At 36.7% G+C, this 72,089-nt stretch overlaps 5 protein-coding genes across 6 annotated transcripts; 1 reads left to right on the top strand and 4 right to left on the bottom strand.

The window, feature by feature from the left end:
• Window positions 1-512: 512 nt before the first annotated feature.
• LOC140815577 (uncharacterized) lies at window positions 513-1,076 on the bottom strand. The gene has a single exon (XM_073174655.1). It carries the CDS (start codon window positions 1,074-1,076, stop codon window positions 513-515), a length of 564 nt encoding a protein of 187 aa, XP_073030756.1.
• A 10,712-nt stretch (window positions 1,077-11,788) lies between these two features.
• LOC140813961 (threonine--tRNA ligase, chloroplastic/mitochondrial 2) lies at window positions 11,789-18,408 on the top strand. Its single transcript, XM_073172794.1, has 8 exons — window positions 11,789-12,230; window positions 12,849-12,995; window positions 13,134-13,281; window positions 13,441-13,694; window positions 13,887-14,264; window positions 17,087-17,395; window positions 17,487-17,687; window positions 17,893-18,408. Exons 1-8 carry the CDS (start codon window positions 11,880-11,882, stop codon window positions 18,163-18,165), a joined length of 2,061 nt encoding a protein of 686 aa, XP_073028895.1. The 5' UTR covers window positions 11,789-11,879; the 3' UTR covers window positions 18,166-18,408.
• Window positions 18,409-31,316: 12,908 nt separating this feature from the next.
• On the bottom strand, window positions 31,317-33,316 carry LOC140815071 (uncharacterized). The gene is made up of 5 exons (XM_073174174.1): window positions 33,153-33,316; window positions 32,897-32,967; window positions 32,643-32,723; window positions 32,509-32,552; window positions 31,317-31,690 (listed from the first exon to the last, which is right to left on the bottom strand). The coding sequence occupies exons 1-5, from the start codon at window positions 33,277-33,279 to the stop codon at window positions 31,591-31,593; spliced, it is 423 nt and encodes a 140-aa protein (XP_073030275.1). The 5' UTR covers window positions 33,280-33,316; the 3' UTR covers window positions 31,317-31,590.
• Window positions 33,317-37,069: 3,753 nt separating this feature from the next.
• Window positions 37,070-38,374, bottom strand: LOC140814653 (uncharacterized). Its single transcript, XM_073173693.1, has 2 exons — window positions 37,946-38,374; window positions 37,070-37,859 (listed from the first exon to the last, which is right to left on the bottom strand). Exons 1-2 carry the CDS (start codon window positions 38,261-38,263, stop codon window positions 37,152-37,154), a joined length of 1,026 nt encoding a protein of 341 aa, XP_073029794.1. The 5' UTR covers window positions 38,264-38,374; the 3' UTR covers window positions 37,070-37,151.
• A 25-nt stretch (window positions 38,375-38,399) lies between these two features.
• On the bottom strand, window positions 38,400-41,322 carry LOC140814654 (serine/threonine-protein phosphatase 7 long form homolog). 2 transcript variants are annotated; one of them, XM_073173694.1, is made up of 5 exons: window positions 40,931-41,322; window positions 40,734-40,782; window positions 38,843-39,601; window positions 38,619-38,749; window positions 38,400-38,550 (listed from the first exon to the last, which is right to left on the bottom strand). In XM_073173694.1, exons 3-5 carry the CDS (start codon window positions 39,599-39,601, stop codon window positions 38,415-38,417), a joined length of 1,026 nt encoding a protein of 341 aa, XP_073029795.1. In that variant the 5' UTR covers window positions 40,734-40,782; window positions 40,931-41,322; the 3' UTR covers window positions 38,400-38,414. The 2 variants fall into 2 exon arrangements, with proteins under 2 accessions (XP_073029795.1, XP_073029796.1); XM_073173695.1 differs by having other exon boundaries at window positions 40,985-41,322.
• Between the last annotated feature and the right edge of the window lie 30,767 nt (window positions 41,323-72,089).

Genomic DNA, 72,089 nt, shown 5'->3' with positions numbered 1-72,089 from the left:
CAAATTGTCTAAATTCAATATCATCCCTTAAATCCTTCTAGTTAGAACATGCAATCTATTTTCTTCTAAGTTATTGATTCCCAAAACAATTCTACTAACCAAATTAACATTTTATGCAAATCAAGCAATATAAAAGTGTTAAGCAACTAGGTTACCAGCAATCAATGTCGTATCTGGCTCCGTTTATATATTCTTCCTCAACGTGCATCACATAGGCCTTGCCAGTACTGGGTCCATTGTTCCTTGCGAAATCAGCAGCCTTGTGATCCTCTTCCTTGCAGATGAAGCACTTAAACGTTCCCACATGCATTTATAGTATGGAAACAATTGCATTGTTTGCATGGCTGCCTCTCCTCAGGATTGGAAGTACCTGAGTTTTGAGGGGGCTTCTGCTGCCCTGGCCTCTTAAACTGACCTTGGGGCTTCTGTTGCCCCTGATTTCTGGGAGGTCCTGTGAACTGCTTCTTGTTGGGCGGTGAACTCTGCTGAGTCTGATGTCTCTTCCTCTGCATTTACACATCAATTTCCCTCAGTGCTTGCTCCGCCTGATAGGCGCAAGAAGTGGCAGCCTCGTAATCTATTGGCCTCATTAGCATAACATCCCTGCGCATCGTGGGTCTGAGGCCATTCATGAAGTGCATCAGCTTCTCCACAGCGTCTCTTGCAATAAGGGGCACAAAGTGACAGCCCCTATCAAACTTCTGGATGAACTCTGCAACATAAGAGTCCACTTGTCGAAGACTCGTGAAATCTCTAGTCAGATGCCCCCAGACTTTTGCAGTAAAATACTTGTCGTAGAAGAGGTCCTTGAACTGGTTCCATGTGAGAATAGCTAGATTCACCGCATGCGCTGCTCCTTCCCACCACAAGGACGTGTCGTCTAGCAGCATGAAGGTAACACATCTTAACCTGTCAACATCCCGCAAGTTTAAATATCGAAAGTGTAGCTCCAGGCACCTAATCCAACCCCCAACAACAAAAAGGTCGGTGGTGCCACTGAACTCTTTTGGATTCAGCCTCCTGAACTGTTCATAGATATCGAGTTGTTGTCTACGAGCCTGCTGAGCTAGCTCCATCAGCTGTGTTATCCCCTCCAAAACTCAGGTAACAAGAACTCCTTGTGGTGGTGGTGGAAAAACTTTGTCACCTCCAGGAGTGTCATCTTGCCTATCAGTATTAGGAGCTCGTCTGGGAGGCATATTATCTTAATACAATCCAAATTCTAAACATAACAAACATACAATTAAATCTAGCTTTTAAATCATTTAACCTCAAAACATAAAAACATATCAACATGTACTTAAACATAATAATCATGTAAACATGCAGGTGATAGAAATAAAAAATTTAAAACTTACAGACTTGAGGCTTGGGGACTGAGCTTTTGAAGTTGACGGTGGCACAACCCTTTACAGGAAACCTCGCTCTGATACCAACTGAAACGTCTACTCCTAAATTTTTTTTGAAAAAAAATCACTAAGTCTCAGCCGAATATATACACAAAAATACATATAAATTTCGAACCAAGCATTTTATGAGGCAAACCAACTACTGGATAAAATAACTGCAGTTAAAAATCTTAAAACTGTAATCGACTGAAACTTTTACAGTTAAACGTAAAATACCAAGCATAATAAAATTTGCCAAAAACCCTCAACATGGTAAAATCATCAACTTTTTAAAATTGTTTAAATATGTCCTCATATAGTCATGTAATGCGGAAAAAATAAAATGTCCTCGGGTTTTCCGTGCACCCCCAGCTCAGTCCTCAGCACCTTCAATCTCCTCATCAACATGATCACCTGCATCAATCACACCTAGTGAGTCCAAAGACTCAACACACCTGAACTGTGATAACAAAATACATATACATAACATGCAACAGTAAAAAGCATCGTAATTAAAATAACTTTCATGATCTTCAAAAGCATGAACATAAAAATATCCATATCATGTCATTGTAAACGTATAAATTTTCCTTTATTGAATTCAGATCATTAGTTGTGACTTTCATATCAGTTGTCAGTCGATGGATCCATCAACGTATAACCATGGTACCAGGCGGCTGTGACATCAGAGACACTCTCACCTATTAATTGAACATTGGCCTTATATGTTTCGTGTTCGCGTTCATGCTTGTATTAGTCACAACCAAATCGCCTCCTTCAAACATGTCATCATATTTATCACTTATAAAATTTCATATATATATATATATACATTTTCTTGAAAACAAGCATGAAATGCTTTTTCATTAAATTTCATATTTTTATAAAATAAACATTTTAAACATTCATTTTTAGTTATCAAGGCACTGCCTGTATTGTTAACTTGACTAGAGTGCAAAACGATCAATTTGCCCAAGAAACCATAATTTGACCGTTTTACCCACCTCAAAACTTCAACCCAAATCCATCCAAACTTATTAAAACATACTTATAAACATTTCTTAGAAGTAAACTCGAGCTCAGGCATTAAATTTTATAATTCATTTTAAAACTTTGACTGGAGTCTCGGTTTTAACTCGAAACGCAACCAAACTTAAACCATGACTTCGCAACACCCTACCAGACCATATACAACATATTACCAGCCGTATAGGACCCTCACACTCGATTGGACAACTGCTGGATTTTCTACACTTATGGACTGAAAGCCCTAACTCCAAGCCAAGGCCATAATTCGACCCTAGACCAAATCACACTGGAGCAGCCTCGAACCTGCCACCCTAGGACTTGACTGAACCCTCCTAGGCTGATATAACCATGGACCATAGCCCCATGTATGCGGACGTGAATGGTTCGACCTAAACACCCCAAAACACAACTCCCTTCGAACCAACTGTGCGCCTACCCTAGCCCTTCGAACCAACCATGCACCAGCTGTCTAGAACCCTGACACAGACCCTTCCGAGTCTTAACAACTGCCTGGAACGGTCCTATGCACAACATCCCCTTTGCCCTAGTGATCGAGCCAAAACCATGAAGATCTGATCGAACCCTTACACAACTCATTCCAAATCTAAACCTAGCACTTAGAACACATACAAACCTACTGTAGATCACGCCTCATACCTCAAACCTAGCAGCCCCCTTCAAACCATGATAGAAACGTGAGGAGCATTACAAGAAAATCCATACTTTCATGTAAAAACCATATAAAATTGATTCATATCAGTATATCTATTAACTACCATGAAAAATCATTCAAAATACATATTGTGATGTGAAAAATATGGTATATGGCGTGCCTTTGCGACTAAACGCTCGAAAAATCCAACAAACGAGGCAAGGGAAGAACACTGGAGGGACATGAAAACGTTTCTACTAAATTTTTCTTGAACATATGATGCAAAAGTGCTGATGTGGGTGCATGAGAGCTACTGCTGCTGCCGAGGGAGTGGAGAGATTAGGGTTAGGCATGATGCTTAGGTAAAAATATGAGTGAATATTGGGCATATGTTTTAAAATAATAAGGTGTAGCGGGTTTGACCCAAAAATCTACTAAAACAAGACCATTAGGCCTAATAACACGCAAGTGAAATATTTCTCTTTGGTACGTTTTCAAAAATATTACCCGAGACTTCAAAAAGTCCTCCATTTTGCTAAAATTCGACTACTAGTTTAAAATATGACTCGATGAGTAAAAATTCCATAAAAATCCCATTTTCGAAAATTGCAATATAAATATGTCATATATTAAATAATTGAAAATAAATTATTTAGTAAAAACATTTTCCTTAACTATCCCCGATCTCCGTTCTTCGGTCGAGCATCAAATACCACCAAAAGCCCTAATTTATGCAATTCTAGTAAACCATGTAGTAAAACACATAATCATGTCATAAACTTGCATTTAAAATAATTAAATAAGCTTTTTTCTAATACCCCAGATTTGTATACAATCAGGTTACGTCGTTTGAATTTCTAAACCTTACATCTTTGCTTCTCTCGAGTAAATCAGAATATCATCTATAAGGATTATGATAAACTAATCTAGATACGGATAAAATACGCGATTCATGATATCAAAAATATCATCCCCTTATTTTCAGAAATTGCGAAAACATCCCCTTATTTTCTAGAATTCGCAAAACAGCTCATGTACTTTCAAAACCTTGCAATGTAGTCCCAGTAATCAAAGTCGTGTTTGGCTCTGCCTCAGCATGCATAACATAAGCTCTGGCAACAGTTGGTCCTTTCTTTCCTGGGCAGTCAATGGCCTTATGTCCTTCCTCCTTGCATATGAAGCACTTGTATGTTCTCCACGCACACTTGCCAAAGTGTGGGCGATTGCATTCTTTGCACAGTGGCCTCTCTTCAGGTTTTGGGGCTCCAAATTGTGGTGGCTTCTGTTGCCCCGGTTTCTTCCACTGTCCTTGGGGCTTTTGATGCCCTTGAGCTTTGAAAGGTCTCATGAATTTCCTCTTGACTGGCTGAGAATTTTGCTAGTGCTGCTGCATCTTGCACTGCATCTCAAAATCAATATCATTCAAGGATTTCTCATCTTGGAAAGCACAACCAGTGGTAGCTGCATAATCCATCGGTCGCATCAACACACATCACTACATATAGTAGGTCGAAGGCCATCCAAGAAATGCCTCAACTTCTGTAAGGTCCAAAATGCGATAAATTAACCTAACTGTATGTGAATCTAGGAAAAATGGAAAATATCTAATTAAAGGGTTTTAATTACGTGAATTCAATATATGGTGCATGCTTACATGTTCAAAATGCGCATTTCGACACGAATGAATGAAACTAGGTTTTAAAGATGATTTGAGATGCGATCGAGGAACGGAGACTGAAGGCTGAAAAATGAAAATATTTTTATTAAATAATTGTTTTTGATTATTTAAAATATGGTATATGTCACATGGTAGTTTTGAAAATGGGGTTTTTGAGGTGATTTTATATGCCGAGACGTATTTTTAAACGGTATTCGATTTTCGACGAAAATATGAACTTTTTTAAAACTCGGCTAATATTTTCACGAACTTTCCTAAAAAAAATATTTTAAAAAATATTTAATGAGCTTAATGGGCCTAGTATACCATGTTAATGGACCTAAGCTTATACTAAGAGTTTTATATCAAAAATATAAAGCCCCAAACCCTACCCCAAAACCCCCACAAACACACGCACACATCTCACAACACACAAGGACTCCTCCTTCATCAAACACACGCACACACACGAGGATTTGTAGAAGAAAAACCAAGGGTTTTGAAGGGAATTCAGCCTAGGGTTTCTACATCGCCGTTCTTCGCATCACTAACTCATTTTCGTGAGTAAAAACGCAAAGGCACACCCCACCTTTCTTTCAAACATCTTTCACACCATAATATGTGTATTTATCCATTCTTGCATGACAAACATGAGGCACATAGTTTATCGTTTTTTACATGCTATGATCAAAACTTGAGTTTATATGATCTAAACCCTCACTGTGAGGAAGGGTCCTAGCCATGCTAGGAATCAGGCACAACGACTAAGGAAGAGTCCATGCACGATGGGATTTTTCCCATGCAAGCCTAGAGCAGCAGCTGTGCGAGGGGGTCACGGCTTGGCCAGGGGGTCCAGGTTAGGTGTGAGGGTGGTTCAATGAGGGTCATGAGGGTTTGGTCTCGGGTGTTGGCTCGGGCGAGGAGTCCTCGACGAGTTGGGGTCTATTATTGCATTATCAGGTTGCGGCTCACGTGCAGATATGTGGCGTGGGCTATGGGCTGGTTAAAATGTTCAGGGCTGGTCAATATGATCCCTAGGTGGTCTGGTCAGGGGTTGGCTCGAGATGGCTCGGATGTGGCTTAGAAGAAATCGTGACATGGCTCGAGGGGAAATAAATTAGGGTTCGGTTTTTTAGTTAAATGGTTAAGGGGTAGAACCATGGTCCACGAGAGTCGATTCATGGGTAATAAGGGTAACTTAGGTATGAAAAGTTCATGATAAAAGTTTGTGATTAAAATAATAAAATTTGAATTAATTCGGGAATTAAATGCTTTACGAATAATAAATAGAAAATAAATCGAAATCCTCAAATTTAAGCTAAATAAAAATATTAGAATTTTAATTTAAGCTTAAATAATTATTTGGGCCGGTCTAGAGTCAAAGAAAAAGTAAAAAATGATAAATTCTAAGTTTAGAGGTAAAAATATCATTTTACTCCTGAAAAATGTTAGACATCCTGACAGTACTCTTAAGGTGCACGCAACCCGAGGAACATCGCTATTTTTCCTCAATTAACTTACAATTATGATTTACGTTTATGACTTATGCTAAAGATTTACGTACTTTTGAGATTTTATGATTTATGATGATTTGAGAGGTTTTGAGAGGATGTTAGAGTTAAGTTATTTCTGAAAATGTTAGTTATGTCTGGTTGATGTTTTACAACTTTATGTTTGAATTACTTTCTTTTGGATTTTTAATAATAGTCGGTTGGTTTATTTTTAAATGGTGCAAAGTATTTTAAAATATGTTTATACATATATGTATGGGTAGTTCGGCCAAATAGAAGAGATAAGAAGAAAAAAAATTCTAGTATATTTAAAAGAAAAACGAGTAGTGGACGTTTCAACTTCTCAGCAGCATCTCTCGCAAAGAGGGGGCATAAAGTGACAACCCTATCAAACTTCCTAATGAACTCAGTCGCAGACATGTCCCCCATGATGGAGAGTCATAAACTTCCTCTTCAAGAGTCCTCTAACATCAGCAGTAAAATACTTCTCATTGAAAATATCCTTGAATTGCACCCAAGTGACGGTTACTAGATTGACACCATGTTTAGCTCCTTCCCATCAAAGAGAAACATCATCTCATAGCATGTAAGTAGCACACCTAACTCGATCAGCATCCCTCATATTTAGATAACGGAAATGCACCTCCAAGGATCTAATCCAACCCTCGGCAACAAATGGGTCGGTGGTGCCTGAAAACTCCTTCGGATCCAGCTCCGGAACTGATCATACATATTGTGATGTGGCTTAGGACCCTGCTGAGCCTGCTGCTCAAAGAAACGTGTCATACCCTCCAGAACACGTGTAGCATGATCTCCATTGGGAGGTGGGTGTGCATTTTCTTTACGATCCTCATGAGTATCGACTTGCCTATCAGTGCTAGGTGCGCGTTTAGGAAGCATTATATCTGAACATTTTCCGAATTCTAAACGTAACCAACATGCATTTCAATCTAATCTTCTAACCATTTATCTTGTGAGAACCATATCGATCAACTTAAACATATATGTCAATTAACATTCAAAAGCATATAAACATGTAACTTAAGCATATAAATCATGTAAGCATACATGTGTCATCATTAAAATCATTTAAAGCATTTAAACTTACAAACTTGAGGCTTGATGACTGAGCTTTCCGGACCTGGCGGTGGCACAATCCTTTGCAAAAACATTGTTCTAATAACAATCGAAACATCTACTACTCGTTTTTCTTTAAAATATACTAGAGAAATTTTTTCTTTAAAATTTCGGAACATAAAATCATAAACCATCAACCCAAAACCTAAAATAGTATTTCAAAAGAGCATAAATATCTTAAATCTTCTCTAAACCACTCAAAAGCATGAAAATCATAAAATATTTAAAGTACTATAAAATCATAGTAGTGCGGAAAACTAGCATCGGTCTTCGGGTTATGCGCACGATCAGTCCAGCCAGTTCAACCATCAAGTCCTCCAATATCATCATAAACATCATCACCTGCATCATTCACACATAATGAGTCAATGACTCAACAAACTTTAACCGTTATAGCAAGTAATATGTATACATCCACATGCAACAGTGAAAATACTTTTAATAAAATAGCTTTTCATGAATATGCATAAACTTTAAATCCTTTCCATTCATTATATACCTTTCCTTTCATCATATACATATATGTTTCCTTTTTATTGAATTCATATCATTAATTGTGACTTTCGTATCAGCTGTTGGTCGATTGACCAATCTTACGTATTACTATGGTACCAGGCGGCGGGGACATCAGCGACACTCTCACCGGCAACTGAGCCTTGGCCTTAAATTTCATCATATCATTTCGTATTCGTATTCGTATTAGTCACAATCAAATCATCTCCTTCAAAACCTTTCATCATATTATAAAAATTCATGCATAAATATAATTTTTCTTTTAAACTAAGCATGCAACGTATCTTTTAAAATTTATCGTTTTCAATCATAAAACTCCATAATCTTTCAAAATAAACATTTTAACATTTATTACAACATTCAAGACAATGTCAGGACGTCTATCATTGTTCATGTGTAAAATGACACTTTTGCCCCTGAAACCCTAACTTTCTCAATTTATATAAACATTTTTTAGATGTAAACTTAAGCTCTTCGACTAAATTTATAATTCGTTTTCAAAACTTGAACCGAAGTCCCGGTTTTAACCCAAATTACCTCGAAACTAATCCAAACTCTACCAAACTTTAACCATAGCTTATTAAGACCTAAATAACCCTTTTTCATCCCAAATCAAGTCATTCAAGACCAATAGAATATCCTAGAAACCCACTGAAAATTTCTGCATTTTTTCCATCCAAAACCCAGTTTGCCCAATTGCAAGTTTTTCAATCCTAGACCTTAATCAATCCGACCAGACCATAACTTACCATCCTAGGACCTAGATCAAACCCTTAGAAACCTACTGGACCAGCCCACACAGCCCATGCATGAGGAAGTGTGTGAACCTTCCCTTCCTTGCGCGCGACAAAGTCTTGTGCGGCTAACTGTGCACCTATCTTTCCTAGCCTCTCCATCCATGCATGGACCACCATGGCTCGATGCTAGGACCCTCACAGGCCCATCCCCTTGCCTGAAAAGCACCCCGCGCGGCCCCTTCCTTATTTTCTTTAAGAACCGCAAACCCTTGCCCCTTTATTCCCTAAAATGTGCAGCCCTTCCATCCTTCATTTCCGGCCCTTAGTTGTCCATCTAAGAGTCCTTAAGCTCACTATAAATCGAGCCTCCTAATAGCCTACCCTGGCAGCACCTTTGTGAATCAATAACATGATTCAAAAGGCATGAAAACTCAAGTTTTATCATGTATATGCCATAAAAACGAAAAAAATAAGGAGAGATCATATTTTTCATGCAAAAATGTAAAATCATGCATAATATGGTATGAACGATGAGCAAACAAAAATAAAGGCGTGTCTTTACGAGCTTCATGCACGAAAAATGATTCTTGACGCGAAGAAAGTTGGCGGAGAGACGAGGAGACTTGCTACATTTTAATCCTTCAATTCCACATGACTTGCTTTGAAAATAAGTGTGTGTGTGCATGTGCTGATGGAGGAGAAAAACTTTAGGTCTCTAGGTTGAAGGAGACGTGTGTTTTGATGTAGATTAGGGTTTTCTGAGATCAAAGTTTGATATAAATAATTGGGTAGGATTTTAGGCCCAATAACATTAGTATAATAGGTCCATTAGGTCCATTATAATGTAGGTAAATATTTCGGTTATGAAATTTTTCGAAAATATTAGCCGAGTTCCTAAAAATCCTTATTTTCGTCAAAAATCGATTATCGGTTTGAAATACGACTCGGCTAGAAAAAAATCTCAAAAGATACCATTTTCGAAAATAACATATAAAATATATCATATATTAAATTATTAAAAATAATCATTTAATAAAAATATTTTTTCTTTACGGTCCTCGGTCTCAATTCCTCGATTGCGTCTCGAATAACCCTTAAAAACATAGTTTTATGCATTCTAATAGAAATCATATTTTAAACATGAAAACATTCCTACCAAATATAATTTGGTGTAACTTTTACACTAAAATAGTGCGATTTCTACACCAAATATAACATTCATCTTCAACCCATTTATTTTGAGTCTTACATCGAAAAAAATATTTTCGAAATATTCCTTATATTTATATTATTTATAAATCATTAATTATTATTTTTAATTTTTATGTTTAGTATCTCATTATTAAACTAAAAAATAAATATTTTATTATTATTTAAATTATATTTATATTTAAAAATAAATAATAAAATTAATACATATTTATAATAATTAAAGCAAAAAAATAAAAAAAGAAAAAAAAATAAGTACCTTTGCGCCTTTGATGTTCGGATTGGTTTCAGATTTACCGAATTTGGAGTGTAACTCAATCTTTGATTGTTCGAGGTAAAATCACTGATTAATTAGAAATTGATCACATATGTGGTTGATTTTTTTTTTTTTAAAAAAAATTAATTAGTTAAACCTTTTTTTAGGTCAATCTAGGTGAGTGCAATTTTTATTTTAAATTAAATTCTATCACACACACTGAGCACACATATACAGAGAAGCAATATTTTGGAGACATTCCTCCATATATGTCCGTATGAATATACCACGATAAAATTATAGCGCAGATAATATAATATAGAAGTGGGAAAATATACATGAGCTGATAATATACCCCTGGGTCGTCTAAATATTCTTCTCACAAATATGAATTCTTTATGATGACCGACATAAATATAGAGAGGTATGACAACCTGTAGAAAACACTAACATCGAGGGCAGGAAATAGCACATCCAAACCTATCAGCCTAATTATATAATGATTGTCGTCAATGGCACACCTATCATCTAAAAAATCGGAGGACTGCAGAATACTACAGTCACTGCTCTGATTCGATAGATGAGCTTATATATGCATAAACCCCAATTATGCAAACATCATCAACATAGATCTAAAGACACATAGGTCATGATCATGTCTCATCCCATCATCAAAACCATCATAAATCATTGTCGACATGGTGCTCAATAATGTCCAAAATATCCAGCCAACAATGATAATGGCAGGTGCATTGGACTCAAAGTCATCGAAATCATATGTAACTTAATTTACTGAAATATCTAGGAAATCTTCGAGATGATCCCAAAAGTCAAAATGTATTTACCTTCGCTAGGATGACAAATATATATTCAGACTGAGTTTCAAGGGCCGGATTGGTCGAATTCTGGCATAAAATGTGATTTTCTCTCCATATCTCTCAAACGCTTAGTTGAAAATGAGGGAGTAATGAGGCTTCTCTGGTACAAAAACCATCCGAACATTAAAATCGAGGCAAAAAGGTCGCCAAAGCTTCGGATTTTGAACTTTAACGTGGCGCTCGTGCTTCATATTTATCGGTGCCCCAGTTCTGGTATTATTTATTATTTTATCATTTTTCTTAACCTCGACAAATTAACATAATTAGTTTTTGGTTCATTTTACAATTTAAATATTTTTTAAAAATAAGTTGGAATTGCCTCGGTATGCGTAGGCATGGTAATAGGTCGAATCGATGTGGAGCAATTGGTCCGACTTATTCAAGCTCAATGTAGAACGAGTATAATTGGTTCTGATTCAACACAATAGTTAATCGGAATAGGTTGCTTCAAAATAGATTTGAAACAATTTTAATCCGATCCATTTTAATCAAGTATCAGAAATGGACAGGAGACTTATATCTAATCTTTAGATACATATTTTTTCCAAAAAAATTGATTCAAATTTTATCTCACTCCGGTCCAATTTGAATTCAATACAATTTAATTCGATTTCGGTTTTGGTTTGGGTGCGGTATCACACATGATTTATTCGGTTTCATCGCTCGACAATCCAAGACCGGTTTAATTCAGTTTGGAACCCATCTGGTTCGGTTCAATAAGATGCCTAGACCGTAATCTATTAATTTTTATTGATAAAATTCATATTTACTGGGGAAAAAATTAATTTTGAATTTGAATAATAAAATGATTCACTCTGTTAACTCTTGAACAACAGAAGGAATTTTGAGAGGTCGAGTAGCATAAACCTACGCCACACATTCTTCGTATCTTCACTATATACAAACTTAACCATGTTCGTTATTCACAGAAGTACACTAATGGCGGCTTTCTCGTTGTCGTTATCAAATCACTGTTTCCGCACTTTCCCATTTCCCAGACGCCGCCACCTCAAGACTTTTGCAATTCCACCGCCTTCTTTTGCTGTCCAACCCGATTTCCTTGATTGCCACGACAATACAAATACCCGCATGTTGTGGCGGGCTAAATTTTCCTATGTCGCTACTGAAGTCACCGAGACACCTGCCCTTGTCCCGCCGCCACCCGGAGAAGGAGATACCGATGCTGATACGGGTGCTGATCGGGTCAAAGTGGTGCTGCCCACGAACGAATCCTCCGAAAGTCTCCTCAGAATTCGCCACACGGTAACAAATTTGTATTTGATTTTCACTGGGTTGTTAAGGATGTGCTTGTTGTGAATCATGAGGTTTTGGGTTGGGTTGGGTTTTGTGTAACTTGTGCTTTTGAGACATTTGCACTTATTGTTATTGATTTTTGCCTTTTGGGGTCAATTCTTTATGTTTTTACTTGTGAAAATGGTGAAGAAAGTTTATTCACTGAAACATGCTGAATCCAGAGTTAATTGTTGTGAAATTATTTTTGGAGTGCGGTGTACATTGTTTTTTGCGGTTTTAAAATGGTGTTCAAGGGACTGAATTACAATTTTTTTCAATTTTTTTTAAATCTGTTTAGTTGTTGAATGCTGTTTTAGGAACGAAATGTTAATTATTTTCAGGAAGTTACGATCGTTTAAATTTGAATTTCATTTTTAAAATACCCATTTGTGCTACCAATCAACTGCTGTGGCAGCCTGGAAGATTGGAAGTCTATAGGAACAAGTTTTTCTGTCGAAATCAAATTTGATGCATGGAACTGGATTGATATATAAAGCTGCAAACTTGTTTGGATGGTTCAACTGTCAGCACACCGGATACTGATTAGTTTTAGTTCTCATTAAAAAGTCGTGATTCGTTCGTATGCAGTGTGCTCACGTAATGGCCATGGCTGTTCAAAAGCTTTACCCAAAAGCGAAAGTGACAATTGGTCCATGGATTGAGAATGGGTTTTATTATGACTTTGATATGGAACCTCTGACAGACAAGGACCTTAAGAACGTTAAAAAAGAAATGGTGAGCTTATTTTGTCTTGTGATGTGAATTCTCCATTTTTATTTCTTTTTAATTTTTACTACTGCATGGGCGGTCATTGTGTGTATTCATTGGATTACGCTTTTTTGGGACATAATTTATATCTTGAATTAACTATAGGATCGCATTATTGGTCGGAATTTACCTTTAATTAGAGAAGAAGTGACCAGAGATGAAGCTCGGAGAAGAATAATGTCCATTAATGAGCCCTACAAGATTGAGATTCTAGAATCCATTAAAGAGGAACCTATCACCATCTATCATATAGGTATAGCCTGTTCAGTTAATTCGTTGCAAAACTATTTATCACTCAACTATTAAGCAGCTAGAGCTGCATCCGAAACATTTAAAAACATTTTACTTCCGGAATGATGGGTTCTTTGCGCTGGTTAACCAAATAGTTTGTCCTTCCTTTGTCATGCTGTAGGAAAAGAATGGTGGGATCTCTGTGCTGGGCCGCATGTCGATTCGACTGGAAACATAAATAGAAAAGCTTTTGAACTTGAGTCTGTTGCCGGTGCTTATTGGAGAGGAGACACAAATAAGCCAATGCTGCAAAGAATTTATGGCACAGCTTGGGAGAGTGAGAAACAACTGAAAGCTTATCTTCACTTCAAAGAGGAGGCTAAGAGACGGGATCACCGTCGAATTGGTCAAGATCTCGATCTGTTTTCTATACAGGTGCATTGCTAAATTGAAGTACTCTCTGTAGTCATACTCTTTGTACAAAATGAGTTTTTCAAATTCTCAGTTTGATTCAGTTAACTGAAACTAGTTGACGAAAAAATAAATTTGCATGACTGTTATTCATCTAAGGTTCCATAACATTTTTTGTGGGTGATTGAAGCTTCAATTCCAGCTGAATAATTACAGGATGATGCTGGTGGTGGCTTAGTATTCTGGCATCCCAAGGGTTCTATTATAAGGCACATAATTGAGGATTCTTGGAAAAAGATTCACATACAGAAGGGATATGATCTACTCTATACTCCACATGTGGCAAAGGCAGATCTTTGGAAGGTCAGTGGTCATCTGGATTTCTACAAAGAGAATATGTTTGATCAAATGGAGATTGACGAAGAACGTTATCAGCTTCGACCAATGAATTGCCCTTACCATGTATTGGTTTACAAACGGAAGTTACACTCTTATAGGGATTTTCCAATCAGGGTTGCAGAACTTGGAACAGTGTACAGATACGAGTTGTCTGGAAGTTTACATGGCCTGTTTCGTGTAAGAGGATTCACCCAGGTAACCACATACTTTTTGCTCGTCGATTTTTAGAAATTTTAGGTATGTTCTTTGGATGCATTTTTGGGTAGCAGATACAGTAATGTCTTTAAAACATCTGAGATGTACAAAGGTCACAGCTCTAATACTTCATGGCAGTGTTCTAAAACTCGGGCTAGGTGGCCGCCTAGGCGCCGCTTGACCGCACCGAAAAGGTTCTAGGTGGCCAGCCTATGCGGCAAGGGCTCTTAGGCGGGCCTAGGCGGTTCAAGGCATGCCTAAGTGTTTAAAGTGTTTTTGGCCAATTTTTTTAGGCTTTTAATTTTGAAAGCCGAATTAAACTAGAACATGACATAAAGAAAGAATTATAGGCTCGTACTTTTATTTTGTTGTGATTTAAAGCCCAATTAAAACCAAGATTTGTTGGCTTACGCTTGCCCTAACACGCAACTCTCATCTTATTTGTTTGTTTACTTCTGCACACATAAGAAAATCGAACTTACCAGACCCTAAAATTAATTTTTTTCTTTATTTTGATTTTTTTTGCATTGCCTATTCCTCTTTAAGGAGAAGAAGCAGGAGGAATGAAGCAAATGTCAATTGGATTTTAACAAAGTTTGGGCTGAAATTTAGTCTAATAACCATTACAAGTGTCTTGATATCGTGGAATCCGCCTAGCGGCACCTAGTCTCTGCCTAGGCGGCCTAGGCCCTAGGTGCTAGTTTGGCGCCTGCCTAGCGAATTTTAGAACCATGCTTCATGGTTTTGTATTTTTGTGGACCATGTTTGAATTGTTTCTGCCCATCGTTAAAAATCTTGCTTGAGCCATGCAACTGAAAACTTTCTACCCATGTGTTATTTTCTGTAAAATTAAGTGGATGGTTCAGGCTTAAAAAATGTCTTTATTCAGGATATCAATTCAGTTTACCTAACAGAAGACACTGTTGATTAGTTTCCAATTAAATCAACTACCTTTTCTGTCAGAAATATTGAAGTGAAATTGGAAATTTTATTTCTTTGGTTGAATGTTTCCATCTGTTCTCTGCTAATTAGAATTGTTCTTTAATGTAGAAATTACCATTCTTGATGGATGAGGCTCCAATGGGTATTATTATTTAAAGGACAAGTAAGTGTTCTAAATTGCGCCTTAGGCGGTAGGCATTAGACGGCGGCTGACCGCACCGAAAAGGTGCTAGGCGGCCTTAGGGTGGTAGTTCTGAAACTATGGCCACGGCCACATGTGTGGTTAGGACTCCGGCTGTAGTTTCGGCTGCTTCGGTTGAGTTGACGGAGAATAGCGAAGGTTTTGGTTGCGGCGGTCCCGGAATTTCTACGGCGGATGAGACTCTATGCATGATGAGAGGAAGAAATGATAGAGATGGGAGATTTGGGGTTAGAACTCACAACAGAACATAATAATATACAAGCATATGTGGGTCAGTTAATGGGTTTGCTTACAAATGGGCTTAGTCCAAATGAATAGTTAAAGAATAGACTGCTTATTCCATGGAATACCAACAAATGTCCGTCCACACCAGTGAGGAAAACATGGAAATCATGAATTCATCTACCAAGCCTAGGAGGGCGCCTAGTTCCCGCCTAGGTGCTGCTATGGTGCCTTGCTAGCGTCTAGAGAATTTTAGAACCTTACGACAAATACACTAGAGAATTTTAGAACCTTACGACAAATACACATCAAACCATTAGAATCTTTCCCACCAGTACAGATAGGCTCTATTCGATATTAATACTGGTAGATAATAAGATGCCACAACTGGGTGTCTGTTACATATTCTTGACCGCTCCCAGTTTTTGATAAACTTCTTTAGCGTCCTCCCTTCCCAAGCAAACTTATTTTCTAACCACATCCTCGATACTAAATACTGAAAAAATGAACATCCAACAGGCAATTCAGTTCACAACAGCTGGACTCATGTTTCAAGGTGCTGGCTCATATGGTATTGTCGTGCGCCTATAGTAACTGTTGTGTTCTCTTAGCAGTCCTCAGAACTAAATTTGAGCCGTATGGGGACAGTGGAAATCAAATGGAATAAATATTTCCCTTATTACCACATGGACAAGTAGGATCAGAAGTAATAACCTATTCCACCAGTCTGTCCATAGTCTCTAACTGGCGAAGAAACGAAACCTCTCCAAATTTGGATTTTTGAACTACTTTACAGTTGATCTGAGCTGCTTCTTTCTTATGGACTTTGAATTTCCCATGCTATACATCTCTGTTAACTATGTTAACCTCCTGTTCAAAAATTCAACAGAAATGTTTTTCTGCGTATCTTTGGCCTCTAGGAACTTCACACATCGGCTTTTATGCTCTGAGAAAATCAACTGAACACCAATTACCATGGTGGTAAGGAGTCAGCTTTCTTTATCAAAGTTGATAATCCAAGAGCTGACTGGCGTTACTGCAGCAACTAGAAAACGAACCATAAGCAATTATGACTTGGTTGATACTCATTTTGAACCATTTCCATGATATATATTGAATTAGTTTAGCAAAAGTTATTTTAAATTCAACGGGGAGGATACAAGATGGAATGGTTTCCTACATCTTCCTAATTTTGTACTTCTGAGTTGTTTGATTCGATTGAACCCTTGAAGTGACCATTGTGGTTCCTGCTTTTTGGTCACTGGTTAATAACTTCGTATCATATGTATCAATAGCAGTCCCACGACTCATATATTTTTCCTGATGTTATCATGCATCGGTAGGATATATTTGCTAGTCTCTGATTAATTGATACTATTTTGTTCCTGTTCATTTTCCAAGTACATAGTGATCTAGATGCTTATGTTTATATTACTTCAATGTGATGGTTTTGCAGGATGATGCCCACATTTTTTGTTTGGAGGATCAACTTAAAGATGAAATTAGGGGTGTCCTGGATCTTACCGAGGAAATATTATTGCAATTTGGCTTTGATAAATATATAGTAAACCTCTCAACAAGACCAGAGAAAGCTGTGGGAGATGATGATATATGGGAAAAAGCTACATTAGCCCTAAAGGATGCTTTAAATGACAAAAGGTGGAGTTACCAGATTGATGAAGGTGGTGGTGCCTTTTATGGCCCAAAAATTGATCTCAAAATAGAGGATGCTCTGGGAAGAAAGTGGCAATGCTCGACCATACAGGTACTCTCGGATGAGATTTTTTGCTTGTCGTATATCCGATGAGCTAAATTAGTTGGAAATGAGAGATCAACACAATCAATTTTTTGTTCAGGTGGATTTTAATTTGCCTCAGCGCTTTGACATTACATATGCTGATTCCGATCAAAAGAAAAAGAGACCAATCATGATACATAGAGCAGTTCTTGGATCCTTAGAACGGTTTTTTGGGGTTCTTATTGAGCATTATGCTGGAGATTTTCCATTATGGCTTTCTCCAATTCATGCTCGAGTATTGCCTGTCACCGACCTTCAGGTAAAGAAAAGTTTGTCTTCTTCTGCCAGTTTTTGAATGTTAATTTTCACGATATCATAATCTGAAATCAATGAAATTACATGCGTTTAGAAATCACCTTATCATTTACAATCTGGATATTGATGCTTGTTAAATTTGTCTATGTTTATGGTTTCTTGAGATTTATGGGTTTTTCCATGTTGATTGTCGCTCGTCTTTTTTACAGCTTGAGTATTGCAATGAGGTGACTAAAAGATTGAAAGATAATGGTATTCGGGCTGAAATTTCCAGTGGTGAACGCCTCCCCAAGCTTATTAGAACCTCAGAAAAGCTCAAGATTCCATTAATGGCAGTGGTAGGTCCAAAAGAAGTCGAAACACAAACAGTAACGGTGAGATCCAGGTTTGGAGGAGAATTGGGAACCATGACAGTTGATGATTTTATCTGCAGAATAAAGTATGCAGTTGAAAACAAAACTTTGGACTCGTTTATTTGTTAGACGTAAGTGGCACCATGGGCTTTGTTAATACCCCAATTTATTACTCCATAGTGAAAGATGAAGACGTGAGTTTCCATTTTTCTCTGACACTGCTAGTATGGTGTCGGGGTTTGGTGTATTCCTAACATTTTCTTGAAAGAAGCCAGTGATACATTTATATGTAGATTATATCAAAACCTCTCGACTAAAAGAGTCGCACAATTTTACTAGCCATTCGGGAAATAAAGAACGTCTATCTTGTCATCTTGTTAATTTTATATAGACGTTAGAGGTGATTGTCGTATACATCTCCATTAATATAGTTGGTGGTACTTGCGTTTAAGTGCCTAGTTGGCTAGTGCATCTGCTATCACATTTTTTCAACCGTGGAGGGACGAGCAGTTCGAGTACTATGATTGAAAGTTGTCTCTTGCATAGATTATACTGGAAATATAGACCAAATTTGTGTTTAAATTCCGATAGCGGCACAATGGCGTTGTGGTGGGGCAGCAGCGGCACACGGTGGAGGAAGTGGTGGAGTTCGGCCGAAAGTTGTCCAATATGAGGTGATGGCCGAGATTTGAGTGTTGAGGAGAGAAAAAGTCTAGCTTGTAAATTTGAGATATATTGTCATATTTATAATTTTGAATCCTATCAGGACTCTAAAGTTAGAATCCTACTAGAACTCTCATTTCAAAGTTTTTACTTTGTCAAAAATCTCCGCTAGGGTTTTTGTCTAACTAGGACTTAGAGTTGTATTAACATTGTCCAAATCTTATTAATCAAATAATCAATTATCGTGGTTTGATCATAATCTTGATTGATGATTAGGTATTATCGATATGATGAGGGTACAAAACTTGTTATTATGATGCATAGTAAAAATTTTGAAGATCAAAATTTTCCACTAATTCATTTTTTGGAGTTGCCTATTTTAAAACTTCTTCACGAAATTACGAAATTGCACTCTTCTCACAAAATTAGCAGTCAAACTAACTTACACAACTTTCAAATATGAAATCTATTTATAAACTCTTTTATGAGCATATGTTTGATCTCCATCAAACTTAATGATCAAAATCAATTCTTTGGATTGAACTATCTCAACGATAATACATTATTCAATACTTGTATGATCATCAATGATACATTGATACAGGTAGCTGTTGATTCACAACTTCATGTGATTAAGGAAAACATTTTTCTTTATTCGGACTTATCCTAATTCATTAGTTATTTATCAAGAACGTAAGAGTTCAAATCTGATTGCACCTATCGGATCATGGTAAGAGCGTTTAGTAGCGTCTCTCTAGTATCAACGATAGTGCCTGCAATAACCGGAACCTATCTTTTAAACACATATATCCCGATCTATATGCAATCATTGATGTATCAGAAGTTATAAATGAATTTGATAACGATGTGATGTATCTCTGAGTAATCACAGTGTCATCGCGTGTGCAACTAAGAAAATTATTTCTTAAAGCACAATTCATATTCTGACCGGATAATCCTTTCACTATCAACTAACCTGTAGATGAGCGGTAAATCCCCGACTAGAATGTATCAGTTCCTACGCATGTCGAACTACACATATCCTTGCCACCTAATGACCCTCGCGGAGTCGGTAAATGAGTCAAAACACAATAATAGTGTAAGGTCTAGGAATTTCGAACTACGTAACCTGACTGCATGCAATCTATGGTTTTATTTAAATACGTGTTTAATGATTTTTATGCATTTTATTGCGTGATTATTACATGATTAGGTGTTTATTTCATTGGATGTTTAAGTTTCATGAATTAGGGTTTTAAGTTACATTTCTTGCTTGAACAAGTAACGGAGACCGGGGATAATCAGGAAAAATATTTTTATTGGATAATTATTTTTAATTATTTAATATAAGGTGTATTTAAGGGATAATTTTGAAAATGAGCCTTGGTTGAGTATTTTACCCGTCGAACCGTATTTTAAACCGGTACGCAAATTTTATCGATTCAGAGAACTTTTTGAGGGTTGGAGCAATATTTTCAAAAACGTACCTAAACGAAATATTTTTCAGGAGTGTTATTAGGTTTGATTGGTTTATGTTAGTACTTAGTAGGCCTAAAACCTTTTAATCCGTGTAATTTTTAATTTAGGCCCATTTATGCATGAAATTCCTACTTAAACTCTACCTAATCAAACCCTAACCCTACCCTACCGCCCACCCCATAGAATTGGCCTCATTTTCAAAGTCCTTTAGCAGCAAGTCTTCATTTTTCTCTCTAGCTTTCAAGAAAAATCTTCTCTCATCTCTCTGGTGCGAGTTCTACGCGTTTGTGTTTGAGTTTTCGAGTGTTATTACGCAAAGGCACGGCCAAAACCTTTCGTTTCTCATCTTTCACACCATAATACATGTTTTTGATTGTTTATGCATGACATGTTGTAGAGCTAGCGCCTTTATGAATTTTGAATGCATGATCATGAAGAAAGCCGAAACCCCCATGTGTGATGTTCACATTTTTCTCCTTGGTTTTGAAGGGGCTGCCAGGCTTATTGTACGAGTCATGGTTTACAGTAGGTTGGGAGTGTTTTAATGTGTTAGAAAAAGGTCTATACGGGACTGTGAAGGAAACGATCGAGTGATTTGCTCTTGAGCACAGTTAGGGTTCGAATGGTGTGTGTGGGTTCATGGCTGCATGCGTGGGGCTACTGGCCATGATGATTGGGTCCAGGCGGGTCTGGTCAAGGTCCTAGGGTAACTGGTGGGGGATGGTCTGGGTGGTGTTGTACTAGGATCGAACTAAGGCATAAGTTGGCTTAGGAGTTAACTAGGGCTTTCAGGTACCTTGGTGCAGAAAAATTACAGCAAGTTACAGCTAAGTTTTAAGGTCATAAGTGGCTCGAATTGGGTGGTTGTAGGTTTGGACTTGAGTTACTAAGTCATGGTTTAAGTATGAAAAATTCGGTTAAGTTTCGGGCTGATTCGGGTTAAAACCGAGACCCCGGTCCAAATTTTAAAACGAATCGTATAAACTTCAAAGGGCTCGAGTCTACGTCTAAGAAATGATTATTGTTATTTTTTTAGGTGTTTTAAGGAGTTCGGTTGGATTCGGGTCGAAATTTTGAGGTCCAGGGGTAAAATGGTCAATTAGGATTTTTAGGGGCAAAATGGTCTCCAGGGGCAAAATAACCATTTTTCCCCTGGGTCGAGTTTTTAGCCCTTTATAGCGCCCTAAACACGTTTTGACATGTTTTAAATATTATGTTATCATGTATACGACTTTTTATTAAAATATGAAAAATATGCTGCATGCTAGATTTTAAGAAAAAATTACGTATATGCATGGTTTTATTAAATGATAAATATGATGACATGTTTTGAAGGCGGAAGTTGGTTGCGACTAACAATATGACACGATGACATGTAAGGCCAGGGCTCAATGGACGTGTAATGCTTCGCTCATGTCCCTGCCACCGGGTATCACGGTTACACGTAGATGGATCCATCGACTAATACGATAATACGAAAGTCACAACTCATGAACGTAATTCAAATTAAGGAAAAAGAACACGTATATGCTGGTATGATGTGATATGTTACGTAAATATTTATGCTTCGACATGTTACGATTATGCATGCGAAATATTATGATCATGAAATGTATTTTTATTATAGTACTTTTCACTGTTGCTTGTTATGTATATATACTCGCTATAACGTTACAAGTGTGTTGAGTCTTTAGATTCACTAGGTGTAAGTGATGTAGGTGAGCATGTCGATGAGGAGACTGGAGGCGCCGAAGACTGAGTAGGCGGGGCTGGATGTCCACATGCTAACCCGAGGACCTTATTTCTTCCGCACATCACGTTTATGAGATAATAACGATTTGGATATTTTTATGCTATCATTTTATATGTTGTGTGTTGGCATGAACTTTACAAATATTTGATATTTGATTTATTTTTAAAACGTAAGATTGGGGACGACGATTTGTTATGGATTTTTAACTACATTATTTTTCTTGCTAGTTGATTACTGATATTTTAAAAATTTGAATTTTCAGCAATATTGTATGCATGCATTCAATTATGAATTTCGAGTAGTGGCTTTTTAAAAAAAAAATTGTGCATTTTTAGCAGTAAACGTTTCAACTAGTACGCATAATTTCTATGTTGTCCCGAGTCAAAGGAATAATGACATACAACCATAACCAAGAATGAAGGATCGTGTGCTAGCACCTTCGAAGATGCTTCAAACACTATATTCTCCAATGAGCTACAATAGCTCGTGTTCTAAGAATGTTAACATCGATGAATTAAATCAAGTTTGGTTTAAAAACCAAGTGGAAGAAACTCGAAGTAATCATTCGTGAAGAAACATGTTAAATTAGAAAACATTTTAACTTTTTTAAACTGAATAATTGAAAAGCAATGAATCAGTTGTCGCATATGTCAGTTCAGTTATGGTGAAAACTGAACTGACGGATGCTACAACTGATCAAGTCAGTTTGAAATCAACAGTTAATCAGTTAATTATACAAGATATGTTTATGGATGTTCAGAGACTTCAACTGCTCCTACGTCACCCCTTTTACCATCTCGAGTAGGATTCACTAGAAGAATTTGATTTATACAACTACTTGTACTAACCCACTCAACTTAGGACTTACACTACTGCCTCAACTAAACTCCTAGCCTAGACTGAAGGCAGCACCTTTCAACCAACACTTGTTTAACGTCTGTGTGTCAAAGACTACATACACAAGTTTAACGTCTTTGTGTAAGACATAATTGGAGAGGTGGTGTGTGTGTAAGAGAACTGATCTTTGAGTACAACACGGAAGTGTTCTCACACAATGAGAGAATTGTTCTCACACAGAGTTCCCTCTGGCTGATTGGTTCTTGAAAGCTGATAAGCATTAAACGTGCCCTTTTTTCACTATTTTTCCACAAACTTGTTGTTATTCTTGTATTGGTCTTCACTGATCTTCTATATATAGGCGGGAAACTGGTCGTACAGTGAGACTGAATAATTGTTTCTGTTGCAGCTTGAATTCGTTCCTAGGACTTTGTGTCACGACTTTTCTGACATGTCTCCAAGAATCTCTTGACTTTAATCTTTGCTGCAACGTCCGTTAATTGTACTACTGATAGTTCAGATATTTTACCCAGTGCACACAACTGGATTCCATTGAATAAACTTGTCGTGTTCTCCATACTGATTGATTCTTGACTGATGCTTTGAACTGGTCTTGAACTGGTTTGGTGAAAGCAGTTGGCTCATCAGCTTAACTGGTTACACTGGTTCAGTTGGACTTTCCATTGGTTGAGCACTTCATCAGGTGGTCGGGCTTCTGAAGGTCTTCTGCTGAATTATTTAACAACTGATCAATCGGTTGAACTGTTGTAATGCCCGAGATTTATTTTGCTATTAATCTGCGATTATTGATTGATGAATCGATATGATTAGGAAGGGCCACCAAGACATGATTTTGTATATTATGAGAAGAATTGATGTGCGAGGACAGTACCTCTCGTGCACATGCGCGACATGATGCACGCACATGCGCGAGATGGGCAGAGGACCTCGCGCATATGCGCGAAGGGTGTGCAAGCATATGGGCGAGCTGTGCAGGAAGCCAAATACAAGTCCAGAGAAGTTGGCGCATGTGCACCTAGAACGGGGCGCATATGCGCTAGGAGTCCAGTAGCCATGATGTAATTACAGAAGATGTCGCGCACATGCGCGGAAAAGGGGCGCGCATATGCGTGAGCTGCTGTGATGTTACGCGCCGAGATAGAGTGTCTCGCGCATATGCGCGAGACGTGCTTTGCAAAGATGAAGCCATGGCTTATCATGCATCATGATACATATATATATATATATATATATATATATATATATATATATATATATATATATATATATATATATATATACTTCATTTTATTTAGGAATTTGAAGTTTGCGGAAAATTCGTCTGTCAGAATTTCAATCCGACTTCAGTACAGTGTTTCTATCAACGAGAGCTTCAATTGGACGTAAGTTTTATTACGTTTTTTTTATGATTTGAAAATATGATAATGAAGGAATTAGATATGATTCAAATATGGTGTTCCTGACATAGTAGACATCGTATAATCGAAACCGGATTGAATAACAGATATTGTATGGAATTATTATGATTTTCAAAATGGATTTGATTGAGAATTGATATCAGATTTGTATTGTTATTGATTATGAGTTGAGATTGATATCGGTTGATAATTGTATTGCGGAGTATATTGAAATTGTGCAGTTATGCCGCTGAAACAGAATTTGATTTAGTGCTGATTATATCCAATGTTGATTTGAGCAGTGTATTGATATTATACTCCTCGATATTGTCATTGCCAGATTGAGTGTTGACAGGATTTGAGTTCGAGACTTCGACAGAGTCAGATTGACAGAAAGAAAGGTATAAATCAATGTTAACCGGGAGATCGACTCGAGTCAGATTGGACTTGAATTTCCCAAAAACCACATATTTTACTTTATTGCATTGATGTTTGCAAGTTATGAGATTGATATGCTTAGTCTATTGATTTATAGAAAATCGTGTATTGACTTATGGGCGGAGATGCCTAGTCATAAGCTGACATGCCCAGTCTATGGCGGATATGATAAGACACTGGATGATTGAATTATATCGATGTTGCTTAGGAGTAGATCAACTCCTATCGCTGAGATTCGATATATGAGACAATATCTAGACACCGGGATCCCTAGATTAGATATGAGTCGAGTATGAGATGACGAGTCACAAGTTGATTTACAGTGTTATATCATTTCATGTTTTCAGATTTTGATACATGTTATTGATATGTGTTTCATGCTTTTATATCTATTATATGATTGCATATATATATATTGTTTATACTGGGATGTATTTCTTACCGGAGTTATCCGGCTGTTGTCGTGTTTGTATGTGTGCATGACAACAGGTGGGACAGGATCAGGGTCACGAAGAGGATGAGAGATTCAAGATTTGCGTAGAGATCCGGACATATAGAGTAGATGGGTTTTCAGTACTTGATGTAGTGTCTGAACCGTAGTTTGTTATGAGTAACTTTTGTACAAGACTTGTACTTAGATCGGGATATTGATCTTGTAAATGAAATAAAATTTATTTCATATATTGCGTACTCGTGTATTTAAAAAAAAATTAGACCCAGATTATTTAAATGATCCTAATAATGATTAAGATTATGAATAAGGTTCGGGTCTCCACAACTGTTCTCATCAGTTGGACTGATTCAGCTTGGGCAATCAGTTGGCATTCTAAAAAGCTTCAGTTATGAGAGATAACTGATCAGTTCGGCTTCTGATCAGTTATAGTATCATGTACACTACGATAAACCATTAATAACAAAATAACAAGTTTTGTTAACATCAAGATCAAGATTGCGAACATGAAATATTCCAACAATCTCTTCATTTTGATGATCACAAAACTGTTAGAGTAGGTGCCCGTCGAGCCAAGTGTTGGCCGAGGGTTCATGTTTAAACTCTATGTATAAACAATCTTTATTTTAATAATATTTGAAATTATTATTTTGGCACTTCTTTATCTGTATATCCATGTATGTTGCATAGATAAAGTCCTTGAATATACAAATAGTAGAAAGAATATGAGATGCTCATATGATGAGTATCATGAAACTCATATTTGAAATATTGTATATTCTAAACAGCTCCTAGTTGATTCAGCCGCCGCTAAGAAGGATATAGGCCGCTCGAGTTCGAGACTAGTATCTGCGATGTGAGTACCATGTTTCGTTGGTAGGGGACATTGTGATGTCCGAACATGCAGATATGTGCTCCTTGTAGAGTGCATTGAACAACCCTCCATAAAGGACTTTCCAAGTGGTTCTCATTTATCGAGTGGAAACGTCCTAGTTTATGGTTGTACACCATTAGTCCTTATGACCCGGGACAACATTGAGACTCTATGTGTTAGCATTACACTTTGACTTGTTTACCGACTCTCATAGGGTCATCTGGTGGCAAGTTTGGGTGTTTTGTCGAAACATTAGGAGTCGATGCATTGTAGTCGGGGATTCACCGCTTACCTTCGGGTATGGATATCCTATGTGTATGTAGTATGAAATTTCTGATCAGAATATGGTGGTAATTATGAAAGGAGTTTCATTGATTACACGATCTATGCAACTACAACAGACACATAGTATAGATTCATTGACAACTCTCGATATTCCAATGGTTGTCGAATCGGTCGGGATATATAAGTTGAAGGGACCGTACTGTACGCTAACCATAATTGAATGGTTCTTGCAGGTACTATCATTTGATATCTGGGGAATCATGTAAGCGATGCTGCTGGGCGTTTAACATGATTGGTTGGGTACTATCAGACTTGAGTTCTGACGTTTTTATTATCAAGGAGTTGATAATTAAGAATGGAACAATTGGGGTATGCTCGTATAAGGACATGTTTAGTCCGAATCACATGGAGATATGAACCCACGACTAGTTGTATCAATGAACCATTGAGGGCCACACAAGTACTAACTTTCTAGATCCTGTTGAGAAGTAAAATAGTTCAATGTGTTGAACGGCTTATAAATCATTTATAAGCGTAAGGAAAAATAGAAGTATGACTTCTATGAGGGAAATGTAACTTTTAATTTGTGGAAGTGTTCCTAAATTAAAAGTTGGGCAAATAAATAATATATTTGAAAATTGTGATTTTCATAAACATTATCATGGAATAAATTAAATTAATTCAAGTGTTGAATTAATTAAACACTAGTGGGCCTAGTAGAGTCTAAATAATTAAATTAATTCAAGTGTTGAATTAATTAAATCATATCGGGTCTTGTAGAGCCCAATAGTAAAATAATTATTCAACTAGTCGCTTGAGTAAATTCAAGTAATGTTTAATTAGTTTCAAATTTTTTTGAGATAATTAAAATTAAGTCCATGGGTTTTTATTTGTTAAAAATCAAATAACATTGCATGCATGGGAGGTGAAAGGTTGGAGATTACTTTTTCAATCTCCAAGGCTTGGCATGTTAAAAGTGTTTTAGCTTTTTACACTACTAAAACTAGTCTCCCTCCCCTTCATTCTATCATACTTGGCCGAAATTTTGAGGGGGTTTCCTTCCAATTTTTCTCTCAATTTTGTTCTTCAATTGTTGGAGAAAACACTTACCTCTCAAAGAAAAATCCTCCTATTTTTCTAGTGCAAAATATGAGGGGATCTACTTAGTTGGTGGTGGGCTTAATTTTGAGCAAGGAGTGCTCAGGGAAAGCTTGTAGAAGTTCATCCTTTCAAGAGCCAAGTTGTTTACAACTTAGTTGGAGCCATCATCAATCCTTCGTGATTGATAGATATATATTCTAAACACGCTATGAATGTCATATTTTGTGTTTTTGTATTTGCTACACATCCTAGTACATGAGGTGTTCGGTTTTCTTGCTAGAAAATAAATTTTGAACTTCCGTTGCGCTTTAGAACACCTAAAACCGATCCCCTTTCAAAAACTTGAACATTTAAAGCGGTAAAAACAAATTAAAACACTTTTAAAGTTTGAGGGTTAGTACATTTTAACATCGTTAAACGCACCCCTTAAGAACTGAATTTGAGAAAATTTTAAAAACAACTTCAGTTTGAGGGTAAGAAAACTCTCCATCATCAAATGAATTTAAAAACTCTTATTTGAAAAAATTAACTAAGCACTCATTCAGAGATTATAATCATTCAAGCAATGTAGACAAGAAGTTTGGAAATATCCATTCAGTCACAAAGAATCACAACTGGATAAACATGATGTTTATTAAATCAAACAAACTTCCTTGTATTTTACATTTGAGTGCATACATCAGTTGTAAGGAAAATTCCTACTACAATAACATATTTTAAATAGCATCAGTTATTAGTCGGTTTATGTATGACAGAACTGGCTATACCAACAATTTGGTTGTCTTGACTGTTTGAAACGCTGCATTGTTCGTGAGTTTAATTTGCTAGAGAGACGAGCTAATTTGCCTTGAACTTGATCTCTGTACTACAGAACTGGTCGAGCTGACTCAAACTGGTTCAAGCGGAATACAGCTGGTGATTAAATTAACCAACATCCTAGCATGGAAGAGTTTCGTCTGAAGAACAGCTGACTTGGAAGGCTTTGATGCTGAAACCTTGTTCACTGAAAAATTTAGCTATGCATCTTGACAGGTAAAGCTCAGAACCATGCATGCTGATTTAAAGCCCCAAAGCTCGAAGTCTAGAGAAGTGGCGACAATGTTAGTTGCAGAGCCAATCCTCTCAACCCTTCACAATGAGTGAAAGATAAACATTTTCAAATAGTTTTGAAAATAGTATGAAATACTTTTAAATAGCTTTTAACATTATTTTAAAGTAAAATATTTTAAAACACAGTTTTCTTCAAATGTTCTTCTTAGAACAACTAGCTCTGATATCAATTGAAGGATCGCGTGCTATAGCACCTTCGAAGATGCTTCAAATATTATATTCTCCAATGAGCTGCAATAGCTCGTGTTCTAAGAATGTTAACACCAATAAATTAAATCGAGTTTGGTTTAAAAACCAAGCGGAATAAACTCGAAGTAATGCTTCGTGAAGAGACCTATTAAATTAGAAAATATTTTAACTTATGTAAATTGAATAACTGAAAAGCAAAGAATCAGTTGTCGCATATGCCATTTGAGTTATGGTGAAAAATGAACTGACAGATGTTCTAACTGATCAAGTCAGTTTGAAAACAACAGTTAATCAGTTAAGTACACAAGATATGTTTATGGATGTTCAGAGACTTCAACTGCTGCTATGTTACCTTTTTTACCACCTCGGGTAGCATCCACTAGAAACTTTGATTTATACAACTACTTGTACTAACCCACTCAGCTTAGGACTTACACTACTGCCTCAACTAAACTCCTAGCTAGACTGAAGACAGCACCTTTCAGCCAACACTTGTTTAACGTCTGTGTGTCAAAGACTACATACACAAGTTTAACGTCTTTTGTGCAAGACAGAATTTCAGAGGTGGTGTGTGTGTGTGTGTGTGTGTGAGAACTGATCTCTGAGTATAACACGAAAGTGTTCTCACACACTGAGGGAATTTTTCTTCTAATCTAAGCTGATAACACGATGAAGTGTTCCCTCTGGGCTGATTGCTTCTTGAAAGCTGATAAGCATTAAGCGTGCCATTTTTTTTTCACTATTTTTCCACACACTTGTTGTTATTCTGTATTGGTCTTCACCGATCTTCTATATATAGTCGGGAAACTGACCGCACAGTAAGACTCAATAATTGTATCCGTTGCAGCTTGAATTCGTTTCTAGGGCTTTGTGTCTCGACTTTCCGACATGTCTCCAGGAATCTCTCGGGTTTAATTTTTGCTGCAACGTCCATTAATTGTACTACTGATAGAACATATATTTTACACTGTGCGCACAGCTGGATTCTATTGAATAAGCTTGTCTTGTTCTCCATACTGATTGATTCCTGACTGATGTTTTGAACTGGTCAGTTGAACTGGTCTGGTGAAATCAGTTGGCTCGTCAGCTTAACTAGTTACATTGGTTCAGTTGAACTGGTCAGTTGGACTTTCCATCAATTGAGCACTTCATCAGTTGGCCGGGCTTCTGAAGTTCTTTTGCTGAATTACTTAACAACTGATCAATCGATGGAACTGTTCTTCGATACATCAGTTGGACTGATTCAGTTTGGGCAATCAGTTGGCACTATCAGTTGGCGTTCTCGAAAGCTTCAATTAGGCGAGATAACTGATCAGTTCGGCTTCTGATCAGTTACAATATCTTGCGCACTACGATAAACCATTAGTAACAAAATAACAAGATTTGTTAATATCAAAATCAAGATTGCGAACATGAAATGTTCCAACAGATAACTTATCCACTCAATAAGTGTTAACCACTTGGAAAGTATACTAGTACAATTTCCCTAATATATTATAGCTATTAAAAGAAGTAATAGATAGAAAAATTCCGAAGTTGACGAGCATGTAGCAAAATGGTACTTTTTTACTTCACATTAAAATCGAAGTCGTAGTTCAGAAAAAGCGAAATCTGTTGCCGAACCAAAGGGATAAAACTGATTCAGAATTGGACCGAGCTCAAAATAAAACAATGTCTTGTACTTCATTGGCTTCGTCAATTAACGAAGTAAATGATGACATATGACTTAATAAGTTACATTGATTGTCGAAATAAAATACGTCTTTTACTCCATTTATATCGTCAAATGCTGAAGTAGTATACGATATTTTACTTCCGCATTATTTTAATTTAACGAAGTAATTTTTCACTACCACTATACTAATTTTATAACTTTTTGGAGTATTTGAATTATCTTTAATTCCATTTTTTTCATAAATTAGTGAAGTAAAAAAAATTCATTTCACCAAAGTTGAACAAATATACATCAGTAGCACAATATCTACAACTAAAAATAATCAAATTCATTAAATGTTTAATCCAACATATGTTTTACCAGTCAAAAATTTGACCCAAAATATAGTCTACATACAAGTCGCAAAATAATTCATAAACATGTCTTAACTAAAATGGAAAGATAGTCGAAAATGTATATCCACAAATACAACCCAAAAAGTGAAATCACCAACTTTAGCGTCCACAACAAGTGCTATCTGCCAATCTTCAAATAAATTTGGATACTCTCCAGGGTCAGCAAGAAATTCAACAGCTCTCTGGTTAATCTGAAAATTGCATTCACCGACACATACTTTATACCATATCTGAAATAATTGGTATTGGAAAATCATATATTTATATTATATATTTAATATTTTGTATCGATTTTTATTCATGAAAAGATATGTGGACCAGAGAAGTATAAATATTCTTTTTCTTGACAAATACTGATGTATTTAAAGAAAATATAGCATCAAATTAAACACAAAATTATCAAGACCTGCAGAGCCGACCGTTCTGCAACCTAAAATAGGAGAGTTATATTTGTAATTTCCCATTCAGCAACATAAAATAGGTGGTGAAATTTTTTTTTTAAGCTGAATATTTGGTGCAATTTTGTGCCACTGTAATACAGAGTTCACTAAATTTTTAGTATACAGGTTGTTCTAATTGAATATCAATAGGAAATAGTTATAACTGAATAGATGGAAATAAAGGCAATTTCTCCTTAACAAATGCATGCCAAAATTATCATGATACAAAATCAACAACAAATTCACAGGAAGTTTCTCCAATTACACAATAACTATAAGCATATCCACAGATTATTATAAAACTTGCCATATTTGAGATTAAGTCGATGACTTCGTAGTGTACATAAACAACAGAGTTCTGGTTCCTAATACTTTAATTAATTCTCAAAAGCCTTGGCAAATTTAATCAGTAAAGACATTGTAGCATGCCATTTTCAAAGCCAATGTCAAAACAACAAGCTTGCCCAAGCGCCAATAAAGGCGAATCCTCCAAATGGAGCCACTCTAGAATATGTTCTATCTTCAAGGTATGCAACCGCGTAACACCTGCAAATCACCATTTAAATCAACTGAGACAATGTTCGAAAAGAAGTTCAAACTCTATATGTGAAGTGAGTTTTCCATATGGCACTCAATACATTTATATGAATTCCTTTAACATAATCCAAGTCATTATACTAACATACTGCCAAAAAAGAACTAGAAATGCCGAAATTGATCATTAATGCAGCATTTTACATGCATTTTGAGGACCCTGTAGCTGAGATTGAGCCAAGAAATGGGCACTAGAGCTTCCAAAAGATAGTGCTTTCTGGTTACCGAGTAGAAGTAAATATGAAAACACGACACAGGTTCCTACAAATATAAACAAGCAAGCAAAAAAAGGCTACTCCTAGTAAATCAAGCAGCTACCAGGTAATGAGTTAACCACTTCCATAAGGTGCTGTGCACTTAGTTAACCACTCTTCTCCCCCCCAACATAACATCATACACCATAAGTAAATTAATTCTAAAGAACCCCATTACTCTTCGATGAGCCAGAGTCCAGACCAAACATCATCGGAGTAATCTAAGATCGTAAATTTGAATGTGTTTCATAGGTTCAGGCAGTATTAAAGTGCACCTTAGTCCTTAGCATCAATTTAAAGACTATGAAATAAAATTTGCCTTCAGTGTAACAGGGTAGAATATTCAAAAGTTTCAAAACAAAAATAAGTTGAACAATGCAGTTGTGTTCTAAAATCACAGACCGAGCATCCGAAATTATCTTTTCTACGGATTCTGTATTTTAAAGCATAATGCAATAATGGTAAATTAAGCTGCCAATCATGCTGCAACAAAGTAAACCAGAAGCAGACACTCACGTCCCGGAAAATCCCAAGATTCCACTAGTCAAAAGGACTCCAAACTACAACAAATTCAAACATAAAAAATCATCAACGGAAGCAAAATATATAAAAAAATCGAATTCAACAAAATAAAATCAATGGGAACTCACAACGGTGGGATACTTAGTAATAGGAGCAGCAAGCAGGGCTGCTGTGTGAACCAAATGATAAACGGATGCCGTGTGCCAGACCTTCCAACCAATATACACAAAGTAAAACCCCAAAGTCAAAGCAAAAGAAGAAAACATACGGGTAACAACTTTGTGCCAGAGACGAGAATCCATTGTTGATTCATTAACAAAGTCAGAGCAAATGAAGAAAAACATACGGGTAAGAACTTTGAACCAGATACGAGGATCCATACCTCTTTGTAAGAAGGGTTCTTCGGCTTGAAAAAATGGGCGCCGTATGTTCCCAGTCCCAGAGCAGCAACACCTTTCAACGATTTTAAATTTTATTTGTCGGATAAAATAAAGAATTACAAGAAAGAATCAATGAAAATCTGGATTTTCTAGCAGCTGGTGGAATCATTGCAAAACAGCAGTCAAAAGATCCGAATCGAAGTTCCGTAAACGACCCATCAAAATCAAAACCAAAAGGTAGGAAAACAGATGATTCACCAGAGACAGCAGCAACTTTGTGCCAGAGACGAGGATCCATTGCAGATTTTGTTCCTTGTTGCAGATTTTGTGGGCTGTCTGAGGTTTCGTGGATTTTACCTGTCTTGCGTTTACTGCTCCTCAGCATTGAAATGTGTAGCCTGTTTGTGTGACCTATTTCTGCATATTATTTTAACGTAATTAATTATAAAAAAATAATGTTTAAATATTTATAAATTTTCAAATTCTAATTTCATTTAAATTTTATTTTATTTCTATCAAAAAGTTAGGACTTTTTAAATAAATATTATAAATTTAAAAAAAAATTTCAAAAATATAACAGATTTTAAAAATTTAAAAGAATATGATAAGGTGGGGTTTGTAACCCCGCTTCATTGAGGAGTCGGGGTCTGAGACCCCGACTGCTAATTGTGTTTTTCGAGGAGTCGGGGTTTGAGACCCCGACTCCTTGACCGCTACAGTAACCACCGCGAATCTCGGGACAAATGTCTGATTGAAATATATTCATTGAATACTCTTTTGTTTTTTTATGCTTTCTTCCCACTATATATGTATAACTTACATGACTAATAATTCATTCGTCCCACTATATATGTATAACTTACATGAATAATAATTCATTCGTATTGACATTGATGAAGATGCATTCGGCGATGATGTGGTAGTGTATTTTATAGCTGAATGTTGGTTATATATAAAGGTATTTTTTCTTCAACATTTTGTTTCAATTTTATTTACATGTACTAACTAAAATGAACTTTTTTTTTCTCTCTAAAATCAATCACTTTACGATCATGGTTAATTTATTCAGAATTTCATAGTTTTATAACATATGTTGTGTTGTGATTAATTATAATTATATTCACGTAACACAGAAAATGGACACTATATCAGTGTCGTTGTATGCCAATGGTTATGTAGTTGCACAACAAGGAACTGTGGAATACAGCAAGCCTGCTGTGAAGATGATGATGGTACCACGGTCCATAACTTATTCTGATTTGATGAAGAGATTGTATAAAAAGTTAAATATTAACAGCAAGGAATTTATGCTGAAGTTGACAACCAAATATGCCTACATGGAGATGACGCATAGAATAGAGTTTCAACTTTGTATCGAAGATGACGATAATTTACATTTTATGACATCTCAGATTGACCTGCAGTGTTTACATTTGTATATTGAGTCTGAGTCGGTACAAAATAATGTTTGTTCCAATGATCTAGAAGCCTACATCCCATGTATTACACAAGGATTTAGTACAATGGGCTTCGATGATGGAGGAGGCACTTCAAATGTTGTTGTGGGTGAAGATGAACAGCCAAATAATTGGGATCGATATGCGAATAATCATGTGGTTGAACAAACCATTCCATGGGCAGATGATGGGCGTAGATGGGAGTCTAGTGCAAGAAGAAGGTGTAATCCGTATGAAATTACTCCGTTCACATCATATGATGAACAAACGAGACATGATTTCTTTATGGATAGTTACCACGATGAGGATAGTGATGAAGATTCACCTTCCAACGATTCTGAAGATGGTAATGTTGATGAAAATGATGATAATAATGCATTTGAACGTGATGTCGGTTATTCACAAGGTCCAAATGAGGGTACATCATCTCAAGCATGGAGGCAAGGTACGGTGCCTGACAATATTCAAGTGGATAGGTCGATAATCTGTGAAGATCCACCATTTTTCAGCCAAGTGTACGATGAGCAAATTCCAGATTCTACAGATCTCCCATATGCAAGTCTCACGACCTATTACAACCCTGAAAGAGGCTATTTGTGCATCAACATGATATTCAAGGACAAAAAAAAACTGATTGCCAGTGTCAAGGACTACTCTGTTAGGGTCGCACGACGTGAGTACCGTGTCGTCCAAAGCTCACCGACGTTCTGGAAAGTTTGCTGCAAAAATAAGTCTTCAACTATGCCATGTCATTGGGGTCTTCGAGCATCGCTCAAGGTGAAGTCGGGCTATTGGAAAATCACTAAGTATGGAGGGTCACATACGTGTATCTCTAGTCATGTCGGCCTTGACCATCATAACATGGACATGAACATGGTGGCAAACACTCTTGTGGGTATAGTTCGTTGTGACCCTTCATACGAAATCAAATATGTAATGCAACTGATTAAGGACAAATTTGGGTACAATATTTCGTATCACAAGGCATGGCATAGCTTGAGGCGATCTGTTGAGAATGTTTATGGAACATGGGAAAGTTCTGTTCGACGACTACCGAGATATATGGGCGCCCTCGTGAAGCACAATCCAGGCTCTATCGTTGAGTGGAACCATATTGATACGTATAACCCAACAGTGAAGATTTTGAATTATGTGTTTTGGGCATTCAGACCGTGCATAGATGGGTTTGAACATTGTCGTACGGTTATTAGCATTGACGGAACCCACTTATATACCAAGTACAAGCACAAAATGTTGATAGCAGTGGGATTGGATGCAAACAATCAGGTATTGCCATTGGCTTTTTCGATTGTTGATGAAGAGACGTACGACTCATGGAAATGGTTTCTTGATAATCTAAGCAAACATGTCATTCGTGGGGCTAGAGGTATATGTCTTACCTCTGATAGGCATCGGGCTATTGTAAGCGCCGTGGATAATGTACCAGATTTCAAACCTCCTCGTGGAGTACATCGTTTTTGTTTGCGCCATGTATGCTCAAACTTCAACAATCAGTTTAAGAATGTTCATTTGAAAGATCTTTGTTGGCGAGCGGGCACTCAACATCAGATACGTAAGTTTGATGCCACAATGGATGCAATTAAAAACCTTAACCCGAATGCGTATCGATATTTGTGTGGGATTTCACGTGAGAAGTGGACGATGGCCCATGATGGTGGATGGCGTCGTGGTGTGATGACGACAAATATATCCGAGTGTTTGAATGGTGTGTTGAAGGGTGCAAGACGTCTTCCTATTTCAGCAATTGTGCAGTTAACAATTGGACGTTGTGTAAAATATTTCTTCGATCGTAAGGAAAGAATTACCTATATGGTGGCAAACAACCAACCGTGGCCTGATTTTGCATTCCACAAATACGAGAAATGGTCAATCAAATCAAGCAATCACAGTGTTAGCAGATACGAAATCAGTGACAAATCTGCATCCGTAGTAACACGAGGACGACTAGGACATAATGAACATGTACAAGTTGTGAACTTGAGTACTCGTGATTGCTCTTGCGGAAAATGGACAATTTTCGGAATACCTTGCTCTCATGCCATATGTACAGCAAAGTGGTACGGTTTGGACCCGATGGAATTAATGCAGCCGTGGCTAAGTATGCAACGATATGTTAAAACATATGAAGGAAGATTTATCCCAATACCAGATGAAGGATATTGGGATGAAGCTGAATTTGAATTAAACCATAACCAATGTCGACGTGAAAAACGAAGAGCTGGTAGACATAGAACATCAAGGATACATAATGAGATGGATCGACCAACAACAAGAGAGAGGCAGGCTTATGCACGTGGTGGTACATCATAACAATGGAGTTTCATGTGTTGTTTATCATAATAATATTAAGATTTGTGTTGCAAGTGAAGTGTGGTTACGTGTATTACGAATGTGTAATAACAACAGTTTTTAAATAATTGTAGTTGTTGTTTTGGCTGTAATTGATGTTTGATTTTTTACTTTGACTATTGATATTTTATTCTGTCAATAAATTTATATCATGTTATATGATTTATATAAGTATAATTCAATATTTCAACTTAGTTAATTACATATAAGTTAACGCTTTTTAAAATAAATTTTATTACATAGTATTATAATAATATATTCAAATATATGATTTTTTATTGTATAATATATATTATACAAATGACATTATATATCATATTATTTTCAAATAAAAATATCATAACACATCCAAAATACAAATACCAAAATAAAACAACAAACTACAATTGACGAGAATATGAAACCGACATGCATAGAGGATATACTAATACTAGTAGTAATAGAAATGGCTAGTGCCACAACCACGTGGTATACGCACTCGTAGACTTCTTCGCAAGTTTAACTGTTCTGCTTCCATATCCGTATTATGTTCTGTCTCCGTATTGTGTTCTCTGTTTAAACCATATGGATCATTAGCAGATGATGTGGCAGAAAATCCATGGAATGGAATCGGTGAAGTCAAATAGTTTGGGCGCACTTCATGATTAAACGAGCGCACTTCATCATCAAACTGTCGATGGTCAGAATTTAGTAGATCAGTGAATGATACACTGTTAGCAACGTACGGAGTGTGAAAACCGTATTGCATTGATGGTCGATAGTCAACATTAGACACTGTTGATGGTCTATGTGACGTTCCAGACATGTCATGACCACGTGATGACCCACGCATGCAATGTTCATGTGAAGTGGCAGTGACATCGAATCCATGTGGTCTACGATGTTGCTGTGAACCAGATGAGCTACTAGAACCCGATTCACGTCGTCGACGACGACTACATTCCTCAAGATTTTGAAACGAGTTTCTACGTGGTATATCATGTTGCACTTCTTCATCATTAGATACCCTATTCAGTGCATCACGAAGACGTGAACCAATTCTCCAATCATCTTGAATGGCTTCCTCAAGTGCCTCCCTCGATTGTTCATGTACGCTAAGCCCTCTGAATCGATTTGTGAGTGTGGTTGCTTCCTCGTCCTATGTAGCACAAATCATATCAATTAAGAAAACATTAGAAAATAAGTACAAATAATTTAATTTGATAAATTTGCATTAACACTAACCACAATGGCTCGGAATTTTGCTTGTCCATTGGAGTAACCAATTCCTTCGCTATTTGGAGAAATGAATCGTATAGTGATGTTGTTGTACCATTTCTTATATTGGTAGTCCACCATCATGTGTCCAGAGACGAGCATATCCTCCACGATATGTGTTTCCTTATTTTTCCATATCTCAATCGGACCACTATGAAATTCTTTCCAATCAAAATTACGATGTCCTACTCGGGACAAGTTGTGTAGATCATCCCCATCAGTTGCGGGTTCGGGAATTCGTTGTCGCATTCCAAATTGACGCAACACCCGATTTGGACGATACATTTCCACAATATCAAAACAAATTAGAGGGCATACACATCGCCATATTTCCCCTTGATGTCCTGTGATGAATGCTTGCACATCGAGCGCTTCGAAATTGTAAACAGTCCAATTAAACGGCAATTAATAAAAAAATGTAAAATCAATATGAGTGTTAATTGAATGTTAGTATTAATATTGATGAATATTGATTGATAAACACCTGACCATCTTCCATAAGATCAAGTATCTCACGTATAATACGTACTGAGTGGGTAGATGTATGAGTATGACTAAAATGACGAGCCCACCTAAACAAACAAAAATAATTTCAAATATTTTTGTAACTCAAATGCTAAATTGATTTGCAAAAATTTACCTTGCACCATAAGGAGCAATTGGAAGAATTGTATCATAGTCGTTATCATTTACATCGGGGGCTGCAGGAACAATATGGCAATAACCATGTACATCAGGACTAAGCGATGTCATCCTGCTCCATGCCCAAATCTGCATTAAATAAAGCAGCATTAACAAAGGCCTACAAATTATTTTTGGCTTACAAAAATTGTGAAATTATTATAAACAAAATAATAAAGCTACCTGTAAGATCAACAAAGGCCCACAAATTATTTTCCTCCCTATAATTGATGATTTACATAACTCGCGATACAGGAAGGATAATACAGCGCTTCCCCAACTATACCTACTCACCCGTGGAATATTAAGAAGTAGCTGCAAATACATAAGACTCACAACACCACCACGAGAATCAGGGAACATGCATCCTCCAATTACCATCAGGGCAATACATCGAGTATATTGCACCACCTCCAAGTCTGAACTGTCGTTGTCAATCTGATTTTCTCTGCAGTGTGCGTCTAAAACAGATATCGATAAGCGTCCTCCAGTCACTAAAGATGCAGTGGGTGCAAAACCTAGTAACTCGACACATTTTTGACGCCATTCTTCAGCCGTGTGACTCATGTCGGTTCCCGTTACAGGTTGGCCCTTAATATTCAAACCCCATATTATTTCAACATCCTGGAGTGTGACGGTGGCCTCACCAACACGTAGGTGGAATGTATGAGTCTCACGTCTCCACCTCTCAACTAAAGCTGTAATTAGATGATTGTCAATAGGTCGAAAGCCACATCGGAGAACACCATATAACCCCATCTCGTTCAAGAGGGTCAGAACACGATTGTGAATTAAGCCAGAACTATAAAGTTTCGAAATTCGGTTATCCGATCGTCTGACTTCTAAAATGGTATCGATATTATCGCTTGATATTGTTCTTGAGATATGAGTCTCCTGCAAGTAAAGGACACTACGGTCGACCGGTTTGATATATGCCCCCATCTTGTAAAAAATAACAAGAATAATTTATTATTAATTAGAAATAATAATATTCCTTCAAAAAAATAGAAATAATAATACAAAATTATAATTATATTTTTAACATTACAGTATTTTTTTAAGTCCAAAAAGCTAATAAAACATTATTTTGTTATATTTTTACAATTAATATATTTTTTAAGTGTACAAAAATTAATAAATTTATTTTAGGAAAGTTCAGTATATTTATGTTATGAGAAAAATGCTATAATATTTTTTTATATATATTTACATAAAAATATTTGAAATTATATCATTTATGATATAAAAAAATGAGTATACTATTTAATTTTTTAAATATATAAACAATATTTTTAATATTACTAATGAAAAATTTACTATTAGAAAATTTTCAAGTATATATGTATATCAAATTAGTATTTATTTCGTATAACCAATTTATTTTTTTCAAACTTATCATTAAAAGCTTTGTAATTATAAAACATTTCTCTCAATCGATTTTGATAGAATTTTTTTTAAAAAAGATTATAAATAATTATTTGATCTTAGAAAAATTTTGTATTATAAATACTAACATCTTTTTGACTATTTATACAATTTATATTTATTATGTTTAGAAAGGATATATAATAATGAATAGATATTTAGTTAGAAAAATCATATACTGATAAATATTCAGATACTGATAAATATATGACAAAAAAATTTTAAATTATAATTCAAATGTCGGTTAAAATTTGCTACAAGATTTTTATTTTATAATATTTATAAACATTTTTATACTTAAAATTTAATTAATATCACAAAATTATTTTTAATTTGCTCAAAATTTTCATTCTACTGAAAACTAATTGAATAAAAAAAGTTTTTAAAATTTATCAGATTGTATCTAAATTATATTTAATATCCAAATTCTCCAAACTAGTTAATATTCAACAATTAAATTTTGATTACTATAATTTTTCAAGGCATTCGTATCCGTTTTAACATTAATATTTGTCACCATTAAAAAATTTTAACATCTTAAATTTTATTATTTACAAAGTATGAATGAGATAACACTAAACATAACAAAGTCATGATAAATTTAATTAAAAAATATTAACAAGTGTTGTTTAATAAAAAAATCACTTACTTTGTTGACGAAGAACTCCAAATTATTGATTTTTCAAAAAAATTTAAACCTGCAAAAGAAAAAAAATTTAAGAAAAAAATTTAAGCTTCTTGTTAGTTCATCATAAACACAAAGTAAAGAATAAAAAAAATTGGTGTTGAAGAGGAAAAATAGATTGAAATAAGAAAAAAAAAGTTAGAAAAGAAGAAAAAACTTACATGCACCTTAGAAGAAGAACATGAGGGAAAGGAATGATAAAAGCAAGCAATTACATGTTCGAGCATCACTGATATTGCAAGTTGAATTCAGTATAGATTCACGGGTGTTCAATTTGGCCATCACAGGTGTTCAATTTTGCTTTATCAGATACATTTGTCATACAAAATGACAAAAAAAAAAAAAAATCAACATTAATCAATTGTAAGAAGTTGTCGGGAAAAAAAATTAAAAATAGGAGTCGGGTTCGCAAACCCCGACTCCTCGAAAAACACAATTAGCAGTCGGGGTCTCAGACCCCGACTCCTCAATGAAGCGGGGTTACAAACCCCACCTTATCATATTCTTTTAAAATTTTAAAATCTGTTATATTTTTGAAATTTTTTTTTAAATTTATAATATTTATTTAAAAAGTCCCAAAAAGTTAGCTTAATCATCCTACTTTATTTAGTATTTTGTAAAATCATCATAGAGCTCTATTTTTGGTATATGACGTTATTAAACCTATCAAATTTGCCCAAAGACATAACAGTATGCAAGATTTCAAACCTATGTAACATAAATATACGATTTTTTTCATACAATACATTATGCATTCATAGAATAAATTAAACATTTTACTTCTTTGACCGAAATGTCTTCGGATTGTATCCATCGAGTTTTACAAACTGCTCCTCACAGTCTAGCAACATATTCTCAACAGATAGTTAATGATGTAGATCCCTTCAACAACACTTAGCACAACATTGTATCATTTCCTAACTCGGGTGTATAAGAAAGAAGTTTAATTTTGAAAATAATACATGAGAGGAACAATGAACATTGGTTCTTTTATTCAAACATACGACATATTATTACATAATAACCTCATGCAGAGGAGGAGAAAATTGTTTAACTACTTATCGTAGCTAGAATTACAACACACATAAACCGAAATAATTTAAAAATTTATTTCTAAAGAAATTTGAAGACGATGAATGATGTATTCATCTTGCTTTTGTCCTGATATATATAAAAGCCTTGATGGATTTGAAATACAGACTTCAATCTTGAATAATTTCTTTACATTATTGTCAGTTGTGGCTGACAATATCTTGTGGTAGGTGGTCACGTCAAACCACTAAGTATTGGTTCGTATTTTTGTGAAGGTTAAGTGGTTCATCCTTCTTTAGTGGGTTGGTTGGATCACAAACTTTCTTTATTTTTGTCGGAGAATAGTTTGTTGTTATATGGTCCCCTGAGAAAACGTGTTAAACAACCCTCGCTTTTTAACTTTGAAATTCTACTACAATTTTTTTTATAACAATTAATTCGAAAACCAACAATTTAAAAATAACCTAACATTTCCATAAATCAAAATACTTTAACACGTGATAATCTTAAATGCACAAAATTCTCTAAATCGTCAAATACCCAAACATCCTATATCGATCTTTAACAAGATCAACTAACATCAAAATAAAGCATAAAATCTCTTATAGGATCCTTAATGAAAATCATTTAAAGTTTTTAATTAACAACCAATGCAGAAAATAAAGTCTCTGGGGAATGTACTGCCGTACTCGATCCACTCAAGCTTCAGCGCCTCACTCAATAACATCATCATCTGCAGCATTCAAACCTAGTGAATCTAATGACTCAACACGTCATAAACATAAGTAACAAATAATACATATACAAGCACATGCATTAAATCAAACTTTTATTTAAAATAATTATAAGCATAAATAAATCATATATCGTAAAATCATTTAATTGTAAAGCTTTGCATCATTTATCATTTTGGGTGAAGTTTGATCTTTGAAAGTGAATAGCATTTTAACCTCTGGTCGACTGATCAGTCATAGCTCACTATTGCGCATGGGGACGAGCCAGAGGAACCTGTTGATTTTGATGTTAACAAAATTTGTTTATTTGTTTCTAATGAGTTTACCTACGTGTGTAGAAACTGAAACTGATCAGACTTCGAACTGATTATTTACCTAACTTAAACCGAAGCTATCGAGATGCAAACTGAAAGTGCCAACTGATTGATCGAACCGAACCAGTACAACTGAAGTGTCAAGAGCAGTTCAACTGATTGTCCAGTTGATAGGTAGTTCAGCAGAAGACCTTTAGAAGCCCGATCATCTGATGAAGTGTTCAACTGATGAAAGCCCAACTGACCAGTTTAACTGAATATGTTCAGCTGACGAGTCAACTGATTTTACCTCACCAGTTGAAGACCAGTTCAACTGATCAGTTCAGAATATCAGTTACGAGTGAACCTGTTTGCAGATACGACAAGCTTAATCCAGACATGCACAAAGGTACAAAATCTATTGTACGATTAATGTATAATAAGAGACGTTACAGCAGCGCTTAAAGCCAAATGTTCTAGATATCTATTTGGGAGAACAAATTCAAACTGCAACAGATTCATTCACTGTACGTTCAGCCAAACACTTATAAATAGAAGCCGAAGCTCAGTGAAGACGATGATGAGAGTTGACGAGTGAAAATATAAAATACAGAGAGGGCACACATGATGCTTATCAGCTTTGAAGAAGCAAGCAGCCCAGAGGAAACACTTCAACGTGTTATCAGCTTAGTTTTAGAAGCATATTTCCCTCAATGTGTGAACAATTTCGAGTAGTTTTAAGAGATCCGTTTTAACACACACACATACACACACCACTCAAATTCCGTCTTGCAAAAAGACGTAAAACATGTGTATGTAGTCTTTGACACACAAAAGTTAAACAAGTGTTGGCTGGAAGCTTGTAGGGACCCAGACGCTAATTCATTTCTTAATCTTCTTTGGAAATAAAAGGATCGATTAAATAAAATGGGTCTAAATTTTTTTTAAATACAAGTGCGGAACATATCATAATCAATCTGATATAAACATCAAAAGTAAAAGTACGAGTCTTGTACAAAATACATTAATGTCCAACTAGGGTTCAATCACTACATATTAAGTGTCGATAACTTCTGGGCCCAGATCTCCATGCTAATCTTGATATCTCATCCTCTTCTCAACCCTGATCCTGTCCCACCTGTTGTCATGCTGTAGAACCCGTAACTTAGACTACGTATAAGCCATGCATAATTCTAGTACTTAAATTTAAAATGATTTTTATTGCATGAGTATTTAAATTTAATTATTTTATTATTTCATGTAGCAGTTTGATTTTATCATTTCAGTTATTTCAGTGAGGCCGGACTGGAGTTGGAGTTTAGAGATAAAATTTAAGATTCAAGAAACATTTCCAAAATTTATTTTAGCTAGCAAGTAAGTTCATTTAAGTTAGAAAGGAGGTTTGAGGATTTAATTTAATTACTTGAGTTGAATAGGAAATAAATTCATTTAAGTTCCTCAATTAAGGGGTTAGTTCACTAAATTAATTAAAGGATTAGTGAGGCTTTTAAGGGTTATTAATTTACTAGATAATCAACATTCCTCCCTTCATTTTTATTGAGGAATTCGGCCACCCCTCTTAGTATCTAGACAATTCCTTGCCAACTCATCACCCTTTGACCCATTTTCTGTTAAAGTTTAGCATGCAAGCCTTTTCAATTATTAACCATCCTTAATTAATTAATTAATTCATAACCATTATCCTAGTCTAGATAGCATGAGGGTTCGGTCACTACATTCTAGAATCACCCAACAAATCATTTGATGTCCAACAAGAATTCAAATTCAAAATGAGGGAGACTTGGTCTTGATTTGTACCTTATATTTTGCACCATTCTCCTCACTCTTTTAACCACTATCATCCCCTCCCTATGACCGAAAATTAGAGAGCATTTCAGTGATAAAACCGTGGGGTTCATAGCTAGAAACAAGAAGGAGAAACGGTAGCAAACAAGGTAGCTAGATCGCACCACTCCTCCGCGCCGCGTCGTCGTCGTTTCGTTCGTTTTCTTTCAAAACGAAACCAGGCATGCATATAGTCTTATTTGACTCTTCAATCAAGTCATACTATCATATTTTTATGTTTCATGATCATCCTTTCATGTAAAAACCGAAATACATCAGCATTTTCAGAAAAACATCACATGTAGAATTTTTCGAATTCTTTGGCAGCTTCACGATTTTCGCTTGTTGTGATGTTTCAGGTGGATGGTTCGATTCCAGGCTCCCAAGGCGATATCTAGACATGTTCTAGGATGGATTAGGATCACTTTAGTCCATTAATTCAGCCCCCATGCTTGCTGGAAATTCAAAAATGACAGCAACTCCATTTGTGTCCATTTGTGTTCGAAAATATGAGGTTGCTGTCATAAGGGAATGGATCGGATCATGGTTACCCCAGGGCCTATAGCCATGGTTAGATCACATCCCTAGCATGTCTAAGACGTGACTAAGTCCCTTTTGGTGACTTGGTCCATGGTGCATCGGTTTTAAAATCAAACACAAGAACAGCCCCTCCCCTTCTCGGCCCCTTTGATTTTGACAGCATGTGTTTGTTCGCGTATGGTGGAACGGGGTGGATCTTGGTTGGCCTAAAGCCCTTAGCCACGGTTCCCACCATGCCCTATGAAGTCTAGGTCGTGCCATGGTCAATCAAATGACCATTGGAACGAGTCGAGACAGCAAGCGAAGCAAAACACCCCTCACGCGCACCAAGGTGCTCTCGGGTGAATCTTTTCGATTGTTGCTGGAATATTTCGAATTGTGGCTAGTATAAAGCCCTTAGCCATGGTTCGAATCATTCCTTGGGATGTTGGTAAGAGGTTTTGGTCAGTGGTTCAAGCCCCAATGGCCATTAGTCTCGCAAACGACGCAAGCAAACCAAAGCACAGTTGCTGTATTTTTGGACAGCAACTTGCTGTGTCGGTTCAGTGGCTCGTTCGAGTTCTAGGTTGGCTTTTAGCCTATGGTCTTGGATTGGACAGTGCCTAATTGAGTTGGGAAGGTCATGTTTTTGATCGTTTGCCATTCGGATCACTCTTGAGGTCGTACGAGAATTTACGGTGCGATGTGCCAAATTGACTCTCGAAAGAGCGTTTCATGTTTTGGCCTCCATTCACCTAGATTTCGGCCCTCACTATTTTAGGAGCATTATTTTATCATTTTAGGCGTATTTTAATCATGACTACATGATGGTTCAGTGTTGGTTCGGGTTGGTTTGGAGTCATAATTAAATACGAAGTCGGTAGGCGTAATTGTCACATTTTTGAAGGTTAGTGCATAGTTTGGTCAAGTAAATCTATTGCATACTTTTCATGACATATTTAGGTTGCAGCGAGCCTGAGAGCGATCCAATCCAATCAGTAAAATGGTTATAGGATATTTAATTCAGTTATTTAATTATATTACGTGCAAAAATACAAATTTTGAGATTTATGCGATATTGCTTGTGGTCACTTTACTATCATGCTTAAGTCCGGTCCCCAGTATCGGCCCGATCACCAGTTACCGGTCAGTTTAGTTGTTTCACCCAGTACTGTGGCAGTAGTCTGATCAGACGCAAATCCGATCCCCAGTATCTGTCCGGTCCCCAGTATCGGTCAGCTCAGTTCAGTTCAGTTCGGGGACCACTTGCGTAGACCATAATCTCACCAGAAAAATTATTACAAGCTATTTCAGTACAGGGCTATAAGGAGCAAACAGTTTCACTATTATTTTCAGTTCAGCTATGCACGTATTATAATTAATCTTGACACGACAGTTTTTACGATATGCATCATGACATGATATTTTTACTCCCATGCAAAACTTTATTATTTATTTACTCGTTATTTACGATATATGCATGTTGAGTCTTTAGACTCACTAGACTTGATTGTAGTAGGTACTGATGATGTCGGGATCGAGGGCGGGGAGCAATGAGCTAGCTTGGGTCGGCAGTAGTGGCACCCGAGGACCTCAGTTTCAGCACTTGCCATTTTATTTTTGGATGCTCAAATATTTTATCAATTGTTGAATACTTTAATTTGTTATTTTTGGCAAGTATTAATTTCTTCCGCTGCTATTTTGAATGTTAAACATTTTATCAATTTTGGTATGAATGAGGCACTCCATTTATTTTAAAAGAAAAATTTTAAATTTCCCGTAAATTTTCAAAGTAAGGATTTTGAGGCCTTTATACATGCACACATACAAACACAAAAATAGTCGGATAACTTCGGTGAGAATATAATTCCCAGTATAAACCAAATATACATGCATTTTATATAAATATATAAAAAAACATATAACAGTTATAAAAAACATGTATCAATTCTGAAACATGAAATGATATAAAACTGTAAATCAAATTCATATCTCTGACTCGACTATGATCTATTCTAGTCTGGGGATCCCGGTTCCCTGACGTTGGTTTATTATATCGAATCTCTGCAATAGAAGTCGATCTACTCCTAAGCAACATCTATATAACAAAACATCTAATGTCTAGGCACCTCTGCCCAAGACTTGGCACCTCTGCCAATGACTCGTTCTCAATATCTATCTTCTTATCTCTGCTATTCTATAAGTCAATAGAATAAGCATATACATTCAAGTAATACAAATGTATTAAAACAATAACAAACAAGTATGTGGTTTTGGGAAACTCAAGTCGAATTTAACTCGAGTCGTATCTCCCGGTTAACATTGATTTATACCTTTCTTTTCGTAGTTCTGCTCGTTTTTCTATCAGTTCTGAAGCTTTCAATACCAATCTTGTGAGAATCTGAAATTCCAGCAGCAGCAGCAGCTAGCAAATTTCAGCAGAAGCTAAAAATTCTAGCAGAAGCTAATATTTCAGAAGCTGGTATTTTTCCAGCAGATTGAAATCCAGCAGCAGAAAACAGATAAAATCCAGTAGCAGCAGCAACACGAAATTCCAGCAGACAGTTACTAATTCAGACCATAACTTGTAACTGAAGCATTTAACGCGAAATAAAGATTGTTAATGTCAGATTATGGCCCTTAATTGGGAGGCTAACAGTCAGACCTATAAATATCACCCTTAAACCTCTGAATTGGTTTACCAAAATCTTGAGTTATCACTTGAAATTAGAGCTAAGAGAGTGCATTTTCGAAGCTGTAAAATCCAGTAGCAAGGCAAGCAGATTTCCAGACTTCTACCGAAATTCTTTAAGCAAATTACGGTAAGTGGGCTTATATATAAATATCTTAAAATTCGTTTGATAATTCTGTTTTAAAGTTCAGTTCTGCATGTTTGATTTCTGATATATGATTTTGAAGCACTGAAACTCCCTAGTGAACTAATGGTAGGAACATATGTTCTGAACATTTCTGAATTCTGATTCTGATTCTGGCCTCACCCCTTAGAGGAAAGAATGTATAGGGGACTGATATCAGTTTAGCCATGAAATTCACTAACGTGCTCAGTGCTTACTAATTCTGATTTCTCTGTAAATTCTGAATTCCGAGTTCTGTTATGGAAATACGAGTTTTCTGTATATTATTGTTTTAATGTTTCTGTTGAAAACGATTTCGAAAACTGGGATTTATTCCCGCCCCTGCTTACTGAGTGACAATCATATCACTCACCCACCAAACCCATCTTAGATAAGAACGAGGAAGAAATACTAGAAGAAGAAGAGCAGATCGAATTCTGGGGCTGGTAAAGAAGATTATTGTTCTTAGTTTATGTTAATTCCGCTGTACCTGTTAAGACACTGTTATGTCTGGTTTTACGTTTTCGCTGTAAAACATCAATATTCGAGTTGTAACAGACAATTGATTTATTTCGTATTATGAATAAAAGACTGGTTTCTGAATTCTGTACTCTGAGGCTGGTTGTTTTCGAATGTAAATTTGAGAGCAACGCCGGTGTCAACCAACCCCCGTCCCGGGGCGTGACATTGAAGTGGTATCAGAGCAAACCAGGTTTCATAATCTAGGGAGGAGGAACTAGAAATAATAAGTTCTAATAGACTTCTGAAATAAGTTCTGAAAATTTCGGGAATGGACTACTGAAAATAAGCTACTATAATAGACTACTGAAATGATAGACTGAATACGTACAGTTAGGAAAATCAGTAGGGAAACAAATCAGTAAACCAGTAGGGCGGAAACCAGAACCAGTAGATGGAAATTTGTAGACCCAAAACCAGTAGCCCGAAACCAGAACCAGTAGACAAAATCAGTAGATCTGAATGCAGAAGACTGAGTCAGTAGAATCGGAATGGAGAAGACTGGTTCTAACGGTGCTGGAAATCAGCAGACAGTGCTGAAAAAGCAGCAGATTGATTGCAGTAGCTGCAGAATTGCAGTAGATAGTGTATTCCAGCAAACACATGTAGTAGACCTGGGTAATGGCATGGAAGTTGAGGTGTTTTTCGCGCAAACTTCAAACGGCCATAAATTTTGATCCAGGAGGAATTTTTACTATTAAAAGTAGGCGTTGCCGACGAACCCCAAAATCCTTCTTTAAGATAGTGATATCATCATTTCCGTAAAATTTTCCAAAATTTTGAAACTTTGAGGAATTTTCATTTTCAAACGGCTTAATATTTTTGCACCAAACTTGGTACCATTCATGTTCTTGATGTGAAGGGTTTCTAGAAAAATTTTCACATTGTTATGAGACCGAAAAATTTTAAGCCATTTTCTTCTACTAAATGTTATAGACATACTGATTCTGTTCATTCCAGTAATTGTCTATAGTTCGACTTGTATTCTTGATATCGTTTCTAAACCTTCACCCTCATGTTTTGAATGTAGGATATGGTTGACCAGAGTAGCTACATTAGAAGCTTAGAGAGGAAGTTAGAGAAACTAAAAGAACATAACTACTGCCTAGAGCTGGACAAAGACGAATTAGAGCGTTGAGCAGAACACTTGAGAAGTGATGTTCAACGTTATGCTCATTATCAGCATGAAGCAGAAGAGAGGAGTAGAAAGGCTCAAGAAGAGTTTGAAGCCTCCCAAGAGACTGTGGCGGAATTCATCGAGTTACGTGATACACTAATGGAGAAGATCCAAATACTCAAGGATCAAAATCACCAACTCGTGCACCAGCATAATCAGTATAGTGAACCAGAACGATGCACAGATTCATGAGTTGCAGAGTACTGTTGAAGTTTTTAGTGACCAGAATGCAGTTCTGCATGGTCATATTGAACACCTACAAGCAGTAATAGCCAACCAAGACGAACCAGAGGAGGATCCCGAAGAAGATGAAGAAATTGAAGAGGATCCTATGGATTTGGGATTAGGAGAAATGATAGATTAGAACATCAGTAGTAGTTTTCGTTGTAATGACACGTGTTCCATTTGCATTTATGTTCTCATTTTCGATGTTTCGTTGTAATTGCACTTTCTTAAGGAATCAATAAAAATTTATTTCTATCCATTGGTTCATATTTAATTTTTGGAGCAATTACTCAATCATTGTGATTCCTTTGTTTAGTCTTTATTTTGTCATCAACCTTAGAACTTTCATAATTGTAGGAAATAGACGGAAGACCAGTGAGAAACAACCGCAACCCTCGCTACAACAACCGTAACAACAATCGTAATGATAAGGATGCACAACAACAACCCCCACAGCAACCACCAGAAGTTGGTCTCAATCAAGTGGACTTGATGGCTATAGCCATGATTGTGACAACCACGCTACAAGGGTTGGTCAACCCTAATGCTAACCAGCCACCGCCACCACCTCCAGCTCAGAATGGGACAAAACAGCACTATGAGGCTCTCCGAAGAGCAAGAGTACCAAACTTTGATGGAAGCTCCGATCCTGAGGTCAGACAAAATTGGATGAAAGAAGTGGAGAATCACCTTCGACTACTTGAGGTTCCACAAGGGATCAGAGTAGATGTGATTACACCTTTTCTTGTGGACAAAGCAGCCAAATGGTGGGAAGGAGTCTCACCAGCTATGGTAAGGGCGGGACCTATCACTTGGCAAAGGTTCCGAGAGGCATTTTTGAAGCAGTACTTTCCAACAGCAGTTCGAGTGCAGAAGCTGCCAGAATTTGAAAGCCTTGGTTCAAGAACCAAACATGACAGTGGTGGAGTATTCATCCAAGTTTCACTCGTTGGGAACTTACTCCCCAACCATCATGGGAGACGAAGCATTGAAGATTCATCGCTTCAAGAAGGGATTGAACAACCGTATTCAATCTGCCCTTGCCGTTATCGAGCCCAATAGTTTTGATGAATTGATGGGAGCCGCCATCAGGGCTGAGAATGACATCAAGAGGCGTGAAGGCGAGAACAAACTCAAATGTCCTCAGCCAAGCCAATACCAATTAGGCCAGCAATTCAAGAGGCCTAGGTTTTCAAGCAACCAATTTACCAGTGCCTCATCCAAAGAAACCATTTCTTCTCAAACAAACAAAGAAGGAGTCAAGTGCCAAACTTGCGGATTAACACACACTGCTGAATGTCGTAGGAATTCTGGAGCTTGTTTTCGTTGTGGAAAGATGGACCATCGCATTGCTCAATGTCCTCTTCCAGATCCAAGGAGCGAACCAGCAGGAGGCACAACTCCAAACAAGCCTAAGGAGAACAAGCCAAATGCTCGAGTTTATGCTATCACCCAAGAGGAGGCTGGCAACTCGAATGATGTCGTAGCTGGTACCATTCTAATCAATAATATACCTGCTTATGTGTTATTGGATTGTGGTGCTACACATTCATTCATGTCTAAGAGATTTTCCAAGAAGTTAGGAGCTAAGCCTGATAACTTCGAAGAACCATATCGAGTAGCAACTCCGGCTAATCGAATTTTAGAAACTCGCACTCTATATCGGGAAATTGGTGTTCTCATTGATAATCAGAGTTTCAAGGCAGACTTAATTCAACTAAACATGGTGGAATTTGATGTAATCCTTGGAATGGATTGGTTAGCCAAGAATCATACTTTAGTAGACTGTCATGGAAAGACGGTAACCATCCAAACTCCACGCCAAGAGAAACTTTTATTTCATGGCAAGAAAAAAGAACGAAAGACTCTTCTTTCTGCTTCTCAAACTTGGAAAGCCATGAAAAGTGGAGAAGAAGTTTACCTAGCTATGCTAAGCGAGGTAAAGAGAGAAACCACACTTACACCAGAAGAGATTCCGGTAGTACAAGAATTCTCGGATGTCTTTCCTGAAGAACTCCCTGGCGAACTTCCCGACCGCGAAGTGGAATTTGAGATCAATTTAGTGCCCAATGCTAAACCAATATCAAAATCACCATACCGAATGGCTCCGGAAGAATTGAAAGAACTCAAAGAGCAACTTCAAGAATTGCTGGATAAGAAGCAAATCCGACCAAGCGCCTCTCCGTGGGGAGCTCCTGTCCTATTTGTAAAGAAAAAAGACGGAAGCATGGGAATGTGTATTGATTACAGAGAGCTGAATAAGATCACAATCAAAAACAAGTATCCGCTTCCAAGAATAGATGACTTGTTTGACCAACTCAAGGAAGCTACGGTCTTTTCCAAGCTCGACTTCAGGTCAGGCTACCACCAACTCAAGGTCAAGACGGACGATATTCCGAAGACACCCTTCAGAACAAGGTATGAACACTATGAGTTCACAGTGATGCCGTTCGGGTTAACAAACGCTCCGGCAGTATTCATGGATCTCATGAACAGAGTGTTCAAATCATTTCTAGACAAGTTTGTTGTGGTATTCATCGACGATATTCTAGTATATTCGTCAAGTGAAGAAGACCACAAAGAACATCTTCGTCTTACCCTCCAGACGCTGAGAGAAAAGGAACTTTACGCCAAATTGAAGAAATTCGAATTCTGGCTAGAGAGCGTCACATTATTGGGACACATAATATCAGCAGTAGGAGTCTCTGTGGACCCAAAGAAAGTAGAGGCAATCTCAGATTGGCCCAGACCAAAGAATGCGACCAAAATTCGAAGTTTCTTGGGACTAGCAGGCTATTATCAAAAATTTGTTGAAGGATTCTCTTCAATAGCCATACCCCTCACCAAGCTCACACAAAATAACTCTAAGTTTAAATGGAGTGAAGAATGTGAGCAAAGATTCGAGGCTTTGAAGAAGAAGCTTATCTCCACTCCGGTGTTGGTATTGCCAACTAAAGGCAAAGACTTCACCATCTACAGTGATGCATCTAAAGGAGGTTTAGGATGTGTACTCATGCAAGAGGGAAGGGTGATTGCATACGCGTCAAGACAATTGAAGCCGTATGAACAGAATTACCCAACGCATGATCTTGAATTAGCTGCAGTAGTGTTCGCACTAAAGATTTAGAGACACTATTTATATGGTGCTAAGTGTGAGATTTTCACTGATCACCAAAGCCTCAAGTACTTGTTCACTTGGAAAGATTTAAACATGAGGCAGAGACGATGGATTGAACTCTTGAAGGACTACGACTTGACGATAAGCTACCACCCATGCAAAGCAAACAAGGTAGCCGATGCTTTGAGTCGGAAGGATATGAACAAAGTAATCCTAGCGTCACTGTCAGCACAACTGATAAGTGCAATTTAATGTACTTTTATTACTTGTTTTTAACTTGGAATTTTGTGATTCTTGAGCAGGTTTTATTTGATATGTTGTTGTTTTTGTTATTGTAGTTCGGAAGAGTAGAAATGAGAGTTTGGAGTGATATAGTAATGAATTAGAAGGTGCAAAGGACAAAGATACACGAAGCAACACCGCACCCGCGGTGTTCACAAGAGCGCACCCGCGCTGTTCTCCGAGGCATGACCGCACCCGCGGTCATGCTAGCACCGCACCCGCGGTCTCACCAGAAGAGCAGGAGGAGTTTTAGTCGAAAGGGCACCGCACCCGCGGTCCTTATACCACCGCACCCGCGGTCATGCACAAACACCATTCCGGAAATTGTGAAACTTTGTGGACTTTGAAGAAAAGAAGGGGAAAATGGTGTGCTACGTGGGATATCTTGTCTAGACTATAAAAAGGTCTCTTTTTCATCATCTAGGGTAGAAGGAGAGAAGCTAGGAAAAGGGTGGAGGCTACAAAGAAAAGAGTTGAAGATCAAAATCATCATCTTCAACAAGTTCTTGCACATCTTTGGACAAAAACTTCATACACTTCAAAACTCTTGTTCTAAGTTCTTTCTTTCTTTATTTTTACTTTTAGTTGATATGTCTTGTTTAAGATTCATGTATTGTTGTGTTATTTTTATTATTATGAACTAAATTTTAATTCTAGAGGGATGATGGAACAAAACTAGAAACCATGTGTTGAGATTCATGATTTATGCTATATAAGTTGTCTTTATTGTTCATTTGTGTTTTTCCAATCTTAATGCTTTCATTTTATTGGCCATATCTTGAATGATTTGTATGTTATAAATTATCACTTGGAAAAGGAAATTTATAATCAAGAAAGGGAAAAATACATCGGTAGTATTTATATAGTTCGGGAGGACATATCTTGCTATTGAAGCTATAAAAAGAATTTAGTGCTTATTGTGTTATTTAATTTTAGATTGTTGACAGGGATGTTACAATCTTTTGTTAGATAATTAGTATCTATTTAGCACTCGGGAGAGGGAGTAGATAATTATAGAATTCTTGGTTAATGAATAAGAAGGACAATTATAATATAGCTACACAAAATAGTACATGGTGGATAGTTGCGTGAAGTCGGACCTCTAGATCTTTTATTCCATTGTTCAAATCTGTTTGTTGCTACAATTAAATTTATTTTCAATTATAGTCATTGGTATAATCAACTCTGTTAAGTGAATATACTAAATAAAATCGAGACTATTTTAATTACAAGCATTAGTATAAATTTAGAAATACATTCCTCGTGGGATCGACACTTGTACTCGAAATTACATTTTACTATAACTTGACGTCGTGCACTTGCGAGCATTAAAGAAAACACGCAACAAGTTTTTGGCGCCGTTGCCGGGGAGTGTAAAATTTGAATTTATATTAGTATTGTTACCAATTAGTCTAGATTTTAATTTAGAGCTATTTTTATTATACTACATTAAACACTGATTTGTTTATTGTCTTTGTTTGACAGTGCATGCGAAGATCGCAAAATCTTGACTTGCTTATCTTTGATCCTGAGATCGAAAGGACCGCAAGAAGGTTAAGAAAGGCAAGAAGAGAAGAGATTCTAGCAATGGCTGAAAACAGAGACAATGAAAATCCACCCCCTGCAATACCCATCCGAGATCATTTTAGGCCGGTATTGAATGCTCATTATTCTGGTATAGCACGAGGAACGATTAATGCAAACAACTTTGAGCTCAAGCCTGCGTTGATAAACATGGTTCAACAGAATCAGTTTGGGGGAGCCGCTACTGCAGATCCTCATTTACATTTCAGAACATTCCTTGAAATTACTGACACGGTAAAAATAAATGGTGTTTCTGATGATATAATTCGATTGCGTCTGTTTCCTTTTTCTCTTAGGGACCAAGCAAGAGGATGGCTCCAATCGCTTCCTTTGGGGAGTATCACTACCTGGCAGGATTTAGCAACTAAGTTTCTTGCAAAATATTTCCCACCTGCAAAGTCTGCACAGTTGAAAATCGAGATAAGTACTTTTAGGCAGACTGATTTTGAGCAACTATATGAGGCATGGGAACGGTATAAGGAGTTGCTGAGAAGGTGTCCAAACCATGGTTTTGAAGATTGGGTACAGATTGAATTATTTTACAATGGTTTGAATGGACAAACAAGAGGCACTGTTGATGCAGCAGCTGGTGGCACAATATTTGCCAAATCACCCGATCAAGCATATGATTTGCTTGAACAGATGACCATTAACAGTTATCAGTGGCTGACTGAAAGATCAGGAGTGAAGAAGCAAGCTGGGATTTATGCCATAGATCCTATTACATCACTCACAGCTATAGTTTCAGCTTTAACAACTCAAATTGCAGCAATGAACAAGTCTAGTACATCAGAGGTTGAAAATGCATCTGTTGTTACTGAAGAACCACATATTCCAGATGAGGCACATTATATCAACAATAGGAATTTTGGTGGTTATGGAGGATATCGAAGTAACCCTCCCCCTAACACTTATCATCCGGGTTTGAGAAATCACGAGAATTTTTCATATGCTAATAATAAGAATGTGTTGAATCCTCCATCGGGGTTCAATGCATCAAAGGGGGAAGGAAAACCTTCACTTGAGGATTTAGTTGGGACATTTGTTGTAGAATCGAGTAAAAGAATGGCTAGGACTGAATCTCGTCTTGATGGCATGGAAACTCACATGGGAAATATGGGAGCCACAATGAAGTCATTGGAGACACAGATTGGTCAATTGGCTAATGCATTGAAAGATCAAAATAAAGGTCAGTTTCCAAGTAACACTGAAGTGAATCCAAAGGAGCAATGCAAAGCTGTGACTTTGAGAAGTGGAAAAGAACTTGAGGGTAAAAATTCCAATAAAAAGGATGAAAAAGAGGTGACTGTTGAAGAAGTTGAAATTGAGGGATCCAAAGTTGAAGTTGAACAACCTCCGGTATTTCAGCCAATACTTCCATATCCACAGAGGTTTAAAAAGAAGAAATTGGATGAGCAATTTGCCAAATTTTTGGAGATCTTCAAGAAGATTCATATCAACATCCCATTTGCCGATGCTTTGGAGCAAATGCCAAACTATGCAAAGTTCATCAAAGATGTGATGTCAAAGAAAAGGAAGTTGCATGAGTTTGAGACAGTTAAGTTGACCGAGGAGTGTAGCGCCATACTCCAAAAGAAACTACCTCAGAAACTCAAAGATCCAGGGAGTTTTACTATTCCTTGTGTTATTGGTGGTTCTAGAATAAATAAAGCTTTATGTGATTTAGGTGCCAGTATTAATTTAATGCCTTTTTCTATTTACAGGACTTTAGAGCTTGGCGAGGTGAAGCCTAGCACTATTACCCTGCAGCTGGCGGATAGATCACTTACATATCCACGGGGTATAGTGGAGGATGTTCTGGTAAAGGTAGACAAATTTATATTTCCTGCTGATTTTGTCATTTTAGATATGGAAGAAGATCAGGACACTCCACTTATCTTTGGAAGGCCATTCTTGGCCACCGGAAAAGCTTTGATTGATGTGCACAAGGGTGAGCTTACATTGAGAGTAGGTGGAGAAGAAGTCATGTTCAACATCTACAACACAATCAAAGAACCAAATGAGGTAAGTACTTGTAATAGTATTGATGTAATTGATTCATGTGTATCTCATGTTGGTGCAGGTAGATTGACGAAAGATTCCTTGGAGAGATGCTTGTTGGAATCCGCGTCTATACTGGATGAAGATGATTGGGACGTGCAAGAGGAGTTACTTGTTCTCGATACATTGCCTAAAGAAAAGATTGATGTGCATAATGTAGAACTACTTGAAGATGCAAGTATAGAGGTACCAAAAGTATCCCCTGAATTGAAGGAACTTCCAAGTCACCTCTGTTATGCATTTTTAGGTGAAAATTCAACATATCCAGTAATCATCTCTTCTTTTCTTACTTGTACTGAAAAAGAAAAATTGTTGAGGGTGTTGAGAGAATTTAAATCTGCTCTGGGATGGACAATTGCTGATATAAGGGGAATTAGCCCTACTGTTTGTATGCATAAAATTTTGATGCAGGAGTCATATTCACCTTATGTTGATCATCAGAGAAGGCTTAATCCTGCAATGAAAGAGGTTGTGAGGGCTGAGGTATTAAAATTGTTAAATGCTGGTGTTATTTATGCTATATCTGATAGCTCATGGGTTTCACCAGTACAAGTAGTGCCTAAGAAGGGAGGAATAACTGTAGTGAAAAATGAGAACAATGAATTGATTTCAACTCGTCCAGTGACTGGTTGGCGAATATGCATTGACTACAGGAAATTGAATGATGCTACTAGGAAAGATCACTTCCCACTTCCATTTATTGACCAGATGCTTGATAGAGTTGGTGGTTATCATTATTATTGCTTTCTAGATGGCTATTCAGGTTACAATCAGATTGTCATAGCACCGGAGGATCAGGAGAAGACTACCTTCACTTGCCCTTACGGTACATTTGCTTTCAGGGGAATGCCATTTGGACTATGCAATGCACCTGCTACTTTTCAGAGGTGTATGATGGCCATATTTTCTGACATGGTTGAGGAAATAATGGAGATTTTTATGGATGACATTTCTGTATTTGGTACATCTTTTGATCATTGTTTGCAAAATTTAATGCTTGTTTTGCAGAGATGTCAGGCTAAGAATCTAGTTCTGAATTGGGAAAAATGTCACTTCATGGTTCCAGAAGGTATTGTGCTTGGCCACAAAATTTCAGCTAAAGGAATAGAAGTTGACAGGGCCAAAGTTGTGGCAATTGAAAATATTCCACCGCCGAAGAATGTGAAAGGAATAAGAAGCTTCTTGGGACATGCCGGGTTTTATCGTCGTTATATTAAAGATTTCTCTAAAATTACTAGACCTTTATGTAATTTATTAGAGAAAGATTCTACATTTATTTTTGACGATGATTGTTTGCAGGCATTTAACAAAATCAAGGCAGCACTGATTTCAGCACCCATCATGATAGTACCTGATTGGAAGGAGCCCTTTGAGCTCATGTGCGATGCTAGCGACTATGCTGTGGGAGCAGCATTGGGACAAAGGCGAGACAAGATGTTTAAAGCCATCTACTATGCAAGTCGTACACTCAATGCAGCCCAACAAAATTACACAACTACTGAAAAAGAGATGCTAGCAGTGGTGTTTGCATTCGACAAATTCAGAACATATCTCATTGGCACCAAGGTAACCGTTTTTACTGACCATGCAGCTCTTCGTTTCCTGTTTTCCAAAAAGGATGCAAAGCCCAGGTTGATACGATGGATACTCTTACTTCAAGAATTTGACTTTGAGGTCAAAGACAAGAAAGGTTGTGAGAACCAGGTGGCTGATCACCTGTCACGACTAGAGTTGGAAGAAAGAACTGAAGGTGGAGCTATCAACGAGTCGTTCCCAGATGAGCAACTTTTCAAGGTAAGTGTTACATATCCGTGGTTTGCAGATATAGCTAATTTCTTTGCTGCAGGAGAATTGCCTTCAGATTTAACGTATCATCAAAAGAAGAAATTTCTTCATGATGACAAGTTTTACCTGTGGGACGATCCGTTCTTGTTCAAGAGATGCGCTGATCAAATAATCAAACGATGTGTAGCTGAGGAAGAAGCGGGTATTATTCTAGAGCAGTGTCATTCCTCACCCTACGGTGGACACTTTGGGGCATCTAGAAAAGCAGCTAAGGTATTACAGTCGGGTTTCTATTGGCCTAATTTATTTAAAGACAGTTATACTTTAGTCAAGTCATGTGATAAATGCCAAAGAGTTGGCAATATTTCTAGACGACATGAATTACCACTAACAAATATTTTTGAGGTGGAACTCTTTGATGTCTGGGGTATTGATTTTATGGGTCCCTTCCCATCTTCGTTTGGTCAATCATACATTTTACTTGCTGTCGATTAGGTGTCAAAATGGGTGGAAGCAATTGCCACCGTAACTAATGATGCTCGAGTTGTTGTTAAGTTTGTCCACAGGAACATCTTCACGAGATTTGGAACGCCTAGAGCCACTATCAGTGATGAAGGTACACATTTCTGTAACAAAATTTTTAACTCACTATTGGCCAAGTATGATGTGAAGCACAGGGTGACACTGGCATACCACCCGCAAGCTAATGGGCAAGCGGAGATATCCAACCGGGAGATAAAGCAAATATTAGAAAAGACAGTGAAGACAAACCGGAAGGATTGGGCGATCAAGCTAGATGACGCGTTATGGGCATACAGGACTGCATTCAAGACACCTATCGGGATGTCACCTTATAGGTTGGTCTTTGGGAAAGCTTGTCATTTACCTTTGGAACTGGAGCACAAGGCATTTTGGGCTATCAAAAAGCTCAATTTTGATATGGGAGCATCGGGCGAGCAACGAATGTTGCAGTTGAATGAGATGGAAGAATTCAGGAATGAAGCATATGAGAATGCAAAGATATACAAAGAAAAGACCAAGAGATGGCACGACAAGCAAATTTTTCGACGAAACTTTGAACCAGGGCAACAGGTGTTATTATTCAATTCTCGACTGAGGTTGTTTCCTGGTAAGTTAAAATCCAGATGGTCTGGCCCATTCACAGTAGAAACAGTGTACCCACATGGTGCAATTGAGCTAAAATGCAGTGATGGGAGGACTTTCAAGGTGAACGGGCAAAGAGTTAAGCCATACTATGGAAATGAAGTAAGGCACCTTGACAACATTCCTTTGGGCGGATCAACTTGATTTAAACTGATGGTAGTCAGGCTGAAGACGTTAAACAAAGCGCTTATTGGGAGGCAACCCAAATTTTTGTTTCTTTTGCATTTTTATTTCGGAGTTGATTTTATTTTTGTATCATGTTATTTGTGGTTTTGTATTTTTGATATAATGTGTGATTTTATCTTCCCAGATTTAATGAATCTCAATTGTTTCTTTTCAGGACTGAAATTTTGAGAAGAAAATATTTTGACGAAACAGAAGTTCCCCTGCAGTCTCATGTGCACTGCACCCATGCTTGAGGTGCATTCAAAATACAAGAAAATTCGAAGCAGGAGTGCACCAGCAGTACAAAGACAGTGCCCCCGTGCTTGGTGTGCCGAAGCACAACCGCACCCGTGGTCGTGCAGTATGGAGAAATACATGCAAATGCCGAGAACACAGCGCACCCGCGCTCCCTAGCATACCGCCCCTGCGCTGAACTGCCGAACATACACCGCACCCGCGGTATTCATAACACCGCCCCCGCGCTGATTCGCATGGAAAAATACAAGGACTGCCGAACATGTACCGCACCCGCGGTGCTTACATTACCGCACCCGCGGTCACACCATTTAAAGACACAATCGGGCATTCTCTTCCACACTCGAAAAAAACACCTCTCAAGATCACCCATCTCCATTTGCGATTCCCTACTCCAAACACAACTCACACACCAAATTTTTGTTTTTCTTTCAACAAATTCATCACTACAACCTACAAATCTTCACTCATTCCATCAAATACCTCATTTCTTTCCATCAAATTCAAAATCAAACCTAGGGTTGAAAAAAGGGGCTTCAAAATTTCTTCAAGAATTTGAACAAAACTTTGTTTTTGTTCTTCAAGAAACAATTCAATACACCCAAGGTGAGCAAATTCATAGCAAATTTATGGATAAATTCGAAATTTGTTGGGTTTGTTGCTAAGGAAGGAAATTATTCATTTGGTGAAGCATCTTGTTGATTTTGGAAATATTGTTGATTGATTATTGTGTACATTGTTGAAGTGTGAATATTGTGAAGTAGAAGTTTGGTGGATAGCAATAATCTTGTATTTTGAGAAGTGGGTTGAATTGAAGTTGTGTTTAGAAGGTGTTCGACAAAATGCCACCAAGAAGAAAACAATCAAAGGGTGCTTCATCCTCATCAACGGTAAATTATGATGCGAGTCGGTTTTATGATGAGAAGGCGGAGGAGCAATATGGCAAGATTTTGAATAGAAGCATTATAAAGGAAAGGGGATTTGATCTTAGTGCCCCTCATACTGAAATTGGAGAAATGCTTAGGGCTCGACAGTGGGAAGAATTTGGCAGGCAGGCACAAGATGCTGTCATTTCATTGGTGAGAGAGTTCTATGCTAACCTCAGGGTTAGGTATGATCGGTTGACGGTGTTTGTGCGGGGAAAATGGGTAGCATTTGATGCACATACGATTAACACGATATATGGCTTCCCTCAAATCATGCACGAGGAGTATGAAGAATACAGAAATGAGCATGTTGATTATAACAGTATTCTTCAAACAATATGTATACAGGGAGCCGAATGGCGAATGAGGGACGATGTGCACTTGAGCCTAGCAAAGTCTGATCTGAAGACTGTTGCTAAAAATTGGTATTCATTCATTTCTGCTAGGATCAAGCCTACCGAACACACCACTACCGTCATCAAGGAGAGGGCTATCCTCACATTTTGCATTATGACAGGGAAAGCAATTGATTTAGGTCAATTGCTTCAGAATTCGATTCTCGACTATGCAAGAGGTAACTCTCCGAGTGGACTTCTCCACCCCTCTCTCATCACTGTTTTATGCCAACATGCAGAGGTTACTTGGGCACCGAATGAAGATTTGTTGAAGCCAAAGAATGATATTGTGATAATTCAACCACATGGGGGCATCAGAAATGACCAAGCTGCAGCACGTAGAGCTGAAAGGGAATTTAATAGAAGAGCTGCAGAGAGACGTGACCAAGCCCAAGCCCAAGAACAACCACCGCAGCACAGGCAGAGGAGAAACAGATTGACTATGTTGGAAGAGGACATGCGAGCTCAACGCCAAGAGATGGATGCGTTGAGGTATAGGGCCGATACATTCATGGATTACATGATGGATTTCACTTCGGTGTTGGCTCAGCAATTTCCATCTGCTTCCACTTCTGGTCATCCGTTTCCACCTCCTCCACAGTGGCCACCTGTCTACCACCCGCCAGAGTTCCAACCACCCCACCACGATGATGATGATGAGGATGATGGCAATGACCACTGACGGTCGTTGCCCAGTGTATGTGCATTCTCCTATTTATCATGCTTATTCACATCGAGGACGATGCACATGTTTAAGTTTGGGGGAGATTTATTTATTTTATTTTATTTTACTTTGTGTGCTTTGTTTTAATTTATTTGGAGTGTTTATTTGTTTAGTTGATTTTGTGTGTTTATTTATTTAGTGTATTTTTGTGTGTTTAATTTTTTGGTTTATTTTGTGTGTTTGTAGTATTTTTGTCATGAAATTTTTAATGAATTGGCCAATGATGAAAATATTTTTAGTATGGAAAAGAAAGGTCATGCATCAAATTCATGTTAATTGATCACTTTGAAAAATTTAGAGAATAGTCATGAGATTTGGTGAGTTTGAGACTTACAATTTCTATAAAACTTTGTGATTTTTATTGGATATTGAAATAAAATTTTTGCAAACACATAGATGATTGAGGCAATCTTTGATTTTATTTGGGCCATTTATTTTGTTCATAAACATTCATTTGATGCCCTTTTGATCCTATACAAAGAAAGAGTTGTGTTTTTGAAATTCCTTGGAAGCCAAGCACATTTCTTTTTGAATATATATATTTTGGTTGATGCATTGAGCCACCATTTTCACGATGATTAAATTCTACTCTTTGATGGTGAATTGAGATTTTGTCTAGAACTATCCAAACATCACTCGAGGCGAAATACGGACAAATTATGATTTAGGAATGATTTAGGTGATTTTTGGATCGATTGAGCCTTTCAAGCTACCAAATAAATTAATTTATCATTTGTCACCTCTTTGAGCTTATATGAATTTGAATGGTACACGTAAATATGTGTAAAAGACCCCCATTCAATTTTTTTTTTTTTTGAATTATCCCACAATTACCAACCTTTTGAATATCTTATACAATTAATTCCTACCTTCTCAAGGGAGTAAGAATTCGAAAGATTAAAGAAAGTTATTTTCTCCTACAAAAGAAAAATGAATAATGATATATTGTTGAAGTTGGAGAAAAAGGGGAGAAAAAAAAAGGAGATGAAATGAATAAAGAAAAAAAAAAATTGGAGATCAAAAGAAATAGTGGAGTTAGAAATAGAGATGAAATTCAATTTACTCCCTTATTTGAACTCCTAATCTTTATTTGTAGCCATGAACCAAGGCCTAACATTACAACCATTGAAAATCCTATTAACCTAGTCATAGTTGTCCAATATACTAGTGGAGAGTGATTGGGAGGATCTAGCCTATGGACAATTGATAAACACTGTCATTGAATAAGAATCTTGATCAATTTTACACACACCTCATTGCATCAAATATTTATTGGGTATCCATTTCTTGAATGAATATTGCTTTGAACCCAATTTTTACCGAAAAAGACCTTGTGATATGTGTTTGTAAAAATTTGAAATCAATTGATAATGATTTGAAACATGGTTGAAGAGATTTGAAGTTAGAGAATGAACCCATCACATGATTTTATCCGGATGAACAAGTGGTTTAATTGATTTGAATTGTAAATACATGATGGATTTTGAATTTATATTGAGGCCAAGTTCTTTAAAATATTTCATGACTTGTTTGTTTGTTTTTGTTGTTTTGTTTTGCTCGGGACTAGTAAAATCTTAAGTTTGGGGGAGTTTGATAAGTGCAATTTATTGTACTTTTATTACTTGTTTTTAACTTGGAATTTTGTGATTCTTGAGCAGGTTTTATTTGATATGTTGTTGTTTTTGTTATTGTAGTTTGGAAGAGTAGAAATGAGAGTTTGGAGTGATATAGTAATGAATTAGAAGGTGCAAAGGACAAAGATACACGAAGCAACACCGCACCCGCGGTGTTCACAAGAGCGCACCCGCGCTGTTCTCCGAGGCATGACCGCACCCGCGGTCATGCTAGCACCACACCCGCGGTCTCACCAGAAGAGCAGGAGGAGTTTTAGTCGAAAGGGCACCGCACCCGCGGTCATGCACAAACACCATTCCGGAAATTGTGAAACTTTGTGGACTTTGAAGAAAAGAAGGGGAAAATGGTGTGCTACGTGGGATATCTTGTCTAGACTATAAAAGGGTCTCTTTTTCATCATCTAGGGTAGAAGGAGAGAAGCTAGGAAAAGGGTGGAGGCTACAAAGAAAAGAGTTGAAGATCAAAATCATCATCTTCAACAAGTTCTTGCACATCTTTGGACAAAAACTTCATACACTCCAAAACTTTTGTTCTAAGTTCTTTCTTTCTAATTTTTACTTTTAGTTGATATGTCTTGTTTAAGATTCATGTATTGTTGTGTTATTTTTATTATTATGAACTAAATTTTAATTCTAGAGGGATGATGGAACAAAACTAGAAACCATGTGTTGAGATTCATGATTTATGCTATATAAGTTGTCTTTATTGTTCATTTGTGTTTTTCCAATCTTAATGCTTTCATTTTATTGGCCATATCTTGAATGATTTGTATGTTATAAATTATCACTTGGAAAAGGAAATTTATAATCAAGAAAGGGAAAAATACATCGGTAGTATTTATATAGTTCGGGAGGAAATATCTTGCTATTGAAGCTATAAAAAGAATTTAGTGCTTATTGTATTATTTAATTTTAGATTGTTGACAGGGATGTTACAATCTTTTGTTAGATAATTAGTATCTATTTAGCACTCGGGAGAGGGAGTAGATAATTATAGAATTCTTGGTTAATGAATAAGAAGGACAATTATAATATAGCTACACAAAATAGTACATGGTGGATAGTTGCGTGAAGTCGGACCTCTAGATCTTTTATTCCATTGTTCAAATCTGTTTGTTGCTACAATTAAATTTATTTTCAATTATAGTCATTGGTATAATCAACTCTGTTAAGTGAATATACTAAATAAAATCGAGACTATTTTAATTACAAGCATTAATATAAATTTAGAAATACATTACTCGTGGGATCGACACTTGTACTCGAAATTACATTTTACTATAACTTGACGTCGTGCACTTGCGAGCATTAAAGAAAACACGCAACAACAACCATGCCTTCGAGAGGCCATCAAAATGAGTCAAGATAGAGATTCCGCTTTAATGAAGCTGAAAGAGCAAGTTAAAGAAGAGAAAGCACCAGAATTCGAGACGGATAACAAAGGAATCTTGTGGATGAAAGGACGATTGTGCGTACCAGACATTGATGACCTTCGAAAAGAAGTAATGTCTGAAGCACATAAGTCAAAATTTTCAGTACATCCTGGCAGTACCAAGATGTAAAGAGATTTGAAGAAAAATTTCTGGTGGAATGGAATGAAGAAAGACGTGTCAATGTTTGTTTCTAAGTGTCACGTGTGCCAACAAGTCAAGGCAGAGCACCAAAGACCTGGTGGACTTCTTCAACTATTAGAAATCCCGAAATGGAAATGGGAACATATTTCCATGGATTTTGTAGTTGGTTTACCAAAGTCGAGACAAGGTCATGACGGAATATGGGTAATTGTATATAGACTCACAAAATCTGCGCATTTCTTACCTGTCCGCATGAATTATAATTTGGACAAGCTAGCCACCTTGTACATGAATGAGATTGTGCGATTACATGGAGTACCAGCTAGCATACTATCAGACAGAGATCCTAGGTTTACATCTCGATTTTGGAAGAGCTTTCAACAAGCTATGGGGACAAAGGTTACTTTTAGTACGGCCTATCATCCTTAGACCGATGGCCAAACAGAGAGAACAATTCAAAATCTTGAGGATATGCTGAGAGCTTGTGCTCTAGAATTCAGTGGTAATTGGAGTGAACATCTGCCCTTAATCGAGTTCGCATACAATAATAGTTACCACAGTAGTATTGGAATGGCACCATACAAAGCTTTGTATGGACGAAAATGTCGATCACCACTGTATTGGGATGAAGTAGGGGAAAAAGCCATCGTTGGACCCGAACTAATCCAAGAAACAATGGATAAAGTTGCTGTGATCAAGGAGAGATTAAAAACTGCACAAGATCGACAGAAAAGCTGGGCTGACCTGAAAAGAAGGCCTGTGGAATTTGAAGTTGGAGAGAAGGCGTATGTGAAAGTGTCACCCACGAATGGTGTAATCCGATTCAATAAGGCTGGGAAACTGAATCCCAGATACGTCGGACCATTTGAAATTCTTGAGAAAGTGGGAACACTTGCTTATAGATTAGAACTCCCACCCGACATGTCAAGAATTCACAATGTATTCCACGTCTCGCAAGTGAAGAGATATATTTCTGATCCAAGTCATATTCTAGAAGCTGGATCACTTCTGGAGGAGAGCAATCTAAATGAAGAGCTGAAATATGAAGAAATTTCCGATTCGAGTTGTGGATAACAAAGACCAAGTACTGAGGCGACGAACTATTCCATATGTCAAAGTACAATGGTCCAATCACACCGAAAGAGAAGCTACTTGGGAGTTGGAAGAAAAGATGCGAGAACAATACCCTTATCTCTTTGAAGATCATGCATAACCAAGTTTCGAGGACGAAACTTCTCATAAAGGAGGAGGGATGTGAGAATCTAAAATTCCAGCAGTAGCAGCAGCTAGCAAATTTCAGCAGAAGCAAAAAATTCTAGCAGAAACTAATATTTCAGAAGCTGGTATTTTTCCAGCAGATTGAAATCCAGCAGCAGACAACAGATAAAATCCAGCAGCAGCAGCAGCACGAAATTCCAGCAGACAGTTACTAATTCAGACCATAACTTGTAACTGAAGCATTTAATGCGAAATAAAGATTGTTAATGTCAGATTATGGCCTTTAATTGGGAGGCTAACAGTCAGAATTTCACCTATAAATATCACTCTCAAACCTCTGAATTGGTTTACCAAAATCTTGAGTTATCACTTGAAATTAGAGCTAAGAGAGTGCATTTTCGAAGCTGTAAAATCCAGTAGCAAGGCAAGCAGATTTCCAGACTTCAACCAAAATTCTTTAAGCAAATTACGGTAAGTGGGCTTATATATAAATATCTTGAAATCCGTTTGATAATTCTGTTTTAAAGTTCAGTTTTGCATGTTTGATTTCTGATATATGATTTTGAAGCACTGAAACTCCCTAGTGAACTAATGGTAGGAATATATATTCTGAACATTTCTGAATTCTGATTCTGATTCTGTCCTCACCCTTTAGAGGAGAGAACATATAGGGGACTGATATCAGTTTAACCATGAAATTCACTAACGTGCTCAGTGCTTACTAATTCTGATTTCTCTATAAATTATGATTCTGAGTTCTGTTATGGAAATACGAGTTTTCTGTATATTATTGTTTTAATGTTTCTGTTGAAAACGATTTCGAAAACTGGGATTTATTCCCGCCCCTGCTTACTGAGTGACAATCATATCACTCACCCACCAAACCCATCTCAGATAAGAACGAGGAAGAAATACTAGAAGAAGAAGAGCAGATCCAATTCTGGGGCTGGTGAAGAAGATTATTGTTCTTAGTTTATGTTTATGTTAATTCCGCTATACCTGTTAAGACACTGTTATGTCTGGTTTTACATTTCCGCTGTAAAACATCAATATTCGAGTTGTAACAAAGAATTGATTTATTTCGTATTATGAATAAAAGACTGGTTTCTGAATTCTGTACTCTGAGGCTGGTTGTTTTCGAATGTAAATTCGAGAGCAACGCCTGTGTCAACTAACCCCCATCCCGGGGCGTGACAAATCTGGAATAATATCCAGGAACCCTAATATCACAAATAACTCAGTGAAATACTAAATCTGATCAATATTCAATCTAGGTAACTGTCGAAGGCATAACGGTACAATCTAAAGATACCGGCGATACAAACAACACATGGCTAATCTCAACAATTCATAATCAATCAATAATCGCAATTCCAATAACGAATCTCTATATTCTCAATCAAATCAATCTGAAAATGATAACAATTTCATAAGGTATCTGTTCTTTGATCCGGTTTCGATTATACGGTGTCTAATATCTCAAGAACACCATGTATTAATCATATCTGATTCCTTCAATATCATATTTTCAAATCTTAACAAAAAGTAGTGAAACTTACATACTTATGAAGCCCTTGTCGAGAGGAACACAGTACTGAACTCGGATCGAAAATCAGACGGTTGAATCTTTCACAATCACAAATCTAACATATGAAAAAGCATAAGGATTCCACGGATCTTTTCTCGTTTCTTTTCAAAATTCTGAAGGAATTGTAACCATTTATATATATATCAATGCATGCCCAAGAAAACGTGGCTTCATTTTTAAACTGCACGTCTCGCGCATATGCGCGACCCTCCATGGCGCATATGCTCGAGGCCTGCTAGTCTCGACATTCTTGGATTCCTCAGCTCGCGCATATGCACGCCCTCTCTTCGCGCATATGCGCGAGGTTCTCTGCCCTGCTCGTGCATATGCGCGGCTCGTGTCGCGCATATGCGTGAGACCTTCTGTCCTCATGCATACAAAATCACATGCCCACTCAAATCGTGCCTCGGAATGATGTTTCCAATCGCAACAATTCATAAATCAATAATCTCAGATTAACAGGATATAAATCTCGGGCATTACATTTCTCCCCCCTAAGATACGATTTCGTCCCCGAAATCACATGCAATCAAATCAGATACAGAGAAATGTATAACAGAAGCTAAACAGGAAACTCACATCAATAAAATAACTTTGGAATTTCTGTCTCATGTCTGATTCATTCTCCCAAGTAGCTTCTTCGATGCCATGATGATAAACATAAAAATTGTACATTAATTAAATGTTTTATAATATAAATATATAGTTTTTGTTTTATTAAATGTTTAAATATTATATGTTTTATAATAAATAGTATAAAATATAAGTTGTTGTGTAATTATATGTTTTTACTATTTTTTACAGGTTCAATAAAAAAGAATAAACTTGGCGTTGCAAATGGGATTAAGATGATTCTTGGACCTGTAGAAAGTTGATGTTAATATCTACAATATTGGTGGCAAGCATGAGATAAAAATTTTCTCACAAGAGAGATCAAATTAAGCAACAATTAAAGTTACCAAAGGAGTGGCAGTTTTACCATGCTCTAGTATTTTGACCATATCTCTCAAATTACTTGGTCAAATGGTGTGAAAAAATACCACAACTCAACAACTCAGATATCTACATGTTTTATTTTATGTGGAAAAGAAAATTCGGATGGCAAGATTTTCAAAAGTGATGTGCATTAAAATATAATTTCTTGGAACACCAATGAAGACTTATGTGTAAAAATAATATTTTATTTGTGGTTGTCTCCCCAAATTTGGCTATAAATAGGGGTGCATTGTAATGATTGAGATATCCCTCATTCTAAGAACAAACCTTTGATTTCATAATATTTCTCTCTATATATTTTTTTTATTTCTTCATTTAAATATAATTAGCATGTTAATTTCATATTCAAAGTTTTACACTTTGAATAATGAATAGATAACTTCCTAAAGTTGAGATGAAAAGGTAAAACTCTTGGCGTGATAATAAGGTTACTAAAAGGTAAGAATCGACGTTTTATTTATTTAATCATTATTTATTGTTTATGTTATATTTATTTCTTTAAGCATTTTTATACCCTACTTATAAGTGGGAGTTTTGATTTATTGTTGCTATATGTTACACTAAATTCTTGGAACCATTTAAATGTTAGTTTGGTATTACCAACCATTTAAAGTGGATGCCTTGATTTATTATATATGAATATATTATAATAATAAATTACTTGGAACCATTTAAATGTTTTTTTGGTTTTACCAACCATTTAAAGTGGGAACCTTGATTTACTATATATAAATATATCATAATATTAATTTCTTGGTACCATTTAAATGTTAGTTTGGTTTTACCAAACATTTAAAGTGGGAACCTTGATTTAGTGTTTACAAATATATATATAGCACAATAAATACTTGACAACATTTATAAGTTTTGGTATATATTGTATACTTATAAGATAATAATATATAACATAATATAAATATGATTATTTAATATATTGGAACCATTTTATTAAGTGGATTTCAATAATGTTCGTTAATGTTAACTTTATTAAAATACCAAGAGTGGATCCTTTAATCTCAACTACTTAAATTAAAATTTGAACAATTAAAAATTACCAATTAAATATTCAAACAACTAAAAGAAAAAATAAATAAAAAGACATTGTAGTGGACTTGTAATTACCTTAGCTTACTCGTCGATACGTAGTTTTCAACCTTATGCACCAGTATGTTTTCTAAAAACTTGTTGTGGCATAAGAGAGTAAACCACCTGAATTTCAAGTCTATTGCATATTTGAGTAACCACGATCTTGTTACTGGATTGCCCAAAATGGATTTTATCAAAGACAAAATTTGCTCAGCATGTCAGTTTGGTAAACAAATCAAATCTTCTTTTAAGAACAAGGGTCGTAAATCTTCTTCCCGATGCTTAGAGCTGTTACATATGGATCTATTTGGTCCAATACCAGTCATGAGCTTAGGGGGAATGAAATACACCTTGGTGGTTGTAGATGACTTTTCAAGATTCACTTGGGTTATATTTCTCAAGTCCAAAGACCAAACTACTGCTCAACTGATTAAGCTTTTCAAAAGACTATTAAATGAAAAATCAGTTGGAATTGATAGAATCAGATCTGATCGAGGAACTGAGTTTATCAATCAAATTCTTTCAAATTATTTAGAGAATGCCGGAATTAAGCATGAGCTCTCAGCAGCTAGAACTCCTCAGCAAAATGGTGTAGCTGAAAGGAGAAATCGGACCCTTAAAGAGGCTGCTAGAACAATGCTTGCTGATTCTGGTATCTCTCAAAGGTTTTGGGCAGAAGCAGTGAACACTGCGTGTTACACTCAAAACAGATCAATGATTAATAAGAATCATATGAAAACACCTTATGAGATCTGGCATGGAAGAAAAAGTGTGGTTTCCTACTTCAAAATATTCGGCTGCAGATGTTTTATACTTGTCAATGGTAAAACTCATTTAAAAGCCTTTGATGCTAAATCTGCAGAGGGAATATTTCTTGGTTATTCTTCAGTGAGTAAAGCGTATAGAGTCTTCAACAAAAATACTTTAAATGTTGAGGAATCTATTCATGTTGTTTTTTATGAAACTATACTAACTGATAAACCAACTGATCAAGTTGAGCTAGCTGATAGATTTACAGATATAAGCTTGGATGATGATGATGAAGAAGATATCCATATCAATCAAAACAATCTCCAAACACCTGAACCGGAAGTATTGGATCAACCAGAAGAACCAGAAGCTGTTCCAAATGATCAGTTAATAGAGCCACCAAATGACATTCAGTTACCAACTGAAACTGCTCCAACTGAAACTGAAAATGTTCAGTTACCCACAGAAGCAGTTGCTAATTCAGAAGCAATAAATGCTGAACTCAGATGGAAGAAATCACATCCTCCAGAGTTGGTAATAGGTAAACCATCTGATCCAGTAAGAACAAGAAATCAGATGCTCAATCTATTTATTCATTCAGCTTTCGTATCACAACTAGAACCCAAGAAGACTGATGAAGCTCTTGCTGATCCAAACTGGATAAATGCAATGCAAGAAGAGCTAAAACAGTTTGTCCATAACAATGTCTGGAACTTTGTTCCAAGACCAATTTCGAAAACTGTTATAGGGACAAAATGGGTGTACAGGAACAAACTGAACGAAGATGGTTCAGTTGTGCGCAACAAAGCAAGGCTA

The sequence above is a fragment of the Primulina eburnea genome, chromosome 15 (genome assembly GCF_022965805.1).
Source record: "Primulina eburnea isolate SZY01 chromosome 15, ASM2296580v1, whole genome shotgun sequence".
Lineage (NCBI taxonomy): Eukaryota > Viridiplantae > Streptophyta > Magnoliopsida > Lamiales > Gesneriaceae > Primulina > Primulina eburnea.
Note: the sequence above shows the minus strand (reverse complement) of the source record. Positions and strands in the feature narration are given on the sequence as shown.

What these genes read in the sequence shown, in the direction of transcription:
- LOC140813961 (XM_073172794.1), top strand. Translation starts at nt 11,880, where the DNA reads ATGTTCGTTATTCACAGAAGTACACTAATGGCGGCTTTCTCGTTGTCG. An exon ending in TATCACCATCTATCATATAG is followed by an intron (nt 13,282 to 13,440) that starts GTATAGCCTGTT and finishes GTCATGCTGTAG; the next exon opens with GAAAAGAATGGTGGGATCTC. An exon ending in GTGTAAGAGGATTCACCCAG is followed by an intron (nt 14,265 to 17,086) that starts GTAACCACATAC and finishes ATGGTTTTGCAG; the next exon opens with GATGATGCCCACATTTTTTG.
- LOC140814654 (XM_073173694.1), bottom strand. Translation starts at nt 39,601, where the DNA reads ATGGGGGCATATATCAAACCGGTCGACCGTAGTGTCCTTTACTTGCAG. An exon ending in GGCCTTTGTTGATCTTACAG is followed by an intron (nt 38,750 to 38,842) that starts GTAGCTTTATTA and finishes TATTTAATGCAG; the next exon opens with ATTTGGGCATGGAGCAGGAT. An exon ending in ATTGCTCCTTATGGTGCAAG is followed by an intron (nt 38,551 to 38,618) that starts GTAAATTTTTGC and finishes TTGTTTGTTTAG; the next exon opens with GTGGGCTCGTCATTTTAGTC.
- LOC140815577 (XM_073174655.1), bottom strand. Translation starts at nt 1,076, where the DNA reads ATGGAGCTAGCTCAGCAGGCTCGTAGACAACAACTCGATATCTATGAA.
- LOC140814653 (XM_073173693.1), bottom strand. Translation starts at nt 38,263, where the DNA reads ATGTATCGTCCAAATCGGGTGTTGCGTCAATTTGGAATGCGACAACGA. An exon ending in CAAAATTCCGAGCCATTGTG is followed by an intron (nt 37,860 to 37,945) that starts GTTAGTGTTAAT and finishes TGTGCTACATAG; the next exon opens with GACGAGGAAGCAACCACACT.
- LOC140815071 (XM_073174174.1), bottom strand. Translation starts at nt 33,279, where the DNA reads ATGCTGAGGAGCAGTAAACGCAAGACAGGTAAAATCCACGAAACCTCA. An exon ending in AGAACCCTTCTTACAAAGAG is followed by an intron (nt 32,724 to 32,896) that starts GTATGGATCCTC and finishes ATTGGTTGGAAG; the next exon opens with GTCTGGCACACGGCATCCGT. An exon ending in TTACTAAGTATCCCACCGTT is followed by an intron (nt 32,553 to 32,642) that starts GTGAGTTCCCAT and finishes AATTTGTTGTAG; the next exon opens with TTTGGAGTCCTTTTGACTAG.